This window comes from Phodopus roborovskii, unplaced genomic scaffold (assembly GCF_943737965.1).
Source record: "Phodopus roborovskii unplaced genomic scaffold, PHOROB, whole genome shotgun sequence".
Lineage (NCBI taxonomy): Eukaryota > Metazoa > Chordata > Mammalia > Rodentia > Cricetidae > Phodopus > Phodopus roborovskii.
In genome coordinates this window covers 8,529,389-8,598,957 of record NW_026126433.1, presented here as the reverse complement: position 1 = coordinate 8,598,957, position 69,569 = coordinate 8,529,389, and the positions used below count along the sequence as shown (strand labels likewise).

The following is a 69,569-nucleotide window of genomic DNA, read 5'->3' as shown; positions in this document are numbered from 1 at the left end:
CAGCCACAAACTTAGCAGCCCTTCCTATGGTGGGGGAGAGGGGAGAAGAATGGAACTTAAGGCTGGTAGCTTGCTTGCTTGCCTGCTGCCTGCTTCCTTCCTTCCTTCCTCCCTTCCTTTCTTGTGCTGGGGATTAAACTCAGGGCCTTGTCTGTGCTGTGTTGAATTTCATATTTTTTAAAAAAGAATTATTTAAATGCACAAATAATATCTTGAAATATCTGTTGCTGGCAGATCTCTGTGAGTTTGAGGCCAGCCTGGTCTTCATAATGAATGCCTAAGAGGGGGTGGGGAGAAAAGAAGGGAAAAGAAAAGAGTTACTGTATGTTCACTAGATGCAACTTGCTTTTCTTTTAATAAACTGAGAAATAAGGTTCCTACCCCCAGTTGGTGCAGTTCACTTGGAAAGGTCACACATCAAACAACAGTGAAGATTATGTGACAGTCCCAAGCAGTAGACTAACACCAAGCAAACTTTTAATCTTGTGAAGAACGGGTAAGCTCTGTAGAAACTGAGAGGTAATTATACATAGCTAAGTCAGAGAAGTAAAAAACAAACAACAAACCAAACTGTCTGGTAAGTTTTCTCAGAAGATAGATATGTGTGACCTGAAACAGAAGCAGTCCTCTTTCATTTAGAATAGACTTTTATCATGACAAAAATAAAAGCCACCTTATCAGGAGCTAACTGAAAGAGCTCTTGTCAAAATGCAATGGTCTCGGGCCTAAGTTCAAAGACAGCCAGGGCCCTCCTTTCACATGTGGTAGGCTAAGGGCTGCTATTTAGCTGTTCAAGCCTGCTTTACCTCAGCAGAAAAGACAGGATTAATGATCTCCAGGACCCACAGCAGTCTACAATTATAAGACTCTGAGCCCCGAGTTGGGAATCTTTGATTTGAGAAATTCATTTGACTTTCAGCTTTATGTATAAAACCTTCCTGTGCACTGAGCATGGTCTAGCTTCAGCATTTATTGGTTGACATTAGAAATCATGAATCAGCTTTTTACCCATAAAATATGTTTATTGAAGGCTTATTATATAGTCCTGTGCTAGACATTAAGGTAGGAAAACAAAACCTTACAGTTAAATAGCTCACAGTAGCCGAACTCTTGTCAATATTTACTTAAAAGCATGTGATAAAGTTCAAGGTAAGTCGATGGGGGAAAGAATAGTTTCACTGTTGCTTTCAAACAAATAATTCTGGGACAATTAGCTATTCATCCATACATGAAGGAGTGAAGCCAGACCTCTACCTCAGCTGTTTATAAAAATAACTTAAACTAGGCCAAAGACCTAGATGTAAAAGTTTAAATTATAAGACACTTAGGAGAAAATGATCATGAAGTAGAGAATAATTTCTTAGATATGATTCCAAAACCACAAACAACAACAACCAAAAAGGAAGGGTGGGGCACACCTTGAATCCCAGCAGAGGCAGGTGGATCATCTGAGCTTACACAGAGAATCACACACACACACACACACACACACACACACACACACACACACACACACACACAGAGAGAGAGAGAGACTTGGCTTTATAGAATTAAATATGCTGCGCCAGTATAGTAGATGGTGCATCTCTTTAATCCCAACACTCCATAGACAGAGGCAGGCCGATCTCTATGGGTTCTAGGCCAGCCTGCTCTACAGAGCTAATTCCAGAACAGCCAGGGCTACACAGAGAAACCCCCATTTTAAAAACAAAGCAAAACAAACAAAAGGAATTAAATATACTGAAATTTACAGCACATCACTGACAAGTCACCAGACAGAATTTGAATCTCTAAAACCCATATAAATGCCTAGTAGGCATGGCAACCCACCTGTAATTCCAGCTCTGGAAGCCTGCTTACTTACATACATACAACCTACCCAAACTCCCAACAGCAACAATACTAACAACAAAACCCAAAATGTTCTTTAAATGATGACTGGATAAACAAAGATGTAGTGTGCGCACATATTGTCATTCAATGGCAAAGAGGAACGAGTCACTGGTGTACATAAACTGCACTAATCTTAGGTGCTCCGGGCGCAATTGGTTAGCCCACAGTATGTAGACACGACCTACACAAACCTTGAAGACATTGTGTAAAAGACACTTTATATACAAGGCTACATAGTATATGATTATATTAAATGTCCAGAATAAGCAATCCATAGAGATGAAAGTTGTTACCTGGAGTATCAGGAAATGCAGAGAGAGGAATGATACATGATCAATGCCACATTACTTGTAATTTTGAAATTACAAAATGCTAATGATTATTCAGTGTGTATATACTCACATACACATACCTGAGGTTGTACTTTAAATACATTTTATGTTATGTGAATTATATCTCAATTAAAAGAAACACTTGGTAAGTACTAAGAGTATTGAATACTATAGGAAGAACTGATTCTATTTGGGAGAGGCTGTGAGGACTGATGGAAGAAATGGTTCGCAGAATTTGAAAAATGATTCCGAATGAAGACAATAGGTGAAGAGAAAGTGAGTCCAAAACCTGCCTTTGAGTGCTGGCTGAGTGGGTAAAGGAGTTTGTTACACAAACTTGGCTGTTAGGGAATCTTCCCCTGGAGCTGCCCTCTTCAGACCCTCCTCCTGAGAAAGCCTGCCCAGGGTCAGCTCCTCCCCAAAGATGCTCAAGACCAAGCCTGCAGGCTATTTAAGACTTGGTTCCCCCCCTAACCCCCGCCTGCCCTGAGTGGTTCTCCCTCCTGGTTTCTCCTCTTCCCCTGACCACCTGGGAAGGCTTTGCTCAGATTAAAACCTGAACTTTAATTCCGTCTGATCTGATTTATTGCATTGGCAGAGAGACTTAATATCGGGATGTAGAAACTTATCAACCTAAGTTTAATCCCTGGACCCCACAGTGGTAGAAGAGAAGTGACTCTTGAGACTCATCCTCTGACTTCCACGTGCAGACTATGTGGTGGCACGGGGGAGCCCACACTTGCATGTATCTTGTGCATGTGTGCACACATAATCAATTTTTTTTTTGGGCTGGGAGGTGGTGGCACATGCCTTTAATCCCAGCACTGGATCTTTACACATCAAATAATTTAACTAATACAACAGCCTATTGATACACATAAAGTAGACAATTCCTTACTGAAGCTCTCTTCCCATGATTTAGTTTGTATGGCTAACTATCACAGCTGGTAACAGTGGAGTATATAATGGCAACAGATTTTGTACTTTGGTAAGTTCATTTGTGCCCATGGTAATGGGGATAGAGATAAGCATATCGTTGGAAGGTGGAGCTGAATGGATTTCAGGGGTTTACAAATGATGGTATGTCAGCAAAAGGGCTCAAGTTGATTTCATCCTAAAACTCCACTTCTCAAACTCTCCTGGGATGCCAGGATGATAAATGCACACCATACAGAAAGGCTGAATAGAAATTGGCTCCACAGCATCTTTGAGTGTTTCTTGTACTGAGGTCTGGTGGCACAGGGCAAAATGCCTCTGTAGGGGTTGATTGGAAGTCATGGTCCAAATTCTGCTGTTACCATTGTTTCTTGCTACATGACATCTAAGTGCCCTTGTATCTTTAATGCTCTATGCTGTCAGTATTCAGCTCCTGGGGAGATAAAGCCCCTGTGTTAAAGGGGTCATGCAGAGAGGTTGAGAGAACCCAGGAGAGGCTATTGGTTAAAGTGCAGCCCAGTTGTCACAGAAGACCCAGTATTTTGGAGATACCAGTACCATAGGATGACCACCAAAAACCAGCAGCAGTCCTGGAGCCAGCTAGATACACACAGACACAAGCTGTGTGTGCTGCAGAAAATGGAGCTAGAGACTTAACTCAAGCCCTTTGGAGGATCTCAGTAGATTGTCGGTGGATCCTAGACATAGGACATTGAATAATTTACACAATTGGAGTTTGTTATGGTATGCCCTGGTTCTTTCATCTTGAAGTAAGGAAGTATTTAACTTATTTTGATTTTATAGAAGCCCACCGCTGAGAGACATTAGATTATAAAAGACTTTGGATGTTAAAAGAGGCTGAATTCTTTGTGTGTGTGTGTGTGTGTGTGTGTGTGTGTGTGTGTGTTTGTGTGTGTGTGAGAGAGAGAGACAGGGTTTCTCTGTGGCTTTGGAGCCTGCCCTGGAACTAGTTCTGGTAGACCATGCTAGTCTTGAACTCAGAAATCTGCCTGCCTCTGCCTCCCGAGTGCTGGGACTAAAGGTGTGCTCCACCACTGTCCATCAAGGCTGAATTTTTAAGTGTTTAAACTTTTAAGACTGTGGTGACTTTTTAAGTTTTAAAATGTCTTCTATTGTAATGTCTTTATGTATGATTTTGGTAATAAGATAGAAAGGGAAGGTTGTGTCTTAACAGTGATGTGTGTCTGTGTCAAATTGACACGGGGGACAGTTGTACTGGCTAGTTTTAAGTCAACTTGACGCGAGCTAGACTCATTTGTGAGGAGGGAGCCTCAAATGAGGAGAATGCCTCCATAAGATTAGGCTGTAGGCAAGCCTGTAGGCATTTTCTTAATTAGTGATGGATGTCCAGTCCATTGTGAGTGGGGTCACTCCTGGATTAGTGGGTGGTTCTGGGTTCTTTAAGACAGCAGGTCGAGCAAGCCTTAAGAGCAAGCCAGTAAGTGGCATTCCTCCATGACCTCAGCATCCGGGTCTGCCTCCAGGTTCCTGCCCTGTGTGAGTCCAGTCCTGACTTCCTTTGATAGTGAACTATGATGGAAGAGTAAAGCGAAGGAACCCTTTCTTCCCCAAGGTGCTTTGGGCATGGTCTTTCAATCACAGCGAAAGTAATCCAAAGAAGCATACTGATCAGGAAACAAGATTTACACATTTCATGGATCTGTGAAATAAAGTGATATATGTGTACGGATGTCTACAAAATTCATTCCGCAGGTTAAGACCACTTCAGATACACATCTTTAATATCTTACAGTTGAAGTCAATTTTTGGCCTTCTTTTTTTGAGACACGGTCTCCGGCTTCATACATCCCAGACTAGCTTTAAACTTTCTATATAGCCCAGGATGACACTGAATTTTTATTTCTGGTGACTACACTTCCCACACGCTCCACCCCACCAGGTTTACGCAGTGCTGGGGATTGAACCTAGGACTTCATGCACGCTTCTGCAAGTCCACTGTCAACTTCTACGTTTCCAGCGCTAGGCAAAACTTTTTCTGTTTTTGTCGCAGACCCCGGCCTCAGACAAAGATTCTGAACAGAGATAGAGGGTGGCGGGGACAAGCAGGGAAACACTGGCCACTTCACGGAGAGCTGAGGTGGGTGGGAGACAGCGGCTCGCTGGCCTCACGTGACCTCGCCCCCCCTTAGCTCGAGTCCCGCCCCTCGGCTCTAGTAGGGGGGAAGGGGAGGCGCATGCGCACCCCGTGTTAGTGATGGAGGAGAGAAGATGGCGGAAGCGGAGTGAGTGACTTGCTGGTGACTGATGTCGTAACCGGGGGGCGAGTGAGGGCAGCGACACGTCCCCCGAGGGAGCTCTCAGGGCTCGGAGGTTGACAGTGCAGGGCTGAGGAGAGGCGAGAGCCACGGCGTGGTGGAGGAGCCCGGGCAGGGGCGGAGGAGGATGGCAGGTCCCGGCAGCCTCCCCTCGGGAGTGCGTGTGGCGCGGTGCGGTCCCGTGGCCGCGAGGCCCTGCGCGCACAGCCACCCTGGGGACCCGGGCCTCCGGGGCCTCGCCGGACGCGAGCCCTCGGGTGCTTTCCCGGGGCTGTCACTCCCGCCGCGGCCCCGCCGAGGTGTGTCGGGCTGGGCGGGAGCCGCCAGGCCTCGGCGCTGGCTTCTGCGGCCCGCCGCCGTCTGGCGGGCTGCGCGGTGGTCAGCGGAGCAGAGGCACCGCGGGGACCGCGGGGGTGTCCGGGCCTTTCCCGGCACTCCCCCTCCGGGCTCGGGCTGCAGCGACGTGCCTCCCTCCCTGGAGGGCTGCATTCTTGTGTGGCGCTGTGTTGGTATGCGCGGTTAGAGACTTGAAACTTACTGGTTCCCTGGTAGGCCTCTGGTGTAGCAGGCATTTCCATGCCAAGCCCATGCACTTACCAAAAGTGTTCTTTCTGCACCAGGCCTCGAAATGTGGTGCGGTGATTTTTGGCCAGTTGCACTCACCAGCGATTAGAATTAATGTTTAGGTTCTCTATGACCATTTTTGGTTAGTTAGAGCTACTTGGGCTTGAGGGCACAGCTGAGCAGAAAGACTTTGCTGATTGATTGAAAGGCAATTAAAAAACATAGCAGCGAAGTATAAAAAAAAGTATGATTCAACTTATAATAAAAGTTAGTGAGAAATCATTTCTCTCCGTTTTTCCTTCCACCTTTCTCCATGTAAATTGGATGTTAATTCAGGTGTGGTGGGCTGGAGAATTCCTGGTCTCATTGAGGCCAGCCTGGGCTACATAGTGATAATACCCTGTTTTGTTTTAGAAAGAAAAGCAAATGTTCTAGTTCCATTCTGGTCAATGATGGGAATGTCAGTTGGTTCAAATGTTATTTCTCAAGAGAAAAAGGCAAATAAGGAAATGGGAAACTAGTAAAACCTCACATGGGTTTCTGACCCGGAGTGACAACTAATGTGGTTTTAGTGTAACAGCATGGAAGCTTTAGGGTAGAAGGCTGAGTTTATTAAAATATAGACTTCCTTCCCTCCCTCCCTCTTTCCTTTCCTCCCTCCCTCTTTCCTTCCCTCCTTCCTTTCCTTTTTTTGAGACAAGGTTTCTCTGTGTAATCCTGACTGCCACCTGCCTCTGCCTCCCCAGTGCTGGGATTAAAAGTGTGCAAGACTGCCTTTAATGGTGGCAAAATGTAAATTTTTTATTGGGTGAAACTTTGTACCACAATGTAAATGACATAAGATTGTAGTATTAGAGGAAAAAGATTAGACATTTTTATACAAAAATGTACGTTACTGGCTATACATAGGAAAGTGAATAAATTATATTCTGCCACCATCCCAAATTTTAGAACAATTCTTTGTGAAAAAAGATTTTTGTAAGGCTATAAGAAGTTGCTTTTATTTGCTACTTCATTTCCCTAAGTGTACTAGTCTATTGTTAAGCTAAATTGTTACTAGAATTGGTAAGGACAATGTTATAGACTAATTTAAAAAAGCTACTGAGAGTTGAAAAAAAAATGAAGATTTTTATGTGTTTGGGTACTTTGCCTGCATATATGTCTGCATTATTCCTTGATGTGTGCCTGTCCCCTCAGAAGCCAGAAGAAGGTGTTTGATCCTGGGACTCAGTTTCAGAGGGTTATGAGTCTCTGTGTGGGTGCTGGGTATCAAACCCAGGTCCTCTGCAAGAACAGCCAGTGCTCTTCATCATCACTAATTATTTTTAATTAATTTTTTTTGGTGTGCATTGATGTTTTGCCATGGGTGTCAGGTCTTCTGGAACTGGAATTACAGACAGTTGTGAGCTGCCATGTGGGTGCTGGGAATTGAATGTGGGTCCTCTGGAAGAGCAGTTAGTGCTTTTAACCACAGAGCCATCTCTCCAGCCCCTTAATTATTAATTTTTAATTACTTAATTACTTTTTTTTTCTTAAGAGACAGGGTCTTGTGTAGTCCCCTGGCTGGCCTCTTACTTATTATGTACTAAGGATGATCTTCCTAAAGTTCTGGAATTACATGTGTATGCCACCATACCAAGTTGAATAAGACTTAATTTCTAAATAACCATATGGCACTTGCAGTTAAACTCGTGAATATAAGTCCTTAGGAAGCATCTCTGAAGTATAGCTAAGAATGACTTTGAGGGTTGGAGAGATGGCCAGCAGTTAGCAAAAGACCCAGGTTCAATTCCCAGCAGCCACATTTTGGGTCTGAATTGTCCATAACTCTCCATATACATGTACAGGAGCAGACATATATATATACCTCCTCTCCCCATACACCCAAGAAGACACAAATAAGTAAAGAACTCTGATACTGCTTGGTTTCAAATCTCTCTCTCTTTTTCTCTCTTCTTTTTGAGACAGGGTTTCTCTGTGTAACAGTCCTGGGTGTCCTGGAACTCACTTTGAAGGCCAGGCTGACCTCAGATTCACTTAGATCTGCCTGCTCTTGTCTCCAGGGTGCTGGTACTGAAGGTGTACACCACCATTACCACTTGGCCTCAAATAATTTTTTATTGAAAAAGAAATTCATATAATGTTATTGATAATGTTTTTTTCTTGCAGTTCCTCCCAGAGTCTCCCACCTCCTTTGCTACCCAACTTTGTGTTCTTTTCCTCTCAGTCTTTTTTTAGACAACAAACATAAAACCAAAACCCCAGAAACTGCTGGGCAGTGATGGTACATGCCTTTTGGCAGGTGGATCTCTGTTTCAGGACAGCCTGGTTTACAGAGGGAAACCCTGTCTCTGTGGAAGTGGGGGAGAAAAACAAAACCCCAGAAATATACAACCTCCCACAAAAGCCTTCAAAATATAAATCAAAATAAATAGGCACAAGACCAATTCTAGATACAAATTGCCAAAATGAAGCAAAAACATCAACAAAAGTTATGTGTTGGCTAACTAATACTGAGCATGGGACCTGCCCTAAAGTGTGGGCTGATAGATATAGCCAGTGAGACTCCATTGGAGAAGATTTTTTTTTCTACTGCTAATGGGTGTCAATTGCAGATAGCTAATTAGGATTAGGACCTTGTGTCCACTCCTGTCTTTCAAATCTGTCCCCTTTTCAATAATGCAAACATAAACTTCAATGTAGGCTTCATTTTAGTTACTGTTCTGGGTCATTTGAATTCACTTTAGCAGATATTACCTATCAACTATTCTCTGTATGGGGGAAGTGTGTTTCCCTTCTATTTGTCGATTGTGTGCTAGCTTTATTGTATTAAGGTCTTCCCAGACATTTCAACTCAGAACTAATTACTTCTTTGTAGTAGAGTGCTTTTTACCAGGACTGATCCTTTGTGTTGTCTGCCAGATTTAAGGATCACAGTGCAACTATGGATAGTGAACCAAACTCTGGAACATCTTCTGTGTCAACAACAGCCAGTAGCACCACCACCACCACCATCACCACTTCCTCCTCTCGAATGCAGCAACCACAGATCTCTGTGTACAGTGGCTCAGACCGACATGCTGTTCAGGTATTTCAGCTATATGCATGTATTGGTGGGGAGGGTAAGACTGAAGATGGGGTACTGTTTTGTGCCTAAGCCAGCTCTATGTGTTGACTCAAATCCTAAGATAGTAGAATTGTAACAGTTCAGGCTGGGAGTGCAGCTCAGTGGCTGAGTGCTTGCTAATGTGTGTTTGATCTTTAGCATTGCCAAAAACCAAGTGAAAGGAAAAAAAAAAAAACATTAAGTTTTTAAAGACCAATAAAGTTATTTAGTAATTGTACTTTTGAGAGGGTTTACATTTGTCCATGTGAAGCTTATAAGGTTATGTGTCCAGAAAATTATAATTGAATGTCTCTTAAGTGCTGCTGTAAGAGTGAAAATATGATTGTTAGATATTTAGGATAGCTGCTTTTTTGGCTTATTTTATACTTGAGCCCATCAGGCAACTTACAGAGAACTTCTCACATTCAGCTGGTATACGAACACTAAGCAGGAAGGTTCTACAGCTTCTTGGGGTAGAGAGGGAAGAGAATATTTGAAAGATTTTTATGTAGTCACTTAGTTGAGAAAGTAAAATTGATTTAGTTGACCATATACCAATAGAAACAATAAAAGCTTTGTTGTAAAAAGATATGAGTGTTGTAGTCTGATGGGTTCTTTGTGAACTCTTTGTGCCTTTGGGCAAAAGACATAATCATCTCCTTGAGTCCCAGGAAATCGTAAAAGGAGGATAACATTGTGTACTTTTATCAGTTACCATGAGAAACATCTAGAACTGTGTGGGGGATGTTACAAGTCATAATAAAGGGTAGTAGTGTCTGTCTATTGAACTACTTTATGTGCCAAGCATTCGATGAATGCTTTCCTTATGTGGATTATTTTGCTTAATCCTCATCAGACCTCTATACAGCAGGCATCTTACAAATGGAAAAACCAGTGCTTTAAATAGGCTAAATAATTCCAAACTCCATTGCTGCTAGGTCTTCTGATTTCAGCTTCTGCCATTAGCTATTCTGTGTTCTTGCTGCTTTTATATTACTTGCCTTCATTTTATAGAATCCTCAATTGCGTTCTTTAAAGTTGTTTTTTTCCCCTTTTATTTTTTTTTAGTGCTAGGGACCAAAATGTTCTTTAATAATTGCATTATTTACTATTGTTAATTACTCCCTTTGTTCTGTTCTTCCATGGTAGATAGAGAACTGTTGAAGACCTAGTCAGCTTAGCAGAAACTCAAACTTGAATGCACAGTATGCTTTTAATGCCTTCTTTTTTCTCTGTGGTGAGTGATATATTGAAGGATATTATGTTGAAGAGTATACAGGTGATATGGTATTTGACTATACTGTTTTTTTTTATTTATCCAGCTTAAGTTTAAATTTATTTATTAAATTTATTTAGCCAGCTTAAATTTATAAATGAAGTGTTACTTAGAGACATTGCAGGTGCTGATATGTCTCACAGGAAGCACAAACTCTAGTTATTACAGATCATTGAATTACCTCATCTAAAATGTTTTCAAAGCCATGTTCATTGAGCCACTTAAGTTGTTTTCTTAACCCCCCCAACCCCCCAGATTTTCTTTGTGTAGTCCTGGCTATCTTGGAACTAGCTCTGTAGATCTGGCTGCCTCTGCCTTCCGAGTGCTGGGATTAAAGGTGTGTGCCACCACCACCACCTAGCCTTAATTGTTCTTTAACTCTCAAGCTTTATTTTTTTTTAGTCATGAGTATTTTCTTCACCCTGGTTTCTGTAGAGAAACAAAATAAGAATGGTATATTGTGCCTTTAACTTGTAATTATAGTGCCAGGTATCTGTGGTGAATAGACTATACTGAGAGAATTAGGCATCAAGTTGATTATTCACTTGTCCTTGAGTGTAAGTTCTTAGAAATTTGTTATGGAATTAGAAGATCATATGTGTATTTATGTGGCCAAAGAGAAACACTGTAGTTCTGAGTCATTTAGTGTTTTATTCATAGTCTTCTGTTGTGAAAACTCAACTAGGAAGAGTTTGTTTCAGGGACCATCTGTAGTTGGAGAGAGGTAAGAACACATGCAAGTGAACAGTAACTCACAGCAATCTGAGTAAAGGGATTGTTGACTTTATGTCAGACATCCTGACTTACTGTGATCAGAGCACTCTTACTCCATTGCTACTGTGAAAATGCTACTGCAGTGCTGAGATTAGAGCTCTGTGTTGTTTCAGAGTCACAGAGGGCATGGTGAGGCAGTCTGATTTTGAACAGATGGTGAGAGGGTTTTTCTGTTGTCTTTTTAGGATACTGGACCTCTCTGTGCAGGCTCAGATTTTACATCTATTAACACTTACTATAATTAATGATTTTATGAGTTCATTTCTAACAAAATTATTCTATTTTATTAAAAAATTTGGATTTATTTCTGTAAGAGTGTTTTGCCTGCATGTATGTATGTCTACCAAGGGTATCCAGTTCTCTAGAACTGGAGCTATGGATGGTTGAGAGCCACCACAATGGGTGTTTGGGTCCTTTGGAAGAGCAAGTGTTCTCAGCAGCTGAGCCATCACTTCAGCCCTATCTACATTTTGAATGTGTGTGTTTGCCTGCATGTATATATGTGTACCATGTACGTGCTACTGATCCTCCAGAAGATGCTCTGGAACTACAGTTGTAGTTCACATGGTACTGGGAACAATACTTAGGTCCTTAACTGAGCCAACCCTCCAACTCCAGGAGTTTTTAAAATAAATGCTCTTCCACCAAAGTCCTGGGAGCTGGCAAGATGGCTCAGCAGATAAAGGCATTTGTCTTCAATTCTGACAGCCTGAGTTTGATTCCCAGAGCCCACATGATGGAAGGAGGGAACCATCTCCTGTAAGCTGCCCTCTGACCTCACACACACATGCCATGGTACACCAGGACACAAAAAAAGAAATACAATTTTATAAAGAAGATTAAGACTATTCCTATGTGGAAACAAAAAATCAGATAGTTTTTTAAAAACTTAAAAATTAATGAGTCATTTTTAAAGAGAAGTGCTTTTTTCTTTTCTTTTTTGTTTTGTTTTGTTGTTTTTTTGAGACAGGGTTTCTCTGTGTAGCCCTGGATGTCCTGGAACTCGCTCTGTAGACCAGGTTGGCCTTGAATTCACAGAGATCCACCTGCTTCTACTTCCTGAGTGCTAGGACTAAAGGTGTGTGCCCGGCTGAGAAGTACCTTTTTAATCTTATACAATGTTCAAACTTATACAATGTTCAGACACTAAAAGTCATCGCTAACATACTTATTACCTCCTTGAATATTTCAGAAATTTTAAGACCAAATGATATCCTACTCAAAATGACTTTTTTCATCTTATAATTTATTGGTACTCCATATTGTATAGCTTTATATCTGCATTATGTAATACAGAATCAAGTTCAGTTTAAAGTTAAAATCTACTTCTTTAGCCTTTTTTTATGTACTTGCTGGTCATGTAGCTGGTGGTCATTGTATGTCTGTATTACTGTTTGCAATGGCTGCATGGTGAAAGTATTCTTTATACATATGCCCTGAAATCTACCAAGTGGTATATAGAATGACTATAAGACTTAAATTCTTACTGCTAGTGTAGGAAGGGTTATTTTCCTATTTAGTAGTAGTAATCTTTTGGATCCATCCAAAAGTTGTAAATTACTATATCCCATTAATTAGTAAGTTTTTGGACTATTAATGAGATTTAAGATTTCACATATTTGTCCCATACTTTAAGTGAATGATCTGGGTAATTTAACCTAGTGATATGTAATAATAGGTAAATGTGTCAATAAGCCTAATGACATTGAATATTAAAGTAGTAAAAACTTAAGCTGCCACTTTTTATCCTAAGTTTTTGGTTAATCTAATGGATGATCTGGAGTTCCAATGAAGTTTGTGCTCAGTATGCATAAAACCTCAGAAGCAGAGGGGGAAAGACAGAGGTTGAGTTGCTGGTTTGACATAGGGTCCCTTACCTTATCACAGGTAATTCAACAGGCATTGCATCGCCCCCCGAGCTCGGCTGCTCAGTACCTCCAGCAGATGTATGCGGCTCAGCAACAACATTTGATGCTGCACACAGCTGCTCTTCAGCAGCAGCATCTAAGCAGCTCCCAGCTCCAGAGCCTTGCTGCTGTTCAGGTGAGAAAATAAGTGGACAATTTGTGAGTCCACAGTTTATGTTAGATATGGTAATAACCTAAAATAAGTAGGCAGGTGCTCTGTCTGCATTCTGAAATGTCCTGTGATTATTTCCCTAATGACAGGAGGTAGGTTAGTAGGCTGGTAAATACAAATTCACTGGGAGGAGAATAGATATGTTTTGTATGTTGTCTTGTTGCTCTTTATCTAAGCTAGATAAATGTTCTCTATATGGTATACTTTTGTCTCTAAAATTTTAGGGACAACATTGAATGCTTAAGGTTATATAAATTACATTTTTTTTTAACCAAAAGTAAGTTTTTTTTCTTATGTAGATACTTTATATTCATTAAAGAACATCAAGTGGAATAACATTACAAAAGGAAGATGGAGTAGAGTTGCTCATTCTTTCTAACACTGTCACTCCTGCTCTTCAGAGGTGGCCATGTGACAGTATACAGATGTGTGTGTATGTGTACCTTTCTAAAAATGAAATTAGTCCTATCAATAACTTAATTTTATGATTAAGTTTGTATTTTAAAAAAACATTTTCATTGTACAGTTTAAATTTTTTGTGAGATTTAGTTGTTAATCTTAATCTCACCAAAAATAATCTTAATTCTAAGAACCTGAAAAAAAATATTCTGTTATCTGTAGGTACCAGCTCTTGCTTCTTTTCAGTAATGTATTTTTGAAATTATTATTATTATTATTTTGAAATAGGGTCTCTCTGTGTAGCCCTGGCTGTCCTGGAACTCACTTTGTAGACCAGGCTGGCCTTGAACTCACAGAGAATCTGCTTGCCTCTGCCTCCCAAGTGCTGGGATTAAGTGCACCACTGTCTGCCTGACTAATTTCTCTCTCTCTCTCTCTCTCTCTCTCTCTCTCTCTCTCTCTCTCTCTCTCTCTGGTTTGTTTTTCAAGATAGGGTTTCTCTGTGTAGCCTTGGCTGTCCTAGAACTCACTCTGTAGACCAGGCTGGCTTTAATTACATGGAGCTCACCTGCTTCTGCTTCCCAAATGCTGGTATTAGAGATGTGTACCACTATGCCAGGCTTCAGTAGTAGAATTTTTTTGTTGTTGTTGTTTGTTTTGTTTTATATTTTGAGACAGGATTTCTCTGTGTATTCCTGGCTGTCCTAGAGCTCACTCTGTACACCAGGCTAGCCTCAAACTTGCAGAGATCCACTAGACTCTGCCTCCCAAGTGTTGGGATTAAAGACGTACACCGCCACTGCCTGTTTTTTTTTTTTTTAAACACAATTATTAGTGGTTTTGGTGTGTTGTGTGTGATTACACATTAGCATGTGTGTGTATCCAGGTGTGAAATTTGTGTACCCATGTATACACTTGTGGAGGCCAGAGCAGGATACCAGTTATCTTTCTTAGTTTTCTCTCTGTAGCTCTCCCATCTGATTGCCTTGAAATAGGGTCTTTTAGGAACCGGAAGCTCACTGTTTCAGCTAGGCTATAGCCTGCAGGATCTCCCTGCCTTTGTCTTTCAATATTGGGTTTAAAAGAATGTAAAGCCATGCCTGGCTTTTTATGTGAATGCTAGGGATCCAAACTCAGTGTCCTTGGGCTTACAGAGCAAGTGTTCTTACCCACAGAGCCATCTATATAGCTCTTAGTTTCTTTTTCATGATGGAATAGGGAACTCAGCTTTAAAGACAATAGAATGAAATTGATGAGTTATTCTTACTGTCTGAAGAGTGATCTATCATAGTCATATTTTTGTTGTTGTTTTTTGATTTTTTGAGACAGGGTTTCTTTATGTAGCCTTGGCTGTCCTGTAAGTCACCCTGTTGTAGACTAGGTTGGCCTCAAACTCACAGTTCCACCTGCCTCTGGACTGCTGGGATTAAAGTTGGGCTCCACCACCACCTGGCTTTATAGTAGATAGTAATCGAAAGTAAAAGGATAAATAGAAAGAAAACATCAAATCTGGTGCTCAAAACAGCCAGCAGGGCAAAGTCCCATTGAGGCCATTGGCTTTCCTAACAGTGTCCTGGATGGAGAAGTGTTCCCTGAAGTAAGGCTCTCAAGTATCAGCACAAGTAACAGAGGAGAAGTAATGCCATCAGACCAGGGGCTTGCAGACATTCAGCAGAGCTCCAATTGGACATGTCCAGTTGGAGCAGAGTATCTGGATAACATCATCAAAATGGTACAACTTCTGGCAAAAACCAACGGAGAAGTGAGGGAGACATTTAGATTTTCCAATTGAGCTTTCTCTGCTTGGTTGAGCTCTAACCCACACTCCTTCCCCCTATGGCCGAACTTCCAGATTTTCTTTCCCTTTTATTTTATTATTTACTTATTTAAGGATTTTATGTATGAGTATGTGTGTGTGTTTGTATGTACATCTGTATGCTAGTGCCTGTGGAGGCCAGAAGAGGGCACTGGATCCCTTGGAGCTGGAGTTAGAGGCAGTTGTGAGCCACTCCCATGGATGCTGGGAATCCAACTCTGCTCCATCTTCATGAGTAACCCTCTTCACTACTGAGCCATCTTTCCAGCCTTCATGTGGGCACTTTTATTTCATGGGGTAGACAAAAATAACATTGGATAGGGATGGTTTGTGTTCTAGCTGTTTTTTCACTCTTAGGCTGTTTTGCTTTCCTTGTGTCACAAAGTTAGTGAGGTCCAGTTTATTCTCAGGCAAGGGGTCTCAGTAGATACTGGACATGTTTGAGGCTGAAGTTTGTGGGGGGTAGGCAATCCCACTTCTAGTACTAGCTGATCAGTAAGTTCAGATAACATATGACAGTTTATCAATAGGATGTACCTTATGGCAGTGCAGCTAATAAAACAAGATTAGGGTCATCGAGATGGCTTGGAGGGTAAAGGCCCCTGCTGCTAAGCTTGGCAACAGATTTAATGAATTGAGTTCGATCCCTGGGGCCCACACAGTAGAAGTTGTGTTCTATGAAGCACATGCATATAGTAACACAAAATAAGTAATATAGAAATGAAGAACTGAGACTAGCCAGTGGAGCCTTGGTTTTCATCCTTTGCTTTTGCTTTAAAATGTCCAGGATCAAGCCATGTTGTAAAATGATTTGTTTACATAGACTTGGAAACTTTTTAATGTAGTTTTGTATTATTGTGGCTCAAGGAAGTGTTTGGTTCCCTCCTCAAGGAAGCTTTTAACTAAGTTTTTATAGACATATTATAATAGTTTTATTATTTTAGGCAAGTTTGTCCAGTGGAAGACCATCTACATCCCCCACAGGAAGTGTCACACAACAGTCAAGTATGTCCCAGACATCTGTAAGTACCCTAAAATTTCTCCTGGATTTAAAAATTTTAATTGTTGTTTTCCAAATATAAACTTGCTATTCATGAAGCTGCTATGTAATTAATGAGTGCTGGAAATGGGAGTAGTAAGGTTGGAGTGTTGTTTGCTTTTTTACTCTTTAAGCTTTAGTTCTTTGGGCCTGTCACCCAGCTTCCAAATAAATCAAACATACAGAGTTTTGTTATTACTTCTGAATGCCTAGACTTAGCTTGGTTAATTTCTAGCCAGCGTTTCTTAACTTATCTTATTTACCTTTTGTCTCTGTGTTTTTACCTTTCTCTATTTCTGTATATCTTTTCTTTGCTTCTTATTCCATGACTTAGCTGTATATCTGGGTGGTTGGCCCCTTCTTTTCTCTATCATTGATCTTCTATCTCTCTTCCAAGATTTTTCCTCCTATTTATTCTCTCTGCTTGCCAGCCCCAGCTACCCTTTCTCTGCCTTGCTATTGGCCATTCAGTTCATTTTTCAGACCAATCAGGTGTGTTAGACAGGCAAAAGAACACAGCTTCACAGAGTTAAACAAATGAAACATTAAGGAATGCAACACATATTTGCATCATTAAACAAATGTTCCACAGCATAAACAAATGTAACACATCTTAAAATAATCTTGTACAACACCGGAGAATTAAACTTTTGAAAATCTGCAGTTTTTAAAAAAGGGCTTCTTTTGCCTGGCAGTAGTGGGGCACACCTTTAATCCCAGCACTCGGGAGGCAGAGGCAGGTGGATCTCTGTGAATTCAAGGACAGTCAGGGCTATACAGAGAAGCCCTGTCTCAAAAAAACCAAAAAAAAAAAAAAGAAAGAAAGAAAGAAAAAAGTCTTTTCTCTTTCTCTCTTTTTCTTTATTATGATTTCATGAGTGTGTGTGAGGTACTTACAGAAACTGTAATTCCAAGAGAATATGCCTTTAAATGATATACTTTAAATGACATAATTAATGCTACCTGTCCCAAGCTAGACAGCATTGTACTAAAACTTTGTGTGGCTGGTTGGGTAAAAATAAATGTCATGTTCTGGGGAGCTAGCTGTTCCACAATGGCCAAAGTAGCTTACAAAACTCTTTTCAACAGTGGAGAAACAGGTAGCCATCTTTTTCTTTGGATCTCTAGTTCCCAAATAAGGACATGGAGACTTATTAATTATGAAAGCTCAATCTTAGCTTAGGCTTGTCCCACTAGTTCTTTTAACTTAAATTAACCCATTTATATTAATCTACATTTTGCCACATGGCTTTTACCTCTCTTCCATTCTGTCTCCGATTCATTCCATAGCATCTCTCTTGCACCTAGATTTATTTTCTACTTCCTCTCTCTCTACCTGGAAGTTCTGCAATATTATTGGCTATTCAGCTCTTTATTAAACTAATCACAGCAATAATATATCTTCACACAGTATACAGATATACCACAACAGAGACAGATTGTGATAACAGAACAGAAATCTCTAGGTAGTAATAATGAGCAATGAGTTATTAGGGAGCAGTCTACTCATGCTCTCTTGAGTCCTCCATCCTCTCTGACTCCTACAACCTTTTCTCTCCTCTTCCTCAGGGTTTCCCAAGATCTAAGGGGGAGGGACCTGATGAGACCTCCAATTTAGACACTCTTCCCTGCATAATGTTTGGCTGTGGGTCTCTGCACCCATTCCCATCTGCTGCTGGAAAAAGGTTCTATGATGAAGATTTGACAAGGCACCAATCTATGAATGTAGTGGAATATCATTAGGAATCATTTCATTGCTTGTTTTTTTTTTTTTTTTTTTTTTTTTTTTTAAACAGTTCTCTTTGGTTCTTCCCTAGATATCCTAGCCAGCCAGTCTCCAGTTCCTGGCCATCTAGGCAGTGTAGGATGGGGTCTTCCTCTTATGGTGTGGGCCTCAAGTTAAACCAGACATAACCCATGTTTCTATACTAGAAATAGACTCTATCGTGAACGGATTTAAAGTAAAATGAGGTCTTAAGGGTAGAGCTCTCATATCAGAGGAGCTCTTGTTAAAGAGGAAGTTTCCAGTGATCTCTCTAGCATGGGAGTATATGGAAGGTAGCAGGCTGCTAGCTAAGAAGAGAGCTGGAAACTTGATGGGCCAGTACTTTGGTTTAAACTCCCATACTCTCCACAATTGTAAAAAATAAATTTCTGTTTTTAAAGTTTGTGGTGCTGGGAATTGAATATAGGCCTTAATGCATCTGTATGCAGCTCTACCACTGAGCACAGTCCCTGTCTACATTTCTGTTGCTCAAGTTGTTGGGCTGTGGTATTCCTTTATGGCATACTAAAATAGATCAGGCTTTGGATATTATCTTAAAAGTTAACCAGACAGATCAATTTTTGAATTTTCCATAATATTGTTTTTGAAGAAAGGATTTTATTAAAACAGAGTCCTGGTGATTTAGATGTTAATTCACGACTCTTTCAGGGTTTCTTAAATAGTTGTTTTGTTAGAGTTTCTATTGCTGTGAAGAGACACCATGACCTTGACAACATTTAATTGGGGCTGGCTTACACTTCAGAGATTTAGTTCATTATCATGGTGGAAATCCTGGCAGCATGCATGCAAACATGGTGCTGGGGAAGTAGCTGAGAGTTCTACTTCTGGATCTGCAGGCAGAAGGAAGAGAATGAGACACACTAGGCCTGGCTTGAACATCTGAAACCTTAAACCCCACCTCCAGTGACAGGCTTATTTCAACTAGGCCACATCTACTCCAGCAAGGCCATATCCCCAATAGTGCCAGTCCTTGTTAGCCTATGGGGCCATTTTCATTCAAATGACTACATTTTACATGTATGATAAAAAAATATTTGTGTCTATTACATTGAAGGGTGAATGGTAGGAATATGAGCACAAATTAGAAAATAGATAATTTTAATATAGGCTTTTTATTGTTACAAGTAGGTCATCTACAAACATAATCCTTTTAGGATACAGTTCCATTTTCTGGAATTGGGTGATAGAAGAGGGTCTGATCCTGACCTAATAATAATGAGATTGTGCTAGTTGTCTTGAGTGCTCACACGAGTTACTGACCCTTCATAGACAGCAATATTCATTTGAAGAATTATACCTATAAAATCAACTGATAATTGGCATGATGGTGAACAGGAAAGAATTTGAAGGTATTATAATACATAAATTAGTTTTATAAGGGAGGTTAGATTTTAGAAAAAGTTTTCAGAGCTCATTCTCAAAACAAGTCAGTTTCAGGTATCCATTATTTGTTGTGTTCTATGTTAGTTTTATACACTCAAAAGAAAAATCTGTTTCACTATGTTTGGGTGTGTGTGCATTTGTACTTGCATATGGAAGACTGTAGTCCACATAGGGTGTCTGTTGGGATCATTTTCCTTTTTAGTTTTTGAAACAGGGTTGCTAATTGAACCTGGAGCTCCTTGCTTGCCTCAGAGTGGCCATCCAGCAAGTCCCAGGGATCCTCCTGTCTCTGCTTTTCCAGGGCTGGTGCGGGGACCAAACTCAGGTCCTTATTGTGTGACAATAAAGTGTGACAAGCACTTTACTGAGTGAATCACCTCTCCAGCCTGTGTTCAGAACTTCTTAATGCTGGTATGCTGTCAGGCATCATATTATTGGGTACCAAAGATACAGACAAGAAAATAATCAAAGGCCATTATGGTGAGCATTCTGTTTGGTGTGTATCTTCTGATGCCTTACTTGTAGTGAGCACATTGGAAATAAACTTGAATATTTAGTATGCCTGAAAATTTTTATTTCATACCCTTTGTATGTAACAAGGGCGTTGTATTAAGTATTTTTTAGGAACTCTGAAAAGAAGGACATTTGTTTTCAGAATTTTAGCTATTAAAGCCTGAAAGTACAACTTGATCATGGAGTACTTGCCTAGCATGCTAGACGGCAAGGACTGAGAACAAATATCTTCTTCATCTACAAATAGAAACAGAGGGACAATAGCAAGGAAAAAACCTGGGGGTAGGTAAGGAAAAGGTCAGGGAGCCATGACACGTTATAAGGACAAAAGTCACCCACTACTAGCCCTAACAAAATAGATTATCTGATCCACCTAACAAAGCTGCTTTAAGGAAACTTAAAACTTTAAATACAGAAAACCAGTTCAGAGATTTCATCAGAGAAAGCTAACAGATTAAAATTTAAACCAAAAATCCAACACAAATCCTGGAACTGAATAATACATTGAAGAGGAAGAGAAAGAAGGAGGAGGAAGAGGAAAACAATCAGCATCAAAAGCAAAACTAACCAAGCAAAACAATCTGTGGACTTCAGAGACAGAGAATGTAGCCTGGGCTGATAGCCTGTGATCTCCTCCAGACATGGCTTAGCCTTGGACTGGATCCAAGCAAGCTAATAGTTTCTAATTTGTTTTACATTTTTTTTTTTTCTTTTTTAGCTCAGGCTGTCCAGGAATGTCGAAGTGTAGACTAGCTCAGACTCACCGTGAACTAACAGTCCTTCTGCTTAGCCTTTCTAGTGCTGGGATGACAAGTTCGTACCACCCATTCAGCCACATACTAATATTTCTCCCTTTTACTTTTTTTGTTTAGACCAGATCTCATGTACCCCAGGGCTGACCTGTAACCCACAAGCCTCCTTTCTTAGCCTCTTGAATGCTGGATTATATGACTCACTACATCTGCTTTCTAATTAATTCTTAAGTGTCACTTAAAACTTTAAAAAATGTTTGTACATTAATTTTTTAGCCAAAATTCATGGTGTTTCTGTTTAGCAGATAGCAATTGTATTTTCTTCTGTTTTTAGAGCTAAAAAGCTCTAAGTTAAAAACATTTCAGTGATTATATGTTACCTGCATGTTTTTAATATATGGATGAATTATTTGTGTTTTAATTTTTGGCTCACATCAGAAGCTTCTCAAAATGTGATAGTGTGACAAAACACTGTAGTAAAATTAGAATTTTAAAATTACTCTGTGGAATATTAAAATAATTGGACATTAGCCCTAATTGTGGGGAGGTAGTAGTACTGACATTTTTGTTTTTGGAGACAAAGTTTCTCTGTGTAGCTTTGGAGCTTGTCATGGAACTTACTATGTAGACCAGGCTGGCCTCAAATTTTCAGAGATCTGCCACCCCCACCCCATGAGTAATGACATTTTTAAGATGCTAGAAGTCTCATGAAATGTGGACATGTTTGAAAATTGTTCCAATTAGTAAGCAGTCTATGCTGTGTGCTTATATGAAAGTAGTTGCCCAAAGTGAAGGGGTCTATCAACAATCAAAGACTGTCCTTGAGGTGTCTACCATTGATTGCCTTGCTTTAGCTTTGTGAAGATGAGAACATGGAGGCAAGATATGGAAGCATAACCTGTTACATTTTCTTCCTTAGATCAACCTCTCCACTTCTCCTACACCTGCTCAGTTGATGAATCGCTCCCAGGGCTCCAGTTCTACTAGCGGCAGTATTACCCAACAGACGATGTTACTAGGCAGTACCTCCCCGACCTTAACAGCTAGTCAAGCTCAAATGTATCTCCGAGCTCAGATGGTAAGACACAAGATATCAGCTTTTCAGTGTCTAAGAACTGGGGAGTTCAAATGTTTCTGGGTTTAATGCAATAGGCATTTTTAATACTTAAGTAGTATTTAACAAGTGAGAGCATGTGCATGTATGTGCTCAGCATTTGAACACTTACAAATATGCATAATAATTCCACCTTGAATTCAGAAGCCTTCTTGGTAACAATATTTTTTAATACTGTTACTGATTTTAAAACCTGTTTTTTCATATTTTGACATCTCTAAAATTGCAGAGCTTTTTATAACTGATGGCATTTTACAGTTTTAGTACTTGCAGTGCTATATAAATCATTTTTTTCTGTTGACATTGATGATTTATGTCCAAGGATCTTCTGAAATCTGGATTGGAGTTCTGATAGTTTTTCAGATAATTCATAACTTTGGTTATTACTGTCTCAAATTCTATTGCATTATTAGGTGTACTTCATCTTTTTTTATTATAATAGTAATATTAATTGATAATTCTATAATTAGGTACCTACTGTTTTCCTGATTTAATTGATGGACTTTTTTAAGACATTTAGACATTGGCTGACATAATTTTGTACAGTTAGGCAAATGTTTTGAGATATACACACACACACACACACACACACAACGTGTGTGTGTGTGTGTGTGTGTGTGTGTGTGTGTATTAGTTAATTTTGCAGTGCCAGAGATTGAAACTAGGGACTCATGAATAGTAGACAATATCCTATCAATATTCAACATCTTTAGCCTCCTTAATATGCAGATTTTTGAAAAATGAACTGAATATGTATCTGATCCCTACTTCATTTAAAATTGGAAAGTTTTCAGTCATATTTCTGGCAGGAGTGATGATGTGACACAACATTTATTTGCAAATTGTAGAATAAACATTACCTCTTTCTTTTGGATTACTTTTCTCCCATGAAATTGTCTTTAATATGATTTAAACCATTTGAAATATTTTTTGTTCTGTTCTATTTTTTTTTGATGATTTTTGACTTTTAAAATGGGCAATTCATATGGCTCAAATAATATTTTCCTTTTTGGGTGGAGTGCTTTTAGACTGCATGCATCAAAAATAAGAAAATTTGTTGGTGAATTTACTTAAATTCAGAAATTGGGTGAAGAATTGAAATGTAAAAGTCTAGAGGAAAAGAAAGGGCTCAGGAAAGGTGTGGGGGCTGGTGGGGGTGTTGGTAAGTAGGAGCAGGGGACGGGTGAAAATGATCACTATTGTATGTGCATGCATGAAAATCACAGTGAAACCCAGTATTGTATATTTAATACATGTTAGTAAAGGTTCAAGATCAGAAAAGTTCCCTAATTGATCATTTTACTTTAAATATCAGGAAGGTAGCGAGCGCTGCTTGAAATGACTTTAAAATAGTATATCTACACACTCTAAAACCTATCATTATTTACTTAACCCAGTAAGACTGAGTAGATTGGATTGTCTTAGAAATTAGCAGTACTTGTTAATATTAAAAGTTTGAAACAAGATGGTGATGTACAGGTTGTTTATCTCTTTTGTTGTTTTGGTGTGAAGGCCTTTGGTTGCTCTGTTTTAACATTCTAGCATTTACATTTAGGATAAATAGTCCTTTACAAACAGGGTTAACATCAAGAGCAACCTTACTTTGTCCTACGCCTGGTCCCTTGTAGCTGAGGAAGATCGTAGTGTAGTATGTGTACTGTTACTGTGTGGACTGAAGAGATGTTTTGGTGTTTCTTTTCCTGTTTCTTAACAAAAATTAATCTATATCCTAACAGTTTTATTTTCACTTTCCATCTTAGGAACCCTGAGATAGTAGCTTTTATTTGGGACAAAATTTGATTTGAGGATCTCATCTCACCAAAGTACAATCTTTTCTTTGTGAGATATTTCAAAGCTGTTGATGACTTTGAGCTCTGTGATCACAACTTTGTTGTCGTGTGAAGCCTTTTGCTTAGGAGATAGTCCTAACTGGCATCGTCTCTCTGTCACAAAGTTCAGTCTCTTGCCTGCTTGCTACACACTGTGTGTGGGACATGTTCTTTAGTCTTAGGGTATTATTTTTGGTTTTCTGTCTGTACAGCTGATTTTCACACCCGCTACCACTGTGGCTGCTGTGCAGTCTGACATTCCTGTTGTCTCGTCGTCATCGTCACCTTCCTGTCAGTCTGCAGCTGCTCAGGTGAGATTGTCTATCACAGTGTGGTTCTGGAGGTCTGGGTCTCAGTAGAAAGATGGTCACTGCATTCATGTTTCAGCTCCTCTGCTCAGAGCTCATTGCCATGCCTTTCAGGTGAAGTTCATAGAATCCTGGGAACTTCAAGAGCATGCTTGCTTATAGAAATGAGAAATATAATTAAACAGATTCAGATTAGTAGATGTGCATCCATTAAGTTAATGAAAGTTCTGATAATGACACTGTAGTTTTATTTCTATTGTGTGCCATATTTTTTTTTTTAATATGAGTTATATTCTTTTTGTGGATTGCCTTTGGAAGCAGTTACATAACAGATAAGTCAAAGTAGATGGTAATTTTAAGTTTAAAAATGGATTAAATCAGGCAACTTGAAGTTAAAAGCTTAAGTAGAGTGTTACTTTTTTTGGTTCTTTGGGAAAAAATGAATCTTAACTTCTCTCTTATTCACAAAAATTAAATAAAAGTAGAATGTAGGCTTAATGGTAAAAATAAAAAAAATTAGCCTTCCAGGAGAAAACAGGACATATTCTTTGCAAGTCTAGGGTGGGTGAGGCTTCTTAGGGCACAAAAAAGATTGACTAGAAACGAAACTAGTGATACATTGGACTTAACAAAACTCAAAATTTTTCTTTAAAAAATCATTACAAAATGAGTATCTAGGCTACAGGCTGAGGATAACTATTCTCAATATATGTATCTGACCAAAGATTGTATCTAGATTATAAAAAACATTACTATAGGTTAATAATTGGATCATAAGGTCAGTTACAAATGGAAAAAATATTTGAAGAGATAGTTCACAAAAGACACTATATAGGGCAGGTGTGATGATATAAGCCTTAATCCAAGCACTTAGGAGGCAGAGGCAAATGTAGCTGAGTTTGTGGTCCACCTGGTCTACATAGTGAGTTTCATGACAGCCAGAAGTACATGGTGAGACTCTATCTGAACAAATAAACAAACAAAAAGAAAATATACAAAAGTCCAATGAGCACATGATAAAATGTTCAACATCATAGATCATCACAGATGTGCAGGTCAGAAACATAATGAGCATCATCAAATGATTATCTGGGTGGCTAACTACATGAAGACTGACACTATCCAATAGTTTATAATAGCTAAATATTCTTTAAATGATGACTATATAAACAGATGGTGTCATGTTCATACAGTGGAATTGTTAGTACTCAAAAGTGAAAAGAGCAAATCACCAATATATCTCATAAACATGACTAGCAAATGAAGCTAGACAATGAGTACAGCCTCTGTGATTCTGTAGTTTTTCAATTCTAAGATAGGGAAAACTCTCCATAGTAAAAAAATTAGGTTAACAGAGGTAGAAAAAAATTGACTAGGAGGGATGTTTAGTGTATTGGTTGGGATGGTGGTTATATGATATATACCTAATGTCAAAACTTATGGGAGAGTTGCATCTTACTGTATTACTTCAGTAAATTTCATAAAAATCATTTAGATTGAGTAAACTTTAAGTTAAAATAATTGACTAGACTATTACTTTATGCGATGCTATTTTGTTGTTTTTTATAGTAAATGTTTTGGACATCATGACAGACATTCATATATTGGGTCATTGTCTTAAATATCTCTTGTTCATTTTTTTTTTTTCCTTTTCCTGAGACAGAGTTCCTGAGACAGTAGTTTTGGAGTCTGTTCTGAAACTTGTTCTGTAGACCAGGCTGGCCTTGAACTCACAGAGGTCCACCTGCTTCTGCCTCTTAAGTGCTGGGATTAAAGGCATTCACTGGGCTTTCATCTTTTTTGAGATAGCATTTTACTAGTAGCCTTGGATTGCCTGGTACTTGATGTTTGCCTCAGGGCTTGAGCTTGAGACAGTATTCTTGTCTCAACTTCTTCAGGGCTGGGATTACAAGTATGAGTCACCATGCCTGGTGCATTTTATTTTGTTTCATATTTCAGCTTTCTGGTAAATATAAGAAATGAGATAGTAGCTGGTTGTGGTGACACACACCTTTAATCCCAGCACTCAGGAGGCAGAGGCAGGTGGACCTCTGTGAATTTGAGGCCAGCCTGGTCTACAAAGTGAGTTCCAGGACAGCCAGGGCTACACAGAGGCACTTCATCTCAAAAATCCAAAAGGAAGGAAGGAATAAAAAGTGAGATAGTAATAACATTCTTTGATTTTTTTTTTCACAGAACCTCTATGATTTGATATAGTTAATAATAAAGACTAATTTTTATATATTAGTTATAAAGATTTTGGTCAGGTAAACTCAGAGTTTTCCTAACTTGCTCCCTGGCCCTTTGTAGTTCCTTATCAGAGTCTGTTAGGTAGCAGTCACTAAATGCTAATTCAAGATTATCCCTGCTAAATTCTGATTTCTTTACTATCTTGGAAATGATACCTCAGTTGTTACAAGGGGAAAATGAGGCAATCAGAAGTTATTTAGCACAGTGCTGCCATGTAATGAGATATCATATCTCCTGCTTGCTGTCTTTGACAAAGAACCAAATCACACATTTGGTTCTTTGCTTTCAAAAGCTAGAAATGAAGAGATAATAAATAACCATTTAAATAATTGATAGTTTTCATGATAAACCAGTTGCTTAGGAGATAATATTTTTCTTTAATATGATCTGGAGCTCAATTTGCTTACTATTTCTCATGACGAAAACATTCTTATGAGTCTTTAATGCAGTTAATGTAGTTTGTGAAAGTGGTCTTCTGGTACTGTTGGATGTGACCTGTCTGTGATCTGTGGCTGTGCCAGTCTGACTTGGTTAAGGCTTTCAGGAAGGATCTCTCTGAGAACACTGCTTTTGAATAAGGCTGGCAGTGGTAGATGATGTTGATCAACAAAGATACAACTTTGGGCCCAGGACTGTTGGTTTTGAAATTTGTTTTGGTTTGTTATTCAAGACAGGGTTTCTCTGTGTAGCCCTGGCTGTCCTGCAACTCACTCTGTAGATCAGGCTGGCCTCAAACTCAGACATATGCTGCCTCTGCCTCCCAAGTCCTTTTTTAATTTTCTCTGTAGTTTAAAAATTGTATTTTTTTTTTAAATTGAGAGTATTGGATTTGTAGTTTAATGTTCTAATTTAATCTAAAAAAGCCAGTATATCAGTTAATTTTTACTCAGTAAGAGCTATTTTTTTTTAGACAGTGTCATTGTCTGACCTGGAGGACTACGTATAGATTAGGCTGACCTCATACTCACAGAGATCCATCTGCTTCTGCCTCCAGAGTGCTGGGATTAAAGCTGTGTGCCACCATGTCTGGCAAAAGAAGGGTGTTTGTAGAAGAGGACGAAACTCTACTTACCAAAGGGTACTCTAGGGAATGCTGGTTTGAAGAGAAATCAGATTTTTGCATTAAAAAGCTGGGAACTAAATCTCTGCTGTGGCCAGCACAACACTGATACCCCTTCTGCAAAGAGAGGGTGCTGCGTCCTGTTAAATGATTCTGAGAATATTTTGGTAGTGACATATTCTTTATATATCAGAAAATGTTAGAATGAATTTAGCAAAAAAGCCTCATGCATGATGTCAAAGTTTTTATAAAATCATAGGCTTGTTTCAAGGAAAATGAAAATTAAAGCTAGGATGCCCATTATTCCTCATTATAGGATTTTCTTCCAAAATGAAACTACCCTGGGAATCTTAATATGTGGTCTTTCCAATAGTAAGTATTACCTTTAGGCTATAGTTTCTACATTGTAATTTATTGCTTCAAGTTGGTATTTGAGCAAAGATGACAGCAGAGTAGCTAAAGTCTACAAGCTCATATAGAACACAGCATCATATTTAACTATGGAGGCCTGTGCATTGTCTTTCAGGGCTCCAGAAAGCAGCAGGCACATTATAGGAACAGGTGTGGTGCAGGTGTTAGGGTTCATTGTGTCAAATCTTTAGTCTGTTCGGATGCTTTTCACCCTGAAGGAGTCATTCAAGTTTTTCAGGTTATTTGTTCTTGGTTGTCATTATAATATGGTCTACTGTATGGGTTGTTTGTGGAAAATGTTATATTCTCTCTTATGTAGCTTTTCCTGGGAGAGTTTATTGTTAATTTACTTACTATTTTTAGACTTAGATCTTGCTGTGTGGCCAAGACTACATCTTAGTCTGTTTGTGATCCTCCTGCTTCTGTCTCCTTGTGCTGTTATATTAGGTCTGTGCCTCTATACCTGAAAATAGTTTTTTTTTTTTTTTTTTTTTCTCTTGTCATACCAGATATGGAACCCAGGACCTTGTACATACTAGGCAGATGCCCTCCCACCTAGTTACATCCCTGTCCTTTCTGAGATATTTTAATGTGCCTCCACCAAGATACTTGAAGTTTGTTAGAAAATATGAACAGATTTTAGTGTTAGCATAAGAGCTATAAGTGGAACCAAATAGCCTTTCAAAATCAGATGTAAGAGACATTCCAGACTCAGGATTTCCAGTGTCTATAGTTCTGAATTGTTAGGGGTGCAAACTCAAGGCTGAAGCCTCCAGCCTATTAGCTAGCATCTCCTCTCACCATTTCATAGATGCGTATGTTAGTAATGCACAGACAAGCTAGACATTGTGTTGTAGGCCAATCTCACATTCCAAGGAAGTATCCTGGAGGGACAGGAGAAAGTTCCTCACAGAGTACTCTGGGAAGTTCTTCTGAGAGAGGAAAGGGGTTATTGGACTTAGAATAATGGCTTGAGGAAGAATGATACTTAGGTAAATAGAGTCAGAACAAAGGGCACCAAATGAACAGTGAGAGCAGTTTGGCAGCTATATAAGAACTGTAGACTAGAGAAGAGAAAGTGGGTTCAATGTGGGTTGGGCCTACACTGTGGGCTTTGAGTGGCAACCCAAGGAATACACTACATTTTACTTTTTGTATAAAACTTTAATACTAATAATATTTAGTATATTTTGACATACAATAGGAAATATTCAAGGAAAATCAGAGAAGATGCTCTATGTGGTCTCTCTGAGAAGGTTTTTCCAGGGGTTGTATTAGTCAGTTTCTGTTGCTGTGATAAATAACCTAGGAGAAACAATTTAAAAAGAGGGAAATTTATTTTGACCAATGGTTTTGGTTCATATTGGGCAAATGCTGTTGTTTTCTTGGGGCATAGAAGCAGAGCATCATGACAGGGACTGTAGCCCCAAATCTGCCTCAAAGATATGCCCTTAGTGATCAACTTTCTTCAGCTACTCCCCTCTTCTATAGATCCACCACCTCCTAATAGTTTATTTATATTTTAAGTTATTTATATTTTAAGTTTGCTAATGAAACTATTGATGAAGGCAGAGTCCTCATCCACTTCTGAGCACTGCTTGTGCTGGGAGCAAGCCTTCGGTACATGTGTTTTTTTTGGGGGGGTGGAATGGGGAGGTACTTCATTTCCACACATTAACAGTAGCTATAGGATTAATCGAAACTTGCCTGACACAACCATTTATTTACCTTCTGTTACCACTGTTTGGGCATTTGGACCAGGAATATGGCCTTGAGCACCAGCTAAGGTATGTAGAGTCAGCATGCTGAAACTGAAGAAGTTAGACCTCAGCAGCATGTCATAGCTTTGTCGAGGTGGAGCCTCCTTTGACCTCCCAGGATCATTGCTAGCACTAAATGTGTTTGCTGCACGCTCCAAATAGGCAAGAAACTATGCAGCTTTTGGTGGCACATTTTCTGCTTTGCTATTTAGAAAGGCATAGCTCAAGTGAGATGAAGTCAGATAATTCTGTCAGTTTACAGTGTTCAGAATGGCTCCAGTTTAAGCAGGACACCACATAGACAGACCCATTTCAGAGTTATGCATAATGTGTCAGCTCAAAAAAACAAGTTTTCAAAGTCATTGAATGGTCAGTAACACAGTTTCAATTTAAGAAGCTTCTCATAAGCACGACACTGGAGTAGATGACTAGAAGAATCAGTTGTCTTGTAGAAACCCTCTAACACATTTAGAGTTGATCACTGTTAATGCAGTGTGTGGCAGAACCAGTTCCTCATATTTATAGTTCATTTCCATCAGCCCTCACCCCGTAGTATTCATTTGGTTTTCATTTAGTTCTTCGTGTTCTTCCCATCCTCTTGCTCTTCTTCACTCACAACTGTCCCATATCCACCCTTTCTGTCCTTTCCAGCCACCACATAGTATTTTAAGATGTGCTTATATAGAGTGACCTTTGTTTAATAATTAATCTGTAGTCTCAGGAGTGTGGACCTCTTTGTGTAGGAGGCACAGTATTAACTGCTGTCATTGTTGTGATGATTGTTGTATCAGCTAAAGCCATCTGTTTTCATCTTTACTTTTTGTTATGTGGTTCTTAGGTTCAGAATTTAACATTACGCAGCCAGAAGTTGGGTGTCTTATCTAGCTCACAGAATGGCCCACCAAAAAGCACTGGTCAAACCCAGTCTTTGACAATTTGCCATAATAAAACAACAGTGACCAGTTCTAAAATCAGCCAACGAGATCCTTCTCCAGAGAGCAAGAAGGGAGGAAGCCCAAGTTTGGAATCTCGAAGCACAGCAGTCACTCGGACATCAAGCATTCACCAGTTAATAGCACCAGGTGGGAGAAATGTTCATAGAAAATAGTTGTCTTGTTTTCTTAGCTGACAGCAAAACAAAAGGTATATGCTACTTGAATAAGAATGACAATTTTAAGACATTTTAAAATGAGAATTCTTGTTAGCTAAAGAAGACCTCACTAAGTAGCTTGAAAAGAATTCAGAAAATTTAGTAGTTGAAACCAATTATAACAGCAAAATAGATGGTCTTTTTTTGTTGTTACTTGGCACTTAATATCTCTATGATGTGCTGGTCTATTTATGCTAATAAAATATTTTAGCTTTTAAAAAAGAATTATCTTAGTTTATTTAGTATGTTTTAGTGAAACATTTTTGAGCAGTTAGTAAAAAAGTAAGTGCATTTTGTTTAAGTCATTAGTGGGAAGAATTTGTTACTTTTTCAAAACAAAAGATTGGGTAAATAAGGAAATTATTTTTCTAACCCTGCATCCATCACTACCAGTGTGGGCTTTCATCTAGGGGAGAGTTGTCAAGTTCTTTCCATTCTTATGAAGCCATGAGGATCTCTTTTCTTTGGGTAACCCTGTGTCATGTTTCCTAAACTGAAAATGTTGGGGCCTTCCAGAGTGAGCTTCCTGTCTTGTCTTGTTCTATACTATTGAAATCTACTTGTTCACCTAGACTGATTTCTCTGTGCATTAGGTACTCAGAATTAAATCTAGAGCCTCATACATAGGCCACACAAGTGTTCTAACATGGTAACAGCCCTTTAACTACTTCTGTGTTAGGATTGTCAATGTTCTTTGCTTCACAGGACCTCAAAATCTTGGCATTGTCTGATTCCTCGAAATTGAAATGTCTCTTTCCTCAGAACTTCTGTCACAGTACTGTCTCTATGCTTCCTGAATTCAAGCCTCTTCACTAGATAGCAAGCATCTTGCAGGTGCTCCTGTAGAGATGAACATTTCTGTCTGTGATAGGCACTGTTTTTTAGCACTCTACTTTATTATAACTTTTAATCTTTTTTCAGATTCACCTTTTCATCTTAACAGCACTAAGTTGTACCATATGTTCATTTGACTGTAATAGGTAGGCTGGTATATATTTGGACCAATCATCCAGTTTTCCACACTTATACTATGGAAATTATCAGTCTTTATCAGTCTTTCCCATTTTCATTATTTAGCTACCATAGTGCTTAGGATTGTTATGAATGAATCTTAGAGAAGTGCTATAAACTTTGATAGTAAGTCCTTTGATGCTATAGTTAGATATGGTTTGTTCTTTTTTTTAAATTATACATTATAAATATCTATGACCTAGTCTGTAGGCCAGATAACTGTGTTTTTGAACAGCATTGCCAGAGTATTCTCAGCCTCACAGTAGCACCTAACCAGGGTTCTTAGAGTCAGTGTGAAACAACATACCTACTATACCTGAGGTGACTGGTCATGGCACAGTAGCTAGTGAGACCTGTCATCTTACTTTTTTCCTTTGCTGGAACTGTGCCAACAGTCATTTGAAATTGAGAAAAAAACCCCTGACCCTCTATTGTATTCTAATGTCGTTGCCTAATGGTTGCTGTTTTCTTGTATGTAATTTTTTTTTCCCCTTGGTTTTTCAAGACAGGGTTTCCCTATGTAGCCTTGGAGCCTGTCCTGGAACTAACTCTTGTGACCAGGCTGGTCTCAAACTTTACAGAGATCTGCCTGCCTCTGCCTCCCAAGTGCTGGGATTAAAGGCGTGAGCCACCACTGCCTGGCTTCTTGCATGTTGTTTTAGGGTCTAAAAATAACCTGATTTTCTATACTCTTTCCTCTTGAAGGTGGAAGCTTTCATTTGTTAGCAGTTCTATTTATTTATTTAGAAGATAGTAGCCTAGGCTAGTCTTTAACTCATGACAGCTCTCCTGACTCAGACTCCTGTCATTCCTGACTGGTAATTCAGTGTTTAATACATAAAGGTGAAAGTTTACCTTTAATTACATATCTGGAAATCATGGAAGATGTTTTTAAAGCATTTTTAGAGGGCTTTGGTTTTTTTTTTTTTTTCTTCTTCTTCTTCTTCTTCTTTAGAAATTAATTCAACATGTAATGAAAAAATCTCCTACTGGTCTGTTTTAGCTGCCACCAAGAAATGTCATACATACCTTGGAAGTCTCAGGTCTGGCCGTTCCCAGTTTCTGATGAGGACTGTCTTTTGCCTAGTCATTTGCCACTTTCTCTGTGTTCTCAGATGGACATTTCCTATGAGGGAGGAAAGCTCTCTGATAACTTCTTTAAAAACATTGTTTTGGGTGGGGGGGACTTAGTTTTGTGTGTAGGGGTAGGGCAGGGGGCATGAGCATTTCACAGAGTCCATGTTGAGGTCAGAGGACAACTTGTAGGAGTTGGTTTTTTCCTTCTACACAGTAATTCCAGGAATCAAGCTCAGTTATCAGGCTTGTCAGCAAGAGACTTTACCTGTTGAGCTATCTCACCAGCCCTGCTATCTCTTTATTCGTATACAAATCTGCCATTTCAGGGCCTCACTCCCAGGATCCTACGGTCACCTTAATTTCCTAGGCTCTCCATCTCTACATATAGCCACTTTATGGTGTATGGTTTCAACATGGTGTATTTTGGGGAAAAGGCACAAATAGTTTATAACAGAGCCCTCAACTCAGGATTTGGGGCTCATTTAGACTTAGTGCTGCTCTTCAGTAGGTGATTTCAATTAATTAATCATATTGCATTAGTTTAGTACCATGTCTACTTCATGGGGTTGCAGTAATGATTGATGAAATGATATGTTATTATAAATAATGAGAGAAATGATGTCATTGACCTTCAATTATTAGGCCACTCTGACAGTAATAAAGTATTCATTAAAGTCAGAGAAATTAACCAGTAGGACATAATTTTGTAGACAATTGTCATCTTTTCTTGCTCATAGTCCTCGTCCTGCATTCTTGGACTTGTTATTACACTTTGACTTTTTATCTAAGAAGAATTTAATTTAGATGAAGAATAGACTGTTACTCTACTGAAATGTCAGATTATTTACCCTTGCGAGTACAAAGTTATTCTAGTGGGTATAGCACCCATGTTCAGGACATGTGGGGCTGGAAAGAAGACAGAAGTTAAGAGTGGTTATTCTTGCAAGGACTGGAGATCTGTTCCCAGGACTCTTGTTGGATGGTCCACAACCATCTGTAACTCCCAGCTCAAGGAAATCTTGGTGCCCTCTTTAGACCTTAGGGACACACACTCATGCATACACCCATACATAGACACATAATTAAAGATAAAAAGTATTTGAAAAAGATGATAAAATTAAATTATAACATTCTTTTTTTAAATGTAGGCAAAACGTTCTGTTTCCTTATCTGGAAGAATAACAGCCAGTTACTCCACAGCTGTTATCCAAGTGCTAATGAGAGACCTGAAAGCACTTTACATAGAACCACAGGATTTATTTGTATAACATAGCTATCAGCACTTTTGTAGAAGATTTATTAACTGTTCTCTTCTGAACACTACATTTGTAGCTACATTTGTAGAGGGCCAACAGTCTTTAGTTGAATTATTAGCTTATGTGAAAAATTATTTTTACCTTAGATTTTAGACCTCATTTTCCTTCAGTGCTGTGTTTGAGCTCATGCCACATGCATGTGTTCTAACTCTGAGCTGTAACCACAGCCCTTCATTTAAGAATAATTAGTGGATATCTAATGAAATTTCTAAATACTCTTTGAGATACTAACTAGATGTTATTTCCTTTCCTTTTCCTTCCTTCCTTCCTTCCTTCCTTCCTTCCTTCCTTCCTTCCCAGGGTTTCTTTGTGTAGCTACAGCTCTGTAGATCAGGCTGGCCTTGAACTCAGAGATCTACCTGCCTCTGCCTCCTGAGTTCTGGCATTACAGGTGTCAACACCACCTGACAGATGTTAATTTCGTTAAAGGATCTCTATAATTTTTAAACATCATTTTATATGTATGATTTTTGCCTGCACATATATGTATATCACATGTGTAGCAGGTGTCTGAGGAAGCCCAAAGAGGGTATCAGATCCCCTGGGTCTGGAGTTACAGAGGTTATGAGGTGCCATTTGGGTACTGGGAATCAAATTCAGGTCCTGAAAGAACAACCAGTGCTCCTAACTGCTGGAAGGTCTCTTCAGCTTGACCCCTAAAATTTAAATTATAATCAGATGCAAAAATATTTAAGAAAAAATTATTAGAAGTTTATTGCCATAGCTGTGGTTGAATATAAAAAGATATAAAATGCCATGTAACTTTCATATTTACATTGCAAGATAAATTCTGTCTTTAGATTTGATTTAGATATCTGTTTTTTGGGGGGTGGAGACTTTGAGACAGGGTCTCCTTATGGTCCTGGGTGGCCTGGAACTTGCTATAAATGCAGATCAGGCTTGCCTCTAACTCAGTGATCCACCATACCTTTTCCTTCCATGTGCTAGGATTAAAGATGTGTGTAAGTTCTGTGTGGTATTAAGCAGTTGTTTCAGGTCATCTTCCAGTGTACTCATTTTTCAGTTCTAGGTAGGGAGGATTTCATCAGCCTATCTCCCTGTAAAGAGGTATCATGGTGAGAACCATTTACAACTTAGGGTGATCCTTAACTAGATTCATCCCAGTTGTGAGCACCTGTGGAGGAGATCTGACAGATACCACTACTTACAACTCACTCTGGGATTTCCATTGAGTGGAAAGGGATAAACACCATCCCTTATTTAGGTATCATGATCTTATTCCTTCATTCTCTGCAAGGAAAAGCTTTTCACTTTGATTTGGAATGGCCCCTATGCTACAAGATTCAGCCATGTATTTTCGTTAGTTGAATTGAAGTTTTATGTGGGACAATTTCATTCTGATCAAATAATAAAGACTTCATCCAAGCTGAAATGTTCACTTAGGAAGCTTTTTAGCCAATTGATTTTGCTATTAGTAACAGACATGTTTTGTCATAGATAGGTCTTGATCTTGAAGTCACCCCTGTATACTATACTGTTGAGTACTGATATTTCTCCTTCAGAGAAGAGACAGACTCAAGTGTATAGACCTAAGAACTAAGTTAATGAAACTGCACATATGTGATCTGGAAGAGTAGAATGTATAAAGTTGTACATATGTGACTAGATTGTTTTCCTTCAGTGTTTCATAGCATAGCTTATTTTATCCAGTGTTTTTAGCCACTCAAGGAAAATATGTTGCCATAGAATGTCAAATTACTCATGTTTAAAATACTTGTAATAGACTGCTAGTGACTATGACTCTCTAATGTGAAAACTCTCCTCTTTTAGATTTATGTAAAACTATTTCGTTTTGAAATCAGTACTAATTGTCATTTTTTTCTCTCACAGCTTCATATTCTCCAATTCAACCTCATTCTCTAATCAAACATCAACAGATTCCTCTTCATTCACCACCTCCTAAGGTTTCCCATCATCAGCTGATTTTACAACAGCAACAACAGCAAATTCAGCCAATCACCCTTCAGAGTCCAACTCAAGATCCGCCCCCATCCCAGCACTGTATCCCACTCCCAAACCATGGATTATCTCCTGCTCCCAGTAATGTCCAGTCACAGCATTGCTCACCAATTCAGAGCCATCCCCCTCCTTTAACTGTGTCTCCCAATCAGGCACAATCAGCACAGCAGTCTGTAGTGGTGTCTCCTCCTCCTTCTCATTCCCCAAGTCAGTCTCCTACTATAATTATCCATCCGCAAGCACTTATACAGCCACATCCTCTTGTGTCTTCAGCTCTTCAAACAGGGCCAAGTTTGCAGCAGGCTACTGCTGATCAGGTACAACCCACAACACAGCTGAATCTTCCATCCCATCTTCCACTTCCAGCATCCCCTGTTGTACACATTGGCCCAGTCCAGCAGTCTGCCTTGGTGTCCCCTGCTCAGCAGATTGTGTCTCCAACATCACACCAGCAATATTCAACCCTGCAGTCATCTCCAATTCCAATTGCAACCCCTCCACAGATGTCGACATCTCCTCCAGCTCAGATCCCACCACTGCCCTTGCAGTCTATGCAGTCTTTACAAGTGCAGCCTGAAATTCTATCCCAGGGCCAGGTTTTGGTGCAGAATGCATTGGTGTCAGAAGAAGAGCTCCCTGCTGCAGAAGCTCTGGTCCAGTTGCCATTTCAGACTCTTCCTCCTCCACAGACTGTTGCGGTAAATCTCCAAGTACAACCAGCAGCACCTGTTGATCCACCAGTGGTAAGCCCTTGGCAGCTCTTTGACTTTCTTGCTGAACTGAACGTAAAGCTGGTTCTCCCACAACTATGCTGTACTGTGAAGTCTAAATGCCTATGATTTTTTAAGCTTGCAATTTTCCTGTGTCAGTATTCTGACAATGTATTGTATGGGCAAAGGAAAAAAAATGTCATTTGTTGTAGTATGGTTGCATGCTTTAAATTTGTGATGGTTATTAAAGTCCCTCGTTAATTTTATTACTATTTAAACAAATCCATCTGCTATCTTTACAGAGTTGATTTTTTTTCCCCAAGGGAATGCATTTGAACCAGTGTCATCTGCACAAAGTTTTTTCTCTTAAGGTGATTATCCTTCATAGATCCCTTCTGTATGTTCTTAAGCGCATGGTTTATCTAGCTAACCTTTTAGTTGTCTGCATTTGGAAGTCTTGGGCAGCTTTTCTTTGAAGGAACAGGTATGATTGTATGATGTAACTATTTTTGATGAAATTATGTTTTGTAATTAATATTGTAAAAACATTTATTCTAGGGTAGAATTCAACTTGGCAAAAACAACTGACTTTTTAAAATTTCTATCTATGAAGAGAAAATATATACTTAAGTCATTTCTCAGTTAAAAGGCTCAAAACTGTGAGTCTCTGGCTTTGGCACTGAGAGTAACAGAAATGAAGTAAGAATTTTGAATAATTGGGATTTCAATAGAATGTATCAAAATGAACTTCTAGAAAAGATCACATGAAAGCCTAAAAGGGAAAGTTATCTTGAAAATATTTTCCTTTTTCAACATTTTCTCTGAAGTGGCTATTGAAATTTATAAAATGGTTTATGTAAAAATAAGGGTTTTTTTTATGAGTTTAGCAGATTCAGTTTCTTACTGAGGAAAAGGAAGTTTTGTATCAAACTTTGAAAATCACTGAAAGTCAGACCAGTTCTTGGGAAGCTGGGGCAGGAGAATCAAGAGTTTGGCCATCCTGAACCTGTCTAGTGAATTCAGGAGCAACCTTGGCTTGAGAGTCCCCACAGAATATTTTATAAATTGAAATATTTACATATCAGTTAACATTGATCTTATAAGGAAAGGAGTTTTGCTGTCTTTATTAGTAGAAACATTTGACTCTTAAAACTCGATTTTGTAGTTTGTTGTTCTGTCCTTTTAAGAGATCTTAATAGGCATGGAGCAGCTCAGTTTTACCTGTTATTGCCCGGGAAGCCAGGACCCAGGGGAAACCAGTGCTAGATAAACTTGTCTTCTAATTATGCACTTACAACAGGGTTTTCACCAAGGATATAGTTCAGTGGTAAAGCAACTATTTAGCATATGCCAGGCTCTGATGCAGTTCCCAGTTACTGCCAAAACAAAAGATGAAAAACAAAGGTTTAGGAAAAATAAAGACCTTTCAAAGAAATCAAACTCAACTTAATTTCATTTTCTTAACATTTAATTCAGTGACTGGTTTTCAATGAGTAAACACTAAAATTCCATATACCTTTTAAATGTATTTTTTAATAAGAGGACTTTGGGTCAACATAATTAGGGTAGAAATACCAAAAATAAAACACTTTAAATACTGTGTCAAAAATATCATTGGATTTGTTTTGCTGATTTTGCCCTCTATTTTTTAAACATAAGGCCATTGTCATTTCTGGAAGGTGCCTCTGTTACTGTTTGACAACAGGGCCTGCTGTCTGGATCCCAGTGTTCTTTGGATCCTTTTCACAGCAGCTATTTACTAAGTTACTGATTTGTTGTTGTTGTGACCAGAATTTTTTCCATAAAAACACCTTTTCCACTCTTGATTATTTCAAATACTTAAATGTAGATATATTTCTTTGTAATAAAATGTAAAAATTTGAAAGAAAAAGGTGAATTATCAAACTAAATCAGTATGTTTTCAAAAAGATATTTCTGTAAAAGAAATAGTTTTTCTTTTTTAAAAAATTGAGATTTGGGTGTAAATAAGATATGTTGAGGATAGATGATTTAGAACTAATAAACAAATGTTCCTCAGTTTATTTAGGAAAGGGAGACAGATGGGAATATGGACTTTACTGAGGTAAGTTTGGTGGTCTTCATTATTTTTAGAATAGTTATAGTTATGAGCTAAATAGAACTTGTGCAGTTTTGTAATGATCTTGTGAGCAAAATCTCCAATTACCGCCTTTCTCAGTATTTTGTTGTATTTAGATGGTTTTTTGTTTTGTTTTGTTTTGTTGTGCTGATTGTGCCAGATATGTCTGAGAAATTTCTTTTGCCTACTTTATTTCCCAGTTAACTTGTTTTCTTTTATGTGGGTGATTATGAAGAGCTCCCTGTACTTAACCTCATCATAAAAAGAAAAGTATTTTATAGAGTTCTTTGATGGAAAATTTGAAAAAAAATGCTGTTTGTATTATAGCCTTTTCCTTTTAAAAAAATTGTTTTCAAAAATCAGAATTCGGTGCATGATGGAGCTGATTGCTTAAAAGATGCTGTAAGCAGATGTTGCAGCAGCAGGAGGCAGCAGTGAGGCGGAGGGTTAGTGGATTAGTAGATGGCCTTCTTTGGAGGGGGGAGCAGTCTGTGAGGGAGGGAACACCATAGATGAAGCTGAGCTGGTCAAGAGGCCTGCATGCTGCCCTCAGCCAGCTCTCCTGCCACTCTCCTCAACTAACACTGCACCTTCTAGTCTTTAGGTGCCTGCCAGACAGCTTTATTTTATTTTATTTTATTTTATTTGTGGTTGTTTTTTGTTAGCTCCTAGGCATTTTGGGCAGAAATATGTTCTATGCTGAGTATTGTCCTTATGTCAAACATGGCTGTCTGTTACCATGAACAGACCAGTGGCTGTCAGCTGTGTAGCGCACAGTAACAATGACTCGCTTCCCCTTGTGACAGGAGGCTTTTGGGGAAACAGGTTTCTAGTTTCTGGGATATGAAAAAATATATTTAAAAAAATGTTGCCTACTTAGTACTTGGATCATAATTCAAGATATCAAGTTAAATATAAAATAACTGTAGTGGGATTTTAGATTTTTTTGTTTGCTTTTTTGAGACAGAGTTTCTCTGTGTAGTCCTGGTTGTCCTGAACTCACTCTATAGACCAGGCTGGCCTTGAACTCACAGAGATCTGCCTGCCTCTGCCTCCCTGCTGGAACTAAAGGTGTGCACCATTACCACTCTCAGAAAATTTATTTTTTAAGCAAAAGCATGTTCAATCCTTTTTTGCTGGTGTGTAGATGGGCTTTTGCTATTTATCCAGGCTAGCCTTGAACTAAGTATTTTGTCTTAGCCTTCTAAGTTCTAGAATTCCTGGGTTGGGTCACCATTCCTGGATGGATATTTTATTCTAAGTGGATGCTTAGAGTTTTTTTTTTTTTTTCTGTTTTTTTTTTTTAAACCAGTACTACTTGTTATGCATATCCTCATAAATGGTTTGTTCCAGATTAAAAAGAATCTTGATTATTTTCATGTTAAATTCTTGACAACTCAGATTATCAAAAATTTTCAACAATTTAACTAAAAATGTAATAATGAGTGTCACTTAAAATTAACTTTGTGAATGTTCAGGATTTTTTTTTTTTTACTATTAAGATTTATTTTAATGTTAATTCATTAAAAAATCTTAAATCCTCACTCTCTGTAAATGTAAGCCACATGAAAGGAACTGAGCTGTCTTACAGCTTGGTGTTAGTAGAGCGTTGTCTTTCATAAATAGCAACCAATCAAAGTACATCGTAATTTCTAGAAACACTTTGAAAGTTAATCCTAAAGTTTCAAAAAATGTTAGTTGAATAATATAGCTATAGTTACATGATTTCTCCTCTGTGATTTTGATGTCACAATCTTTCAGTAAAACTACTACAGTTGGATAAAAGGAACTAACAGAGATACAGCCATGTAGCTTAGGTTGTATGTTGGGTTTTAAAGAAAGATGTTTTCTGTATATATCATACTAGCTTATAAGATTTTTGAGAAGAATTGAAAAGGAATAAAATGTGTTTAATGAGTAATATTGCATATAATTTTTTGGCACCTCTTTTGATTCATGATGGGTAGAAATTAACAGAAAAATGGTGTTTTTAAATAGTTACTTGATTGTATATAGCTAAAACTTTTTTTTTTAATTCTTGAAAATATGTCCAGATATGGTCATTATCATTTGGAGAACCCAGTAATTCCTGGCTTACATAACTAGCCCAAAGCGTACTCTCAGTGACATACTACTAAGTAGTAGAAGAATTTTTAAGAGCAGTTTCAAAGTTTTCCTTTCAACTTGTCAGTATAGTCATTTGCCTTGCTTTTAATTTTAATACATTTAGAATGAATTTTTTTTTAAAATTCAGAATACCACATAAAATGTAGTTTTGGAAAAATTTCAAGACAGTATGACTTGTCATTGCAGGTTTATCAAGTAGAAGATGTGTGTGAGGAAGAAATGCCCGAGGAGTCAGATGAGTGTGCAAGGATGGATAGGACACCACCACCACCCACCTTGTCTCCAGCAGCTATAACTGTGGGTCGAGGGGAGGACTTGACATCTGAGCATCCTTTGTTAGGTGAGGAAATACAAAATATATAAGAAGAGTCTTTTTTGTTGTTTTTTGTTTTGTTTTTTTTGAGACAGGGTTTCTCTGTGTATCCTTGGCTATCCTGGAACTCACTCTGTAGACCAGACTGGACTTGAACTCACAGAGATCCACCTGCCTTTGCCTCAGCACACCTTTGATAGGTGACAGTAAGAGGAAATTTTTTCATTAGAGATGGCATTAAACTAACTTATTTCCGTTAACTGTAACAAAAGTTAGATTATCTTTAGAATTTAGGAATGTATGAAGAGTATTGTTTTATATAAACCATCTTACCAGTCCAAGGTATTGCTAGTGTACTCTCAACTGATAGTTGCTATTAAAGAATAAATAAAATTTACTTTTTTTTCCTTGGGAAATCCTTTAATAGGAGTGGAAAGTTACTGGTTTATAAAACATTTAGCACCACCCAAGCAAAAAACATGACTTTACAAGCATTGTGATCATTAGTGGCTACCCACATTCCTGTATTAGCTATTTCTAGCTTAAAAATTAGAATTTGAGGACTGGGAAGATGGCATAGTGTGTAAAGTACTTGCTGCTCAAGTGTGAGGTCCTGAGTTCAGATCCCCTGAGTCCACATAAAGCCAGCATAATGGTATACACCTGTAATCCCAGTGTTCCTTCCCACAGTTAGATGACAGGCGGAGAGAAGGGAATGTCCAGAAACCTGTGGGCCAGCTAGCTAATATGTATCAGCAAACCACAAAATGGACCTTGTCTAAAAATCAACATCCAATGTTTCTTATCACTTCCCTCTCCTAAAAAAGGGGGAAATGGCTCATTTGGTAAAAGTGCTTTTTCATGCAAGCCTGATGACCTGAGTTCAGATTCTTGTAACCATACAGCAAGCTAGGTGCCATAACGTCACATCTGTAGTCATAACATTCCTATAGTGAGGTGGGAGGTGGAGGCCAGAGAATTGCTTGGGAGCTTGGTAGCCAGGCAGCCTGTACAGGGCATCGTGAGAGACAAGGAAAACCCTGCCTTAAACAAGGTAGGAGGTTTTGTGTTTGTTTTTTTTTTTACTTTTGGGTGGTTCTGAGGATAAAAATCAGGGTTTTAGGCATGATAGCAAGCTCTACTACTAACCTACATTTTCAGCCCATATATATAGTTTCTTTTCTCTGAAAGCATTTGTTGCTGCAAATGTACTTTTGATTCAAAAGTAGAAAGACCAGCTTACTTGAATAATAAACTTGATTGTGGTTCTGCTTTAATTACATTAAGTGCATCTCTCATTGATAATACCAGTGATGAAATGCTGGAACATAGATTTGTCTTTATGCTTTTCCCTTGTGTATTGTCAGAGACCCTTCCAAGCCTGTTTTTCTGGAGCTGCCAGCTACAGTGTAGACACTTCAGTCTCCCTGTAATCTACTTCATTCCTCTGTGTTATGTGGAGTGTGGAATAAGAAAATGATGTTTACAATAACTTATCAAATTATGGAGCTAACTTACAAAAATAGACTTTTGGGGGGCTAGAGAGATGGTTCAGTAGTTAAAAACCTTTACTTCTCTTGCAGAAGATCAGTTTGGGTTCCAGAATGGACATGGCAGTTTCACGGGATCTGATACCCTCATCTGGCTTTCACAGGCACTGCACATACTAGGCAAACATTCACAAATACATATAAATAACAATAAATCCTAAAAAGTAGACTTGTTTCCATCTGTGATTCAACTTTTATAAATCTGTAAAAATCTTTTCCATGTAAAAAAGATAGGACAAATTCACCACCCAGTGTGTATCTATAAATAGATTCAGTAACTTAGTCTAAAGTCATAGAGCTGCCTAGAGGACAGTATAAAACAGTACAGTACAGTAGTAGTGCTCTTGTTTTGTTGTAAATTGCCATTGTTGTTCATGCTTTTGCTTTTTAACAGCTTCTTAAAAATGGCAAATAATAGATTTAGGTTTTTTTTTTTTTTTTAAAGGCAGTAACTTACAGATGTTTTTTAAAACAACCTGAGAGAACTTTATTATACATATGATCTAAAGGTTAATTCAGATTATCACTGAGCAGTATTTTCTGGAAAAACTAATTAATAGAATGTTTTAGTCCCTTTTGTGGACTTGGGTTGGGTGTGGTGGAATGTTTGTAGCATCAGCACTCAGGAGACTGAGGAAGGAAGATGTGGAGTTTGCAACCAGCCTAGGCCACCTAACAGGAACCATCTCAGAACAAATAGACAATAGACTTAGGACTTTATACTAAAAAGAACTAGAGTGGCTTGTGTTTCTGCAGTGTGGGCACTGTAAGGTGAAGGTGCTGTATCTGGTAAGGACCTTACTGCTGAGCTGCTATGTGGCAGAAGCATCACAGGGAACGTGAGCATCCTACACAGTTCTACTTCTCAACACTTCTGTTGAGGGCTTACTTTCTAAACACAGGAATTTTGGAATGTCCACTTAAACCATAGTGTGCAGTTTTATATGTATTGAGTAAAAAAGTGTCTTTAAATCTGTAAGGGCTATTTTAAAATGTTTTATTTTAGTTCCTCATAGATTTTTTTTTTTTTTTTTTTTTTTTTTTTTGTCTTTTATTCCATAGAAGTACTATGGTGTTCCTGCTTAATGATATATGTGGACAGTTGTGCGTATATTCACAGACATTAGAAAGTTACCACTCTATGGATGCTTTTCTTTTCTTGTCCTTTCCTCCCTCCTTCCCCTCTCTTTCCATCCCCATCCCCCCCCCCTTTATCTTGCTCTCCTTTCCTAGCTAAATAGAGTCTGTAGCTTTGGGTTTATTTTTTGCATGGGGGTTGGTTGGTTTTTGATACTTGGTTTCTCTCTATAGCCCTTACTGGGCTGGAACTCTCAGAGATTTTTCCTGCCTCTGTTTCTTAAGTGTAGAGATTAAAGGCATGTACTACCATGCCTGGCTAATTATATGGCATTAACAGGTGTTTGCATATTTACCTTTTTGAAGATAGGTAATTTTATTATCACTCTAATAGTGGTGGTGAAATCTATAGGACATTGATTACAGTGGTCTTACTAAGGGTGAGCTATTTGTGTTTCCATTTTTCTTTTCTTATCCTTGTGCTTGCCACTCATGCATTTCCACTGGTTTATAACCCAGTCCCTTCTATGTTGCTTTATCAGTTGAGTTTTCTGTTCTTTAGGGAGCCTGTTATTTCTTCTCTTCCACCTAAGTTAGATATATATTTTTAAAAATATTTTTTAGCATCATTTACTGGTGGTATCAGTTCTTGTTTTGTTTATTGAAACAGTTTCTCAGCAGGGCTGCCCTGGAACTCGCTCTGTAGACTAGGCCGTCCTTGAACTCACAGAAATCCTCCTGCCTCTACCTCCTGAGTGCTGGGATTAAAGGCGTTGTGACACAACCACTTGGCTGTTGTCAGTCTTTTTATACAATGGTGAAGAGTTAACATGTGCTCTAGCATCCTACTATCTGGGACAGTGACTCAATTTCATTGCCTGTTTGTTGTGTACTATTAAGGCAAGCACGTTAATCTGTGTCTTGTTTTCCATATTTGTAAGATGGAGATGATAACATTGACCACCCATAGGCTACATGTAGATTAAATGATAGCATTGAACATGACACTGGTCACTTGAGTGCTCAATGAGTGTCTTTTCATATATGCCTTCTGTTTTCTTCAGAAATGTGTTCTTACTAGTATGTCTAGATATGAGCTGCTTCTCCTCTCTACTGTAGTACTGACAGTCAAGGGCTGGTGCTACTGGTGGGCAGTAGGTAACTCTTCCAGCCATCAGACTGTCAGCTGACCCTGCTGTGGGCCTGCCAAGTGCCCCAGCATTTCCCTAGTCTTCAAAGAAAGCAAAGTGCCTTTGAGAGGATTTGGAGGCTCTCCCTGCTTTGAAGTTACAGTCTATGACCTGACTAAATCACTGAAATTCCTACTTCTTTTCTGGGGTTTGTGATCCTTTTTAATTTTTCAAATGAGTATCTGTCCATCTGTATTATGTGAATAAAAAGGAATGTAAGGTATTTATTATCTGTATAGCTTAAAAGCAGACAATCTCAACTGATTTTTGTAGTTACTCTTAATGATATTTAGGGCATTTTCAATTTTATGGGAATAATAGAAAACTGTTTAGCTGGTTATTTTGAGCATGTTAGTGTATGTCTGTAGAATGGGGATATTAGCTTGTTCTGTGTATGGGATTGTGCAGATTAAATGAGACAGTGAACATAATGTTCTTGGAAAATAGCATATCTGAGTGAGCTTCCATCTCTGCAGGGAAGATGGCTAAAGATAACTTCTTTTCTTTCAGAGCAAGTGGAGTTGCCTGCTGTGGCCTCAGTCAGTGCTTCAGTGATTAAGTCACCATCAGATCCTGCCCATGGTTCTGTTCCTCCACCACCACTCTTAATTCCCGCTGCTGCCACAAGGAGCAATAGCACATCTATGGCCACCAGCACTCCCAGCCTAGAAAACAAGCCTCCACAGGCTATTGTCAAACCACAGATCTTGACCCATGTTATTGAAGGGTTTGTGATTCAGGAAGGATTGGAGCCATTTCCTGTAAGTAGAAAGCTTTTTATGTCTTAAAAATTATTTCAACCATATAACTCTATCTTAAAAAATTGTCTACTCTTGTTCTCTAAGAAAATACTCATGATCTAATTTTAAAAATTGATTTTTTAATATAGAATTTTGACTGTCTAATCATCTATGTATTTCTATATGGATTCTGAGACATTTTGTACTAGCCATTTTTGATCTTAATTTTGCTTATCTGCCTAATGGAGATGCTCTTTTGGTGTGTGAGAATTAAATATACTATCATTATTTTTTGTTGTACTTGGTATTTACTAGTCATAGCTATTACTTATCACCATTGTATCGACAATTAAAACTTTACTTTTTCATGTTATAAAAGTAATACATGCTTTAAAACTATATAGAACAAATATCAGTACATGTATGTTCACATAATGAAGATTATTATTGTATATACAATTCTTTTTTTACTTCATAAGTGAACATTTTTCTATATCAATAACATACTATACATTTTGAAAGGTGACATAAATCAAGTTTCTGTAATGTGGTGGTTATAGTTCTTGACTCACACACCAAAGGTGACATAATATTCTACTTTATGGACAGCCATAATATACAAAACAAAACAAAAAAACAGAAAAAAAAATAACCAAAGAAAAGGCACATGAAACAGATTTGACACAAAAATCCACTTGTTTGCACACTCAAGAATCCCATAAAAACACTAATCTGGAAGCCATTTTTATATATGCAAAGGATTTGTAGTGTAAAAAGATACAGGAAGCTGGGTTGTGGTGGCACATGCCTTTAATCCCAGCACTTGGCAGGCAGAGGCAGGTGGATCTCTATGAGTTCCTGACCAGCCTGGTCTATAGAGCGAGTTCCAGGATAGGCTCCAAAGCAATACAGAGAAACTCTGTCTTGAAAAACAAACAAACAAAAAGAACAGTAACATTTGATTTTGTTGTATGTTCCTGGGCTATCTAGTCTCAGATTCTTGGTTACGCAAGCTGCGTTGGGTATGGGTCCCATCTTGTGGAGTGGGCCTTAAGTCAAGTCAAACATTAGTTACTCTCACACAATTTATGCCACCATTGCACTGGCAGATTTCAGAGAGAACACCATTAAATATCAAAAGGTTTGTGGATATTGTTCTGAGTACCCTCCTTTCCCAACTATGCTAGATCATGGGGCGGGGTGGGGGCTGTATGGAGACACCAGCTCAACTTTTCTATGTTCAGTGAGCTGTGTAGGTGTGGTCTTTAACAATGGGGCCTTGCTGTCAGTTTGTGGAGAGAAACTCAAGAGTCTTGGCAGCAGCCTGGTTGTTTGGGGAGTCCCATGAGATAACTTTGGCCAACAACTCAATTAGATGGAACCTATTCCCAGTACTGGAAACTTCATTTAGTGACAAGTTGGGGCTCTGTCTTCCTATTATTTGGTGATTTCATTTACATAACCTTCAAATATGCATATATTTTAGGTATATACATATATATGTATATATATGTATATGTATTAGGTTTTCATACTACCCCTCAAATGGCCCTTAATTTTAATTGTCTCCCATTGTGTTCCTTTTGTTGTAACCCTTCTCCCTCCCCACTTGATCTTCCCATTCTAGTCTCCTGCCCCATCCATCCATAACCATTTTACTCCTTATTCCCCTCCCCCAATTCATTACTCTGTACATAACCTCTGTGATTCTATGGATTGTAGCTTGTTATCATTGACTTAACAGCTGATATCTACATACAAACGAATACATACCATATTTGTCTTTTTGGGTCAGGGTTATCTCACTCAGGATAATATTTTTTTAGTTCCATCCATTTACTTGTAAGTTTCATGATTTCATTTTTTAAATGGCAAAGTGATATACCATTGTGTAAATAATGTACATTTTCTTTAAACATTCATCTGTTGGGGGACTTCTAAGTTGTTTTCAGATTCTGGCTATTATGAATAGAACAGCAATGAACATGGTTGGGCAAGTGTCTCTGTGGTAGGATGTAGCTTCCTTTGGGTATATGCTCAAGAATGGGATAGCTGGATCAATTCCCATCTTCCTGAGGAACTTCCACACTGATTTCCATAGTGGTTGTACAATGGATGAGTGCTCACCTTACTCCATGTCCTTGCCAGCATGAAGTGTTATTTGTTTTATTGATCTTAGCCATTCAGATGGCTGTAAGATGAAATCTCAAAGTAGTCTTGATTTACATTTCTCTGATGACTCAGGATGTTGAACTTTTCTTTAAGTGCTTCTCAGCCATTTGGATTTCCTCTTTTGAGGAAATTAGATTTTTTTTTTTTCTCACATATATCCTGATTATGGTTTCCCCTCTCTACTCCTCCCAGTTCTTCCCTACCTCCTCTCCCATCTGGGTCAACTCCCCTTCTGTATCTCACTAGAAAACAAACAGGCTTCTAAAGGACAATAAATAAAATAAAACAAAACTATCACTTTAAAATTGAACAAGACAAACCAACAGAAGGAAAAAGCCCATAAGAGAAGGTACAAAAACCAGAAACCCATTCATTTGTAAACTGAGGAATCACATAAAAACACTAAAGAACCTGGTAAAGACTGGTGAAGGCTGTGTGCGTGCTGCCACGGTCTCTGTGAATTCATATGAACTGTGATCATGTTGATTTAGAGGCCTTGTTCTCCTGGTGTCCTCCATTCCCTCTGGCTCTCACACTCTGTCTGACTCCTCTTCCACAGGGTTCTCTGACCTCTAAGGAAAGAGATTTGATGGGTACACCCTATTTAGGGCTGAGTATTCCAGAGTCTTTCTCTCTTTTCTGTATAATCTCTGGCTGTGGGTCTTAATATTTATTCTCATTGATGCAGAAAGAAGCTTCTCTGATGATGACTGAGCTAGGCACTGTAGATCTGTACCCACCTTTAAACCAGGTTATTTGTTTTCTTGGTATCTAGTTTTTATATCCTTTGCATATTAGCACTCTATTAGATATGCACATTGTGCAGCAGGTAAAAGCCATTTCCTTGCTAACTTGGCAATCTGAGTTTGATCCCTGGGACCCACATAAAGTTAAAAAGAACATACTTAATTCCATAAAGTTGTTCTCTGCTGTCCACATATGTGCTGAGTACATTCTTTCTTCTTCACATAACACGCATGCACAAATGCACCGCACGCATGCATGCACGCACACACGCGCACATGCATACACATGCATACACATGCACATGCATTCTGGGGGGGGCAGTGTGAGCTGGGGAGAAGGCTCAGCTGGTAAAGTATCCCCTGTGCAAGGATAAACACACCCATGGCTGTTCCCTAATCTTCACCACCAAATCATAAAATATTTGCAGATACAAACAGCCTTGTATTAGAGAGCTAGTATGGTGTATTCAAGGCTCTGGGAAAAAGAGATAGTACTGTGAAAATTGAAGCTGGGCATGGACATTGCCAAGGACTAGAATCCCAGCACTGGACAGAGGCTGAGGCAAGAGGAGCTACATAGTGAGAAGCCATCTTACATTCTAAAGAAACAGATGAGGATATAGCTCAGTGTAAAACCTTGCATTCATGAAACCTCCAGAGCTGCAAAATAAGTCAATTCAAACAGCAATTACTTCCCTTTCAGTGCTTTTCCATTTTGCAGGGTAATCTGATTGCTTCTGTTTTAATATTACAAGTGTGAGGAATCACTAGATTTTAAGACTTTTTCTTAGCTACTTGCCTAAAACAGCAGTGCATTGTATTTGACAGCCTACAGTATATATTCTGCTACTGGCTAGCAGTATGTATGTATAGAATAGTTTACTTGATGATTCACCTTTAATGATTGGATTTGATCATTGAGTAAGTAAACATTACAACTACCATTCTTCCAGAGTGATCATTTTAAAATTAGACTCATCTATTTCTGGCTAATTTTTACAGATGATTACTTTTCATTCTCTTTCCCACTTAAAGGTGAGTCGTTCATCTTTGCTGATAGAACAACCTGTGAAAAAGAGGCCTCTTTTGGATAATCAGGTGGTGAACTCTGTGTGTGTTCAGCCAGAGTTACAAAATAACACAAAGCACGCAGATAACTCATCTGACACAGAGATGGAAGACATGATTGCGGAAGGTCTGTGGATCTCATCAAACCTTTGATTTAACTTTGGTTTTTACTACTAGAAACAGAGTGTGGCTTTTTATTCTGCATAGATGTCCACTTGGAAAGAATTCAGTTTTACTTACATACAGTGAGTTTGTAAATACTATTAACCAACTCCATCAAAGGATGGATATATAAATTCTAGAATTGCCCAAGACATCTTGCTGCCTAGACAGTCACTCGAAGTTCTTCTATAATGTTGGGGCATCCATCTTCAACCTACAGACTATAGTGTGTCTAGAAGATTTCTCAGTGAAGCAGGAAATTTTAAACTGTCTGCCTGTATTGGCAGTTTGTCAGTCATTTTTCTGTGTCCTGCAGAATGTCTGGTAGACTCTTCCATGAAGCAGGAACCCATCTTGTTTTGGAAAATACAGCAGTCACTTTCCTATGGGTCCTGTATGTCCAGTTTGGACAGAATAAAGTCAAACAGTCCAGGCAAGAGCAGTCCCCCCCCCCCAAATAGCTAGTCTTGCCATATTGACGGCAAACCCCATAATGAGTTTTTTCAATGCTCATCTTTCTCTCTGAAGTAATTGGTATTGCCAGGAGCAGTTGTGTCTGACTGTCATGAAAAACCCTAAACCATTTTAAATGCCATATTCTGTAGGCCTTTGAAAGGTTTGAAGGCTATCTAGCCATCTCAAATATATCTCTTTATATCTAGAAAACCTAACTAACCAAACTATAAGTTTTGATTGTTATAGGTGACTATCATCTTATTTAATTATACATTAAAAGATCTGTATAAACACAATACCTAAACAAGAGAAATATACATAGAGCATAATTGACCTTAACTTTGTATCAATAAATGAAAATCTATACCAATACAAAGTATTCATTTCTATATTATATTCCTCCTTTTACCTTTAGAAAGAGATTGGTTCTGATCATTACCATTTATAACCAACTTCATTTAAATGAAAACAAATATTTATAAATATTATTTAGGAATTTGGGCATAATTCTCTTCAAACTGCCTCCTACTGTTTGGGGGTGCTGTCAAAACCATGGGGATCATGAGAAATCTGGCAAAATCCTGGCTGTAGTAGTCTGAGGCTGCATAGCTTCATCTGTTTTTGAATATTGGATCACCTGGGCCACTGCTTCAGGGAGTCTTGCTTCATCAAACCATAGTAGTCTGGAAGGAATCTACATCTTTTCATTTTCTGTGGAAACATAAAATATTTTTTCCAAAGTAACATGTCCTTAGACTTAAATTTTGAAGTCAAGGCATTTTTAAAATATATACATTGGATTAATCCAGCAGCATTTATAATCAAATGTCTTTTAGCAGCTGTTGCTCTTTCCTCAGCAATCAAACAATTCAAAGACAACACAATAACATACAGTATCCAGACTCTTTGTGCACTTTCCATCTTTACATGTCTTTTTAAAAATTTTTATTACTACTCTATTTCTTTTAACAACTTTATTCTTTTTCTTTTCTCTTCCAAGCCTACATATATTTTTAAACATATTATAAACCCTTTAAACCCTTCATCTGAATCTGTCTTTACTGTAAATCTTTATCTTTTTCTGGTCATGAGTCTTTTATCTGCTAGACAACATTGCTAAAATTAAAGCAGTGGCTCTTTTAGCTGCTGGCTTTCCAAGAAGGTGGGGGCAGGTGGCTACGTTTACCGCCAGCACTGGGAGCTATGCTCACCGCCTTGGTCTATGCTGCCACTAAGCAGCATGTTGCCAGCTTGGAGATACAGTCACTGCCACTGCCAACTGCTCATACACACCATTCAGTTGTTAGCAGAGCCTTGCAGTTTTTGCTGCTTATGCTGAGTCAGGAAGCCTCCCTTAACGGAACCATGAGTCTCTGCTTGTCTCTAGCAAAGAGCCCACCTGAGAAAATGCTGCTACCAAGAGGCTGTGCTTATCTCTGTTCTTTTATTTCTAAAATCCCTTTTTAAGGTTTTGTCAGGTTTTACATGGAAATTTGTACAACCCACATTGTTGGTACCATTTTGTAAAGAGAGCTTCTCGCAGCCGTTTGACTTCAAATAAACATACCAAGATGCTATACGAGAGATTCTTGGCCTGGCTGGTCCCACCACTCATGAGTCCCAAAAATAAACACACAGAGACATATATTAATTATGAAACTGTTGCTTGGTGGCTTGGAGTTATTGGCTAGCTCTGTCTTAATTATTAACTCTGTCTTAATTTTTAATCCATTTCTATTAATCTAAGTATTTCACATGGTGCACCCTATCCTCCTGGTGGCTACTTGATGACTGTGTCTGCCTATATTTCCCAGAATTTTCCTTGTCTGGCAGCCCCTCCTATCCTTCCTGCCTGGCCACTATCCAAACAGTGTTTTATTCATTAACCAATAAGAGAAACATATATACAGAAGAATATTCCCTATCAAATAGTTGGGCATTATGAGACTGTTTGAGATTTCAAAAGCAGAATTAATTTTATTTAATAATAAAAGGAACTATTTTATACATTGATAATATATAATCTTTATAAAATTGGTCATACACTTCAGATCTCTTAGTTAAATATTTTACATGTCCCACTAAAATCATACATGCAGAAGTTTGTCCATTTTGAAGTCGTTCTCTTCTCCACTAGGAATTTAAAGCTTTCCCTGCTGTAAGTCTTCATAGCTTAGTGCACCAAATTTATATCCCACACTCTGCTTTTGAAAACGTTCCTTCTTGTGGGCAATGAGTATATGTCACTGTCTTCATTTCTCAGGGTTTATAAATCATATATTGTTGTTTGTTTGCATATTTTAGTCATGCTGGATTCTTAGCAAAACTAATCTATGCTTATTTGTATAAATGTATTGTACAGAAAAAAAGACCATCATTTTTATGTAGAAACAAGGAATTAGTAGGAGCCCAACCACAGTAGCTTGGGATCCAAAGAAGGTGAAGAAATCCTGGTCTCACAGTGTTGTGTAACTAGAATTAGAGGCTGAAAGAAATTTTGACACACTCAGGTTTTTGTTTTTGGTTTTTTTTCCCTTTTTTAGAGACATTAGAAGAAATGGATAGTGAGTTGCTCAAGTGTGAATTCTGTGGAAAAATGGGATATCCTAATGAATTCTTACGGTCAAAACGATTCTGTACTATGTCATGTGCCAAAAGGTATGTTGGTGTTCTTGGATTTGCTGAGGGAGAACCAGTAATTTTTGCCATAAAGTCAAGACACAGTTACAGTCGAGCTTTGGTAGGACCTAGCTGTGATAACAAAGGGAAGGTTAGGTGCCATCAGCAGCCACTTACTCTGTGTCTGGTTACTAGAATTTACTAAGTGATAATTATGTGCTAATAATTCAGTTTCATACTATACGCTCACGAAGCCACAGTCATCTGGTGCAAGGGTATGCTCTGGAGAATCTCTGCTGTAGCATGACAAGTACATAATAGAATATTAGTCTCATTTTTAAAAAAGTTGTAACCAACTTTCCAAAGTAATTAGCAATAAAAATAAGATCACATAGGATTTATGTTCTAATTTGAATTTCAGTTTACTTTTAACACATGAAAAACAGTACTTTCTAATGCTGGTTAAAAAACGCTTGTAAATTTGGGAAATGGTCTGTCTTTCAGGATATTGTAAACCTCTTGACTATTGAGAAGTTTATCAAGACACTTAACACTATCTGTCATTACCCTTTGCCCAGAAACGATGACTGACTTGGTCTATAGTATACTTCCTATGGACCTCTTTAGGTCAGGGACCCTGGCATAGTGAAGTGTGTCTGACAGAGTAAGGAAGAGAGGCTGAATCAGCAGGGAATCGCTGCTGCTGTTTCCAAGGCTACTTAGCTGTCAGTCTTGGAGAGCTAAATATACAAGCAGCAACTGCCAACACAAAGCTAGTTCCTTCCTTTCCTCAGTAGTAAGCTTTGTCACCTGTTGTTAATTAGAAATCAAAATTTCACTTTGCTGAGCCCACAGATAAACTCATGTGAACCCAGCAGGGCTTCTTCGGTTCTCTCAGCGGCTCTCAGGGACATTTGCATCGTTAGAAGACAAATAGTTCATTAATTCTCATAGTATTCCTTACTTCTGTCTCTTATAGTTTCATAAAACATAGATAAACAAAATTACATTTGTTATTCTTGAATAGTGATCAATAACAAAATTAATGTCTGTGTTCTTTGCCTCCAAGAATATCTGTGCACTGTGTGTGTGGCTGATGTGGAAGCCAGAAGAGGGCCTTGGATCCTCTAGAACTGGGGGGGTGCAGGCAGTTGTGAGCCTCCACTGTGTGCTGAGACTCAAACCCTGGTCTCCACATGTGCATATGCATCTGCACACATATGTGCTCCAGTACCCACACATATGCATATGCACACTCCTTTCCACACACACTAAAAACAGTAAGACAAAACAAAACCCAATATACTTCTTGTAAAATAGCTTAAATAAGCACTGGAAATATACAGAATATCTCTTCTGGAACCATGGATTTTCTTGTTGCTTTGCAAATTATCTTATGCATTTTGCAGGTTTCTCATTATTCTCTAATCAGGAAAAAATACCATTACTTTGTTATAGGTATACAGTATTACTTTTGAGGTATTGCAGTCCTTATTATCTAGTACTTACTATGTCACAATTGTTTTAAAATTACACTTAATTCTAAATGGGGTGTCCATGTGTTGCTTAATTTTTCTTTGTTGAATTTCTTAGGTACAACGTTAGCTGTTCTAAAAAATTTGCACTAAGTCGTTGGAATCGTAAGCCTGATAATCAAAGTCTTGGGCATCGGGGCCGTCGTCCAAGTGGCCCTGAAGGAACAGCAAGAGAACATATCCTTAGGCAGGTCTGTAGAAAGTTTGCTTCAATATACATTGTCCTTTTCAGAAGTGCAAGGAAAGTGCAATGCTGTATTTTACTTTACTGCATTTTCCAGCTTCCAATTACTTATCCATCTGCAGAAGAAGACTTGGCTTCTCATGAAGATTCTGTGCCCTCTGCTATGACAACTCGTCTGCGCAGGCAGAGTGAACGGGAAAGAGAACGTGAGCTTCGAGATGTGAGAATTAGGAAAATGCCTGAGAACAGTGACTTGCTCCCAGTTGCACAGACAGAGCCCTCTATATGGACGGTCGATGATGTCTGGGCCTTCATCCATTCTTTGCCTGGTATGTGACTCATCACACTAGCCTGGATGTTTTTCTTGTGCCTTCACAAGAAAATGATGTAAAGTTCATCCATACCCTTGGCATTAAAGGCTAGAGAAACTGTGTGTGTAAATATAATGGCATTTAATATTGAAATGGGATCTGCTTCCTCTTACTTATTCCTCAACATGACTCTGTACTCTTTCATACCCCAGATTAGTACAAATGGACTAGTCCTGCCATTGCTCTGGTGCCCCAACTGGTGGATGATAAGGTTCTCTCTGTTCCAGTCTGATTCTCTCGAGAGGGCAGGAGAGGGGGTCAGACACTTCTCCCTTTCTGCTTTCTGTTTCCTAATAATTTCCCTCTTCATTTCTTCAGCTAACCCTTTTTGAAACCGAAACAAGAAAGTGTGTGTGTGTGTGTGTGTGTGTGTGTGTGTGTGTGTGTGTGTGTTTGTGTTTGAAAGCTAATCAATACTATAGAGTAGGGTAGACTTGATCCCTTTGTAAAATATTACATCCTTATGCCTGCCTGCCTGCCTGCTCTCTCTACTTCCTCACCAGTTTCAGCTTCCTTTCTCTTTAAGTAATAGTCTTTATGGTGGTCAAAGATGGTGGGGCCTTTGCTTGCAGTGAGACTCACCCTAAATGTATGACCTTATGAACCTAGAAAATGAGATTTTAAAAATGTGTTTCCTTCTGGTCTCATTGTGAGTTGTACCATTCCCATTCTTCAAGCTTTCTAGAAGAGTACATCTCACGTGGGTTATTTATCAGATACTTAAAACAAAAACATAATTCTTTATTGATTTTTTTTGGGGGGGACTTTCATATCATGTTCCCCAATCCCACTCACCCCAGTCCCTCCATATTGAGCTAACTAAATTGAGATATTGTTCCTTTGAACATAACCAAAGTTTCAGAAGCAAACAGTTGAAGGAAATAAATTTAGAAATAGTAATTTAAAAACTGTCATCCTAAATTTTACCTTCTATACTGACTCCAAAACTTTATTTTATTTTATTTTTTTTTATTTTTTTTTTATTTTTTTATGCATATAGAGTATTTTTTATTTAATTTTATATAACAAAGTCCAATTAAATGAAAACAAACATTTATACACAATATTTGGGAATTTGGGGGGCGCGTCTTGGGGGATGGTGATCCTAGCTGTAGTCTGTAGGGCTGTTTTGTCCAGCTGCAAAACTTTATTTTATATCACAGCTTTTTAAATGCAAAATTTAGAAACAAAATTTCTAACAAAACAAGGTATTTTTTAACAAATTTATTTAAGCAAAATAAAAAATGGGATTGTTTAAAGGGAGTATATTTCATGTAAATTTATAAGCACCTGCATAAGAAAAATAAGCTGTATATTAATAGCTGTTGGACTCTGCTAAACTTGATCTCTTCGGGGTTAGTGGACCTTACTGATGATTGTTTTAATATTTAAGGAAATAAAACTAAATTTTTTGTTTCAGACCAGTTTAGCTGTCTTAACACTGGAGTCCACCCCACTCTGATCACCCAGGGCTTGACGTTTTGCCCTGCTCTGCAGTCTGTTTCCCAAGGGGTGTGTAGTATGTCTGTGAACCTGGGTTCTTACTAGGGCAACGTATTTTTCCCTTTGGGTAGGGGAGTTGCTTTATAGCCTAATGAAATTAATTGTCCCAAATAACCAGCAAATTGTGCTGGGCCATAAGAACATCACTTTGAGTGTTGTTTTTATGGCAGTTCCCTAGTAACTGGGTGTTGTACCACTCTGGACTGCTTCTTTAGATCAGATCTTGACCTTGCTCTTTCTTCATTTGAGTTCAGCAGCCATAGCCCAAACTGGACAATCCATTCTTGTCTTATGCACTTAGGAACACTGCATGTCATTGAGAAGAAACAGCGTTGATTAGTTCTATTTAGTCTGTCCATCCTCCCTTCCTATCTCCCTCTCTTCCTTTCTCCCTAACCCCTCCTTCCCTCTCTCTCTCTCCTCCCCCAATGAAATGGGAGCATTTCTGAATTGCTTTAATGAACCAAATAATACTATTTGTGCAATCAGTTATTGCCTTTCCAAAAGTTTTCCTCAGGGTATCCTAGGGTAAATCTTCTGTGAAGTGTTTCTCTTTCTTTCTGCCTCTCTGGCATTTATAAATAACTTTCTGAGCTTATTCAACATTGTTTCTTTTTCCTGAGTATTTTTAGAAGCTTTTCTCAATAGTAGGAATGAATTTATACATTTTGTGATCTCTTAATTTTCTTTCCAGGTACGATGGGCTTCCTTGTAATCAGGGCACCTGTATTTACCCCTGGGTTTCTGTTATCTTTGTGGTATCATGCTATTAAATATTCATTGGGACTATGTTAAAGTTTCCAAGTTGCAAATTCATATCTCAGAGCTGTTATCAGAGAGAAAATTAACACAACTTGGGTGCATTAGCAATTCTCCACAGAACACTTCTGGTTACCTTCTGTATTAACTTTTAGTGAGCTGCCCTTTCAGAAAGATTATTCTATAGTGATCTGTGAATCTGGATTGGATTTCTGTGAAGGAATCATCTCTTTAAAGTATAACTGTTTACTGTCTTTGGGGATGGTTATTCTGTAGTGTTGAGTGGCACTTGGTGTCTTTCCTGTAACGTTAGTGAGGTCATTTTGTAAGTAGAATGTTTTGATTGAGATTTCAAAGTGGGAGAAGTGAGTATGGACACTGGGAAGTTCAGCTGGGACATGAGCAGGGCCAGTGCCTTCCCTAGAGCTCTCCACTTTATCAGGGTGAGTGAGGCAGCCTCATTTGTGTGTGCGTGTGCTGTACTCAGTGCTTGGCTTCAGACACTCATAGTGAGAGCTGCTGTCCATCAGGGTGTCAGTCTCTCACAAAACTTTAACTCAGAGTATCTTGAATACTTAAAAAGAAAATCTTGGTTTGTTTGTTTGTTTTTTTCCAGTGAGTTTCTAGATGTCTACTTGCTTGTCTCCCTCCCTTTCTATGAGTTTATTTTCTGTGCTAATGATGCTTTTTGTGGTTGGCTTGAAAAAATTGGGATCTAAAAATGACAAGAATGTGTGTTATTTAATCTTGCAGTTTCCCAGTACACTTTGAAACTATTTTACCAATAACTTTACTGTCTACCTACAAGCAGCCATCTGGAAAGGAACCTAGTCAAGAGGAAGGATAGCATGTTTGGTGTTTCCTCTCAGGGAACTCTTGTGGAGATCTGGTGGTCCTCACCCTCCTCATTCCTCATTTCTGAATCTAAGTAAGCCTACCTTCTTTCTCTCCTTCCCTGGTTGTTAAAAATAAGACTGGAGACAAGAGTGTTAGTTCTTCCATAAAAGAAGGATGAAATCACAACTAGATGCAAGTTTAGTCAGTTTTGTTAAGAGCTACGTCTGGGAAAAGAAAAAGGGCTTTTCTATGGTGAGTAATCTTGCTTCATTATATGGTTTCTTATGTGTGGTACATGGGCAAAGCCATACAAATTTTATACAGGATCTTGCAATCTAAATTTTTGAACATATGAGAAATTACCAAAAATAGAGAAATTGAAAAGGTGGCTGCTGTATAAGATGCAGTAAAGAGAAATAAAAGACAGTGAGGAACACTGAGGAAAATGATGGCCCCACAAATGAACACACAGTGAAACATGTTACTGCTACAGATAGCTCTACAGTGGATGACATTTTTCCAGTTCATCCTTTCTCCACCCATCCTTATGTAAATGTGTGTATGATACACTGTAGTGCTTTGGGGGTACTCCTGGGTCTGTAGGGTAGGCCTAGTTATCTTACTACAAGCTAGAGGGCGACATTTACAATGGAAAGGAGAACTGTCCTAGCAAACATTGTTTTCCAAGGTGCAAATTAACCATTTCCTTTTTCCATCTGTTTCCTGTGATTCCCCATGGAATACTGATTTGAATACAAAAGGGCAGTAAAGCTGTTGGATGTTGTTCTTAAACCAACTTTTATAATCTTACTATCAGAAAAGCTGCTTTCATGCTCTTGCATTCTGTGCTCTATGGGCTCCTTAGTTCATTGCCTAACTTAGTGTTCTTTTTCCCATGACAGGGAGTGATTGGGTATTTTGGTTCAGTTGGCAAGAGCCTGCATTAGGTTGAGGCTATGTACTGCTTACTTGGCAGGAGATTGCCCTGTAGTATTTTGTTTTGTATGTTTCTTTGTTGTTGTTTTTTTGTTTTTGTTTTTTGTTTGTTTGTTTTAGTCCCCCCCCCAAAGTGATGATAAGGAGTGCTGAGGGCTGTGGTGATGTGTTCAGGGGTAGAGCACTTGCCTGCCATCCCCTGGGTTGGGTTCTGGGCTCTGGGTTCTGTTCCTAACACCACTAGGGGGCGGGGTGGGGCTATGGCACTTTTCTGTGATCCCAGCATGTATGTGGGAAAGCAGGATAACAAGATCAGCCTATAGGCTACATAGACTATTCAAAGAGAAAATGAACAATAGAAATGAGCTTAGTGATGTTAAGCTTTGAAGTTGACATTACAAGTTGAGCAGTGTGATGTATGTCAGCAGTCTTGTAATGTGTTAGTACAACAATCTTGGGAGGGTTGTTATGTCCTAAAGGAAAAATAAAGTACTTTAGACATATTTGAAGTTAGGTGAATTCAAAGAAGGTACAGGTGACAATGAAAATTTAATCTGACACTTGAGAAAATATTTCCAGATTATCATTTATGGAAAAACATTTTATTCCTTTCTGCCTATATGTGAAGTTATGTTATGGGAAGATGAGCCCATGAAGTATAAAATCTCAGAATGAGAAGTCCTTAGTGCAATGTATTGTCTGATCCCTTTTACCTTTTGCTATTATTTCTGCAATGTTTTTAGGGCAAATAAACTCTTTCCTTGGTTTTGACTTCTTCAATGATGAACCCCAGGCTTACCAGGACATTGGTTTAGCAGCCTCTGTTATAGACTCACAGGCCCAGGGACAGCAGAACTGTCACTGCTAGGAGCTCCATCTAATTGTGTGTAACTCTAACTCTTCTTTCCTGGAATTACAGGCTGCCAGGATGTTGCAGATGAATTCCGGGCACAAGAGATTGATGGACAGGCCCTGCTCTTGCTAAAAGAAGACCATCTCATGAGTGCAATGAATATCAAGCTGGGCCCAGCCCTGAAGATCTGTGCACGCATCAACTCTCTGAAGGACTCTTAACAGGAACCCAAGGCTTTCATGTGCTATCAGTTTTACTCCTCTTAGTAGGTAAAGGTAAAGCCTCATTTGGCTGAGAATGTTAGGCTGATGATGGAAGGCCAAGCACACTGGGACCGCACTTCCAGTGCCGACATTTCTCTTCATGTACCCTGACTCATCATACATTTTCATAATTAGCCAACATTGGTGAAGTTAATTTTACCAATTACATACCACACCAAAAGACTTGTTATAGAGGCCCATATTTTTCAAAGAAACACATACTAGATAATTTTTTAAAGGTAATATTTATCATTAATATAAAAGAATCCTTTTAAAGTAATTATTGATTTACACTCTCCCTCCTTTGATTCTGTTTTCTTACATGTTTTTCTACCCTGTTTGTTTTCCAAAGGTTATCATAGAAATATAGAGTAATTTAGGAAACCATTGACAGAATTTAATGCAATGAAATATCAGTATGTTTTCAAAACATATCTTCCAGACAAATGCTTTGGCTGTGAAGAAAGATTGTGTTCTTGCATAAGCAGTGTTTTGGAGGTCACAAGAGTCTATTCTGGACTTCCCTGCAATCAGCATGACTGACAATGTTTCTCTTGGTTTTGTACATTAAGAGCAATAGTCCTCAGTGGCGATCTCTTTTTGTCCTCCAGGGGCATTTGGCAATATCTGGACGCGTTTTGGTTGCCACAGCTTGTGGTTGAGTTTTGGGGAGGGTTGTTACAGAGGTTGAGGTGGTAGTGGCAGCCAGAGATGTTTTTGAATATCCCTCAGTGCACAGGACTATTACCAAGAATGATACACTATAGACACCAGTAGTGCCAGTGTTGAGAAGCCCTGGTGAACAAAGAGCGCTGTATGTCACTCTTCTTCACCTTCAGGGACACACGTAAAGATGGCTATAAGGAGCAGTACATGTTTAGTGAAGTATTATTCAAATGGTATAATGTTCTGCTGAAGTATTTTTTTCTAACAGTTTTACTGTATACTAGAAAAGGGAAGAAAATCCATAAAATTGGTCTATAAGATTAGGCTGAATTACAGAACATGTGGCTCTGGTCTGGCACTGGCCCAGGCTCACCTTTTCCTAACTGTTGCTCTGCACTGATGAAGGTGTAAGATGCAGTCAATGTCTGGGAGGTGCTTCTGGCAGTGGAGGTGTGATCCCTTCCTTGTGCTGAATCTGTCTACAGTGCACATTTCTTTCTCCCTTACTCAGTCCTTGGGTCCTTCCCACAAAGCATTTAAAGTGATTTCTCTTAATCAAAAGTTTTCACTCAGCAGTTATTTTTCTGTAGAGTTAGGACATTAGGACAGAATTTTCTGTGGGTGCTCTGAGAGCCTATAAGTGCTGGACATTGGAAGATTTGATGACAGGCTTGCTTTCTCTATCCTTACTACATCATTGAGAAATCTGAACAGTTGAAGGAGCAGATAGCAGATCCTTGGCCACAGATGTAAGAGACCACAAGAGTCTGAGCTCACATTTTCACCGCTCTTTTCAGAGATTATGTTGAGCTAATAGAAGACTAATAGACGTCACAAAGGTATTACAGATATTTATCTTTTGGCTTTGTGTACATTAGAAAATGTCAGTTATTTTTATACAAAAATATAGTGGGTAATTTTTTTAATCTTTAGATGCCTCTTGTTTGAATGTATGCTTTGTGGGATTGTTAGTGCAGTAGTTTAAGAAGTGTTCACTGGTAGTCCTGTGTAGACTCAAAATGTATAAGTAGCCTGAGGCTCATGTTTCAAACCTAAGGTAGTATAGTCTCTTTATATATTTCTTTATATCATATTTTGTTATTAATGTTTCAAGGAAGGTAGGTACTCTATAGTCCATCTCATTTATTAGCAATGAGTCATCATGGCAGTTATTATACATTTTCCCTTTAGTCTCCTAAACATAGGCTAAGCAGCACTAAGAGATTGCCTAATATATGAAGGAAGCACAAAGGCAGATTTCCTCTGGAATTAAAACTGTATTGTAGTAATCCAGTTAATGCAGACTTGATTGTCCAGTATAGACCTCCAGCAATAATGCTTCCCTCCTACAAATACTTACATATAGCCTTTAAGGTATTAACTCTACACTTCTACTAGAATCAGCCCATTGTGTGCATATGAGAAACCCCTGGGCCTAGCACTGTCTTAAGCATCTTACAAGATGAGTTTCTATTGGAGAATGCCTTCTTGTCTTTAATCTTAGAAGTAGTCCAGATCTGCTGTTATCTGCACTTAAATCCAACTAGAAAATACACTTTTTTTTTTTTTTCTGCAAGTGGGCTGTTTTATTTAAAAGTGGCTCATTTGTTGTTATGTGGTAGTTCTCCCATTGCTGCAGGTATTTCTTTCTAGATAATTTAATCATCCTAAACTGAAAATTTCAGTTACATGTAATGGGACACATACCCTATGTCCCCTATCTCCTGAGCATTAGTCTGTTCAGTATGACATAGATAGGAAGGATGCCATTTTCTTTTCCTGTGTATTACTAAGTGCTTTTAGAACTTTATTGGAGGAAAAAAATGACTAGCAGAAAGGGAACATGGGTTCTTCCTATTTTGCTACCTGAGTTTGTATTTCCTTAATTAAAACTCCTTTTGCACTAGGAACATGCTTTTCACATTTTAAGTTCTGTGTTCTTAGGAAAATGCACAGCTGGCTTGTAAAAGTTATTTTATATGACAGTACTTACAAGCTTTGTGTAGACATGTGTAGGGCACAGCGGCACAGCTTCGTTATAAATCAGCACAGGTGACTGATTGCTACATTCACTTCCATTTGTTGTGGATTTTTTCTAAATGGAACTGTAAAGTTCAGGTTAAAGCTGTCACCTGTGAGGAGAGACGTTAGAAAAGAGGAAGGAGATGGTAGTGAAGGAACTAGAGAGGGCTAAGGGGCAAATGGAACTTCCCATTTTTCATTCCATCATTGCAACATTGAACAAATTCCTGCACTTTTGATATAAAATTCATGTTTTCCTAAATAAATAGAAGTAGTTTTCTATGTTTTAGGAATCCCACTGCTTTCCTCTTTTTGTTTTTGTATTGGAAGACTAGTGTGTGAGACCATGCTTTTGAATAATTTTTCACATAGTCAGTCTTCATATATTAAGTGTAAAATTGTAGTCACATATCTGTTTACAAATACAATTTTGGATTGAAGTCTTTCATGGGACACAATTCTCACAAGTTTGTTTAGTTGTATGCCTCAGAACTCAGAGCTCTTTTAAGGGGCTCAGTGTTATTCTGGACCAGGGTGGTAGGGAGGAAATACTGTCAATTTTAGACTTTGATCTCATGTGTGTAGGTGATTTTAGAAAGAAGAAACTCTTAGTGATGCATGTCAAGGAAGCTCATCTTGCAGCTATGTCCAGTGTATGCAGTCTCTGACTGGTCATACTGTTAAAGCATTTCAGACATGTTTTCAACCTAAGAGGCTGGCTATATGATGTGGTTTGAAGACCTCATCCTTTGTGAATGCCAGCAACACCTGTTGCCTACTGATATTGTTAATGCCATGGAATGGCCTTGTCTTATTTCCTCCATTAAGCCCCTTTTATCCCCAACCCTACCCCAAATAAACCACACAGGGCTTTCTTCTTAGTTCTTGGTTTGGGGTTGGATAGCATTCTGGCTTGGAAATCTTCATGATTTTGTAACGGGGCTAGACCTTTATAATTTTACCAGTGTATTTCAATGAAAGCCTTCTCCATCTATGCAAATCAAATCATTTCATAGTTATGTTTCTTGTATACCATAGGTCTATGTGACTAGTTGTTCCCTAAAGCTTTTTTGTTGTTGTTGTTTTTTTTTTTCTTTTTTGGGTGGTGGTGCATTTAGCATGATCCATTGTAATGGGTGGCTGAACTCCTATTATAGCAATACAAAGGTCTTAGGGTGTGTTAGTTGTTTTGTTTGCTGGTACCAGGGACTGAAGTCAGTGTTTCACATTCCACCTCTGAGCTTACATATTGTGTTTTTTGCTTGTTTGCCTAGACTCACCTGAAATTGTTATCCTCTGGCCTTCTCTCGAGTGTTGGAATGAAGGTCTATGCCACCATGCCAAACCTAGCCCTGGTGGTTTTAAATGTCAAGATTTTCCTATAATCAAATGAGTTCTTTCTCTTATCACCTTATCAAAGTGCTGTGAGGCACTTTGATATTAATAGTGCCACTGGTACCCAAGTGAGTGATCCTGGATTTCTTTAGATAACTAACTAGTAAGAGGAAGAGAGTACTGTCAAAATTTAGAAGTTTGTTGTGAGAGAGTGGCCAGATTAGAGAGGAGTTTCCACATCAGATACCACAGCTGATGCAGCCTTGTAGCCGGTCATGAGGAAAGGCACTGTAAAGTAGTTTGTTGTGTCTCAGTCTGAGGATCAGTGACTGGCTGTTTCCCCTGACTGGATCCCAGGAAGCACAGGCCTGCCTGTGTTGTTGGTGTAAAGCAGAATGACTCATGTGAACTATTTAACTCACAATATTGATATTTTACCAGTCCATTTGGATTTTACTACATCTCAAAGATTGGTTTTTGGTTTATATGAGTAATATAAGTATTAGAAATGGTAAATAAATTTTCTTATTAATATTTAATTTTAAATCATTGAACCATACATCTTAAGAAGTTCGCTGGGAAGATATTTCTCTTGTGTTAGAAGATTATAAAATGCATTACCCTATAATTTATAGTTAAAATGTTGGATTTAAAATGTTGGAAATGACATTAACTTTAAAAAAAAAAGTTACCAAAAACATTAAGCTCTTACAAGTATGAATGTTTGTTTAGAGTTCAATCTACTTTAAAAGTATATTAAGAGAAAACTTTTCTTTCTTTTTGAACTTCCACAAGGTACCAAGTGAAATACATGTATTGCCATCATGTTCCAGAAATGAACATTAGGAGGTCCTGCCCTCTGTAGTGATGTGCTCCCAGAGTCCCATGTGCACACACACACTCTCTGGCAAGTGCCATAGTGGTGGGAAATTATTTCCACAGGGGTTTTTTCCCCCCTTTTTCTAGCTTGTGGACATTTTGTTTTATTTAGAAATATAATTTTAATAAAATGTGAGATCCACAACGAGCTTTTAACGCCTTATATTTTAGGCTGAGGTCTTTCTAGATTGCTTTCCAAGTGCTGTCCATGATATTGTTGGTATTGGGTATGAATCTATAGAAAGACAAAACTTTTAAAGAAATATGTAATGAATGAATTTTAATTTTGAAAAAAATCAGTATAAATTTAAAACATTATGTTAGCATGGCATAATTTTAATGAAATATAAGAGTTAAGTCCTTTTATACTGTCTGAATTAATGCCAGTCATCATCTTAGATACTCATAGTACCTATTGCTTATTGACTTAACAGAATATGTCAGTGTTAACCTGTGCTTTGTAGACCTTTCTCTGACAGTGGTGAAGAGGAATGGAGATTAAAATATCATTGGCACAAATTGAATCCACTGTAGAAGGAAGGGACGTTTTAGTCTTGCCTCAAGTAACCTAAATATGTACAGTGTTGAAAGTCCTTGTACATAGTGCCTGTGTTAAATGTTTTGGGAGTACTAAAAAATGAGCAAAATTACTATTTTTATTCAGTAGTGAGTGACGTAAATACACTTGCTGCATTACCATGATGAATGGACATGAAACACTGTGGCTTTGAGACTTGGTATTACTCTAGATGGCAAATTAGCTGTGTGACACCTTGGGCAGTTATTTGGCTTTTAATCTCATTTGAATATATAGTACCTGCACTACTAAATATGTTGACTTTTGGCGTAAGTCATCGTTGAAAAAACACTTTCCCCCAACTCTAAAATTACATTCCTGAGCTACATATATTACCACTAGCCTGGCTGAATGACACCCATGCACTTATTCATCCATTTGTGGGTTGTGTGTAGCATATACACCTAAAAAAAAAAAAAAAAATCAAGTCTTCCCAAACAGCCTCACTGCTGCTTAAGCATACATGTACTAACTCCCAGTTAAATGACCTGTTGCCTGGCAACTGGGATTTAATAACACCTGAGGGTCCAGATAATATCCCCCCACTCTCATGCCACCTTTCACATACTGTACATCTGCTGACCATCTACCTGACTGTCGACAACAGAAATAACACCTACCACTACCAACTCTGAGTGTGTGACAGGCAGTGTCAGGACTGGTCCTGTGCACAGTTACGTGGCAGAATGACAGAAGCTGATGTGGAATCATAATGCATCTTTAGTCGCAAAGATTTATATCCAGTATTGATTGATAGTGGAACAGTTTTCCAAAACAGAGACATCTGAAAGGAGGCCAGGAGAACAGGCTGCTGCCACCACTTTCTATAGTTGAATGTATTGTGTGCTATAACTAGTCAGAAGGGGTATGCACTGCATTTTGGAATAAGGCAGGACTGGTAACAAGGTAGAGCCTGCTGCGTTGGCCAGTATTTGAGGAGTAAAGGTGAAATCAGATTTAATTGGGTAAATTCCCTTGTCACTTTGGGAGTCTGTGAATCAGGTTGTAAATTTTACTTTAAATACTAACATCAGTTGATAATAACATTCTTTATAAAGATATAAAAATATATTTTACAAACTTATGTATCATAGCTGCTTTTTAAGGTGGGAAAATGTCCAAATAAAGAAAGTTGTTTGATTACTATATATAATAGATGCTTTCAAACAGGTTTTTTCCTTTTTTTTTTTTTTTTTTTTGTATACTTATCTAAATAGCCCAGTAATCTGGCAGTTACTTTTAAAGTATACCTAAGTTGTAAAGTATCCCATGCTGTTTAGATTTCTGTTGCATTGATGCTGTTTTTGTATATGTATTCTTGGAACTTCAGAATTCAGCCAAGAATACAGAGATTGAAATTTTGGGTGTGATTTCTCACACTGATCACCTCATTCAAAAGATGGGTCTCCTTTTTCCAAAATTCTGAAATTCTTGGAAAGTGCAGAGTTGTGCTACAAATGAAGGTTGTGTGTTGCAGACAGTTGTGCACAGGGTTAGATGCTGACAGGAGGAAAAGGTACTTCTTCAAGTCTCTTGATTCACTTAGAATATTTTTTCTTTTTACTGCTTAAAATTTGTTTCACAGTGGCACACTGCTGTGATTTTTTTTTTTTTTTAATGTTTTAAACACATTTTTTGAATGTTCCTTTTGGTTCTTCCCATTTTTTTAAAATCAAAGTTTCATAATAATAATAAAAAAAAATCTCAGAAGATGAGTCATCAAGGAAAAAAGCACCACCAAGGGGGAAAGAAAATGTGTTTTAATCTTAGACTAAGCAAATACTTAGGTTCTATGGATGTGTCTTACATGGGTGTTGTATAGTCCTCACAGGAGATGACATAGTTGTAGCACCTTAGCATAGACTTCATAGACTGGTGTTCATAGCTACAGTTTTACAATGTAGAATCTGAAAATGAAGTTAATTTTGCATTATAAGAGCACATCATTATCTATGTAAAAAGTGTTCATTTGATGTATTTTTTTAAGAAAAGAGAAAGCACTTTCATATTAAGTCGCATGTGTATCAATTTTAGACTTCTGTTTGTGTGTCTATGGAGTGACTAAAATGGAGCATCAGATGCTTGCTGGCAACATTAGCTGCTAACGGAAGCACCTTATACTCTGCTGCTCAAACTGGCTTGGATTGCACCGCTGTTGCCTGCACACTCACACAGAGTATTGTGACATGGCTTTGAATGGCTCTGGGTGGAAGGTCAGTGCTGGGCCTACAGGATCTTTTATTTATGTTGTTTATATTACAATAATATATTGTAGACCAGTTGTAACTTCAGTTCTTTACAAATAAAAACCTGTCTGGTTATTGAATTTTTACTTCTTTAAGCTTTTGAGAGATCATGGGGAAATCTAAGTAAAGACCTTAATGGAGAGCTGAAGTGGTTATAAATTTTCTGGTATATAATCCACAAAGAGTATACATTAAATTCAATATAGCTTAGTATATATGTTATGGCCAATTGGAAGGGGGTAAAAAACCCAAAAGCAAACCAAAAAAAAAAAAAAAATGAGAAGAAAGCATAGATGCATCAGTTAAAAAGGCTGCTTCTGCCATCTGAAAAGCACACTGGATCACACGCTTATGTCTGCTGAGCTTTGCTGTGGGTAGAGTGCTTGTCTAGCATGCCCAAAGGCCTGGGGTTAATCCCCAGCACCACACAAATCAGGTATGGTGGCTTTGGATGTAATTGTATTTATTTGCATTTTAAAAATAGAACAATGTAATTTTTTATTCCTACTTTCTCTTATGTGTTAATGCCTAATTTTAAACATTTTAAATACTTCAGCCTAATGACTAAGTTTCCTTCCTTCCAGTATATCCTTATAGCAACACACAGATAAGTATATGACTTAAATGAGGTTTTATCTGAAAGTAGCAGCTCTGTTTGGGGTAATAAAACCTCAGGTTATTGGCAGCCGAACTGCCCTCTGCATTAACAAATGAAATGGTCTCTTGGTTTACTTTACTACTTCTTAGAATGGCTCAGGTTAGTTAGGATTGCATCATAAGGTGTCATCTGGAATGTTCCATACCTTAACTTTTTCAGACATCGTTGAATAACCCTTATCCAAAAGCATTTTAGACCAGGAATCCTTACCCTGTACTTGCAGCTCACTCAGAACTAATTATCCAGCACCATTGCCAACTTGTCTCTGGGTGGCTGGTGCTAACCTGAAGACCCGGATGCTCAAGGAAACAGGACCTCAATTCCTTAAGATGGCATAGATACTGTATGTTTTAAGTAAAACACAATCATAAGAGATTGTCTGAGAAGTGAACGAATGAATGGTGTGAGAATGGGAAAGAGCATGCCTGAAGCCAGGGTTTGAGTCTCACCTCCTCCATCACTAGCTGAGTGAGCTTCTTAATGTTGACGATTTAGTCTCCTTCTCTTCAAGAGGAAGATGTGAACAGAACCCAGCAGTGTTGTCCATGTGATTAGATCAGTGGCTCCCTACATGTAAGCTTACCCAGTGCTAGTACACACAAACCTGTCGGGTTACAGCTGCTGTACAGCGCTGTTTTAGATAGAATCCGTTTGTGGATCATGAACTTAACTCCATAGGTCACAGCTACTTTTTAAAACAGGGAAG

General features: G+C 38.4%; 1 protein-coding gene across 5 annotated transcripts; it reads left to right on the top strand.

Moving 5' to 3' along the window:
* The first annotated feature begins 8,925 nt into the window (after positions 1–8,925).
* On the top strand, positions 8,926–60,719 carry Phc3 (polyhomeotic homolog 3). Of its 5 annotated transcripts, XM_051185863.1 has the most exons (15): positions 8,927–9,110; positions 13,066–13,221; positions 16,417–16,494; positions 21,865–22,023; positions 24,101–24,199; positions 30,516–30,759; positions 36,083–36,954; positions 37,245–37,292; positions 41,333–41,486; positions 45,787–46,037; positions 49,970–50,129; positions 53,164–53,278; positions 54,833–54,965; positions 55,056–55,287; positions 60,284–60,719. In XM_051185863.1, the coding sequence occupies exons 1-15, from the start codon at positions 8,967–8,969 to the stop codon at positions 60,436–60,438; spliced, it is 3,000 nt and encodes a 999-aa protein (XP_051041820.1). In that variant the 5' UTR covers positions 8,927–8,966; the 3' UTR covers positions 60,439–60,719. The 5 variants fall into 5 exon arrangements, with proteins under 5 accessions (XP_051041824.1, XP_051041820.1, XP_051041822.1 ...); XM_051185867.1 differs by lacking the exon at positions 60,284–60,719 and having other exon boundaries at positions 8,926–9,110; positions 55,081–55,276; XM_051185865.1 differs by lacking the exon at positions 24,101–24,199.
* Positions 60,720–69,569: the final 8,850 nt, after the last annotated feature.

Excerpts from the sequence above, each read along its gene's own strand:
- Phc3 (XM_051185863.1), top strand. The coding sequence starts at position 8,967 with ATGGATAGTGAACCAAACTCTGGAACATCTTCTGTGTCAACAACAGCC. Across the intron at positions 50,130-53,163 it reads GGAAGACATGATTGCGGAAG|AGACATTAGAAGAAATGGAT; the intron begins GTCTGTGGATCT and ends TCCCTTTTTTAG. Across the intron at positions 55,288-60,283 it reads CTTCATCCATTCTTTGCCTG|GCTGCCAGGATGTTGCAGAT; the intron begins GTATGTGACTCA and ends CTGGAATTACAG.